The sequence below is a fragment of the Artemia sp. Qi Xiang Cuo genome, chromosome 4, assembly GCF_049724085.1.
Source record: "Artemia sp. Qi Xiang Cuo chromosome 4, ASM4972408v1, whole genome shotgun sequence".
Taxonomy (NCBI): Eukaryota; Metazoa; Arthropoda; class Branchiopoda; order Anostraca; family Artemiidae; genus Artemia; species Artemia sp. Qi Xiang Cuo.
Genome location: NC_142797.1, coordinates 71,549,703 through 71,621,791, shown reverse-complemented (window position 1 = coordinate 71,621,791; position 72,089 = coordinate 71,549,703).

The window sequence follows — 72,089 nt, the reverse complement described above, 5'->3', positions numbered from 1 at the left end:
GCAGTGAGAAGGTGCTATTGTAGGCAGAGAACGTCATTCGTGTCACATAGAATTTGGATTATGGGTAATTTCACTGAGACGCCTCCATTAATTTTCCATGATGTAATGCGTAGATCAGTGCTCATTTTAGGAGATTCATAAGTTACTCTGCGACAAGACATTTGGAGCTGTAACAAGGATGGTCAGCTTGGTTGCACAGCACACACTTCATTTTATTTTGACAGGGGGTTTCCAGCTTATTCGAATGTCCTGTCTGCGCACAGCGCGAACAGGGAGTAAGAGCCTTACAGTGCTGGGCAATATGTCCGTAAGGTTGGCAGTTGTAGCAGTGATGAGGGAGAGGGAGAAACTTATCAATGCGGATCCGCTCGTACTCGAATATCACTGACGAGAAAATTGCTGCTAATAAGTCTTCTTGGTGATAAAACCGAAGCTTGTAGGATCTAGTTTTGCCGATACGGGAGACTTCGGTACAGTTAGTTATCAAGTTCTACCACTGACCGTCAGTAACACTGTCAGGAACGAAACGGGCAATTCCATAATACACTGGAACTTTTAGCTGTAAGCTTAGCGATTGGTCCTTAGATTTAATAGCATCAGCTACAGCAGTAGCTTCATTTTTATCACTTACGACGAGGCGCCAAGTATCTTCTCCCGGTTTAAGCTCAGTTATCACCGACTTCTAGTCACCACACAAGTTATCAATAAAAGTTTTGCGGTCCTTGGGGTCATTCAGCGTTTTAGGTGGATTCTTTTATCCCTTTCAGTCACCATGTTCTCACATGAGAACATCACAGCTTCGCTTGGTCTTCTTGGACCCTGTAGGTGGCAGCGATACTCGAGTATGCGCTCCATAATAATAAGTAATGCGAAAAGACACTGGCGAAGTTTCAAACCGATGATGCTAAATTCTGATTTTTAGCAGTATTTTGAAGTTGTTGCACATCCGTACTCGAAAGAATGGATCTACCAGGTATGTTTTCATGCATTTTTTTTACCAGATTTACCATGAAAATACGCGAAAAAAGGGGTTCATTTGTCCTTTTCAGTTAGTTACCCCATCTATAAAAAGTTTACCTCGCTAGTGCGTTGGATAGATGCCGCAGATTTTTTCGAAGTAGCGTGTTCTTGGGTAAGGACAGTGTGACTTGATACTAACTTTTCTAGTTCAATAGCAGCATATATGGTACAGTCAGAGGAACATACTTTTGGTAGTATTATTTGAAAACATCAGTGATAACTTTTTCCTGTCATGTCGCTATTCTGTAAAAGCGACTCACTATCTTCTTTTCCAGGTCCATCCAATGATCGACCACGTCGAGTTCGTCACGCTGACATACTGAATGTCTTGGACGCGATCGACTCAGACCTTTCAGAGTTATCGGACCTACCAAACTCAGATGACGAAGGTGAAGATTGGGCGTCAGTAAATCTATCGCAGCCACACGATACGGATGAAGATTCATTATCGGAAGTTGAGGATGATGAGCCGCTCCTCCCCCGCCTCCGAAAAATCGAAAACGCAGACTCGTATGGAAGAATGCGATCTTCTCGAAAGTTATCAACAATGCCGACCCGGCGCCGCCGCCACTTGGTCCCGAGGAGCCTATAGACTACTTCAAAGAATATTTTGATAGTGAATTTTATGAGTTAGCCGCCGAGATGACCAATCTTTATTCTGTACAGAAAACCGGCTCAAGTTTGGGTACAACAGCCTCTGAAATAAGAAGGTTCATAGGTATTCATATAGCGATGAGTGCTTTTAAATTCCCAAGGTATCGCATGTACTGGGGTAGTCGGACTCGGATACCTCTAATAGCAGACGCCATGAACTTCAATAGGTTTTCGCGTCTCCGAAATTTGTTTCATCTGGTAGATATCCTCTCTAAAGACCCGGAGAACACCGATCGCGTATGGAAGGTTCGTCCGGTTATAGACCGGGTCCTGAAAAAGACAGAAAGCATCGTACCTTCTGAGTATGTATCAGTCGACGAGCAAATGGTGCCGTACACCGGTGCATTGGACATAAAACAGTATATCAGGGGGAAGCCAACACCGTGGGGCATAAAAATCTTTATGCTTTGTAACAGTAACGGCATCATACTCACTTTTGATGTTTACCAGGGTAAGAAAACTATCCTGACGGAAGAGCAGAAGCAGTTCGGACTGGGACCTGGAATGGTACTAGCTCTTGCTGGTCGCGTCCAGCTTCGCCCGCATACGAAAATATTCTTTGACAACTTTTTACGAGTATTCCGCTCCTTGAAGAGCTTGAACGGAAAAGTATGTATGGCACCGGCACGATCAGAGCGAATAGAGTTCTTGGCGCAAAGTTGGAATCTGATACGTCTCTGAAAAAGAAAGGAAGGGGGCGTTCCACGAGCTAGTGAGTGGAGAAGCATGTCTGATCAAGTGGATGGACTGTAGATCGGTGATAGTCGCTTCTAACATGATTGGAAGCGGCAACGTAAAAAACGTGATGAAGTGGTGTAAGAAAACGAAGACAGAGGTACAAGTGACGCAGCCGGAAGCTATTGCGGCTTATAACCTGAGTATGGGTGGGGTTGATAAGCTTGACCAGATGGTATCCTACTATAGGACCCTCATTCGATCAAAAAAATGGACTTTGAGACTCGTATTCCATTTGATCGATCTTGCTGTAGTCAACAGTTGGCTTGAATATGTCGAGATTTGCAAGGCACAGAATATGAGACAAAAGAACAGTGTCGATTCGTTCACCTTCCGACTCGACATAGCAGAGACTCTCATTATGTCTGAAGACACTCCTAGAAGAAGAGGCCGACCCAGATCTCTTCCTTCAAGCGAAGAGGAGGAGAGTGATGAAGAAGACTCGGTTGCCGAAAATCGTAGGAAACGAAAACTCAAATTTCGTAGGCCCTGCTCCGCCGTGAAGAAAGATTCCTTTGCTCATTGGCCAGAAAAATTTGCCGCCCAAAACAGGTGTAAAAATGCCCCCTGTATCATGAAGACTAGGTTCATGTGTACCAAGTGCAACGTCCCACTTTGCCTGGAAGAATCGCGAAACTGTTTCGCACAGTTTCACAAACCTAAAGAAACGTAAAAGGATCATTGTCAATTCAGTTTCTCGTTTTTTGTACTATATTTGAAGTCTCAGTTTTTCATTGGTTTTATACTGTATTTGAATAAATTTGGTCACACTGTCCTTGCTCAAGTACATGGTGGAAAAGAAAGAAGACGTTCAGAAAAAAATCTGAAAAAATTCCTGGTAAGTACTTATCCATCACATGGTTGACTTTCGCTACTCTCATAATTTTGACCTTCCAGGCTAAAATTCGTGACTGAAAGGGTTATATAACGGCAAAAGAGGGTTTGATGATTGTGTGGGGGCTTGAGACAAAGAAGGTAACGGGTTGCGCTTCGACAGGACGTAATTATCGAATTTGACACTTAGTTCGTTAACTTTACGAGTAAGTGGAGCAACTGATTCCCCCGTGATAACTGGTACTTCGTCAGGCTCGTACTGTACGAAACGGGGTAGGGACCCCGTTTCGTACAGTACGAGGTATTTGCTTTTCATCACACTTTTCAAAAATTTTAAGCATGTCCAGACAGTTATCTGCAGCTTTCTGTCTGTCACTTGGGCAATTCGTGCAGTTTGCAAAATTCTACAGTATTTTCTTTGCTCCCATTAACGAATCAGTGCTAAAAAGTCCGCACCAGTTTTCGCAATATCGGCGTGAACATTCCCCACAGCCCGGGCACGGTATAAAAAGCTCAAGACTGGAGACCATACAAGCTGCTGGCTACGCAGTAGCCAGTAGTATGTAGTAAACAAATATACAGCAGGTATCTCACTTAGTCAGAAAGAAGGTTGAATAGCCGCTCAGAGATCACCGGGAGCAAGGGAAGGGTCGAGACCTGCTCACCTGTCCCCTACAATTTAAGGCTAGTTTAAACCGGCAGGTACCAATACGACGCTTCCGGCAGGTTCTCTCCCCTCTTCTATTTGGTCCCAAGCGATCCACACGGTACTGTTGAAGCACCTTAAGAAACGGTTGAAATTTGCTCCAAATTGACTGAATTCTGGTAACTTGGCTAATTTTTTTTTTACAAGATTCGGCGGGAAAAATCTTCTATTGGCAACCTCCAATTAACAACAATAACCTAAAATAATTGTTCCCAGGAGAAATCACAGCGGTCAAAATAACCAAACAAAGGATAAGCCGATTATAAGTAACAATAAGTCAGTGCCGAAAAGATAAGTAAGTGCATAAATAGAATAGATATAATGTCTCAGGAGCAGAATAGGGTATGAAGTTTAATTTCTTAGGGAAATCTGAGAAAGTGTTAAACTAAATCAAAATACACTCTGCGTATCCAAATTTCAAAAGAGCGTTTATCATTACAAATTGTTAAGGAATGTTGTACAACCAATAAAAAGTAGGCCAAAATCTGGATTCTTATAAAGAAAAACCTTCTTAAAAATTAAATCTTAAAATATTTAAAATTTACATTTCTTAACCAATGAAAAACACTGCGTCAATTAAAAAAGAGCAAAGGGTACCATCAAAAAGTTCTTTAAAAGAGGTTCTTCAAAGAAAAGTAAAGAACTACAGTTAACCAAAAATTGATTAAAATAGGTTTTCAAGTGTAAACATACCGTAAATCTCCATTAATAGATAAATAAAACCTAAAACGAACAGAAAATACATAATATAACCCAATTAAATTTAAAACAAGGAGCGAGGAGTAGAGGAGTAGGACTGACACTCCCCCTCCCCCCGTCATGCTATATAAGGAATATACCAAAATTCACACTTTACTAAATAAAACATTAAAAAAATTCAGTAAGTGTCAGTCTTATTCTTCTTGGTTTTTCCAAGTTTTGAATTTGACTCGGTTATCTATTGTAATTTCTGCTAATTTTTTTTAAAACTTATTTATAGTTTTTTGTACTATTTTTACAGTTTAACTTATATTTTTTTTGAAAAACCTCATTTGTGGAATTTTTTTTTTAAGTTAATATCCTTAAATAAAGATAAACCAGATAGGGGAAATATCCCTGGCTCTTAGATCTTTCTACAAGGAAAGCTTATTTGGAAATGTGTTTTCTTGATGTTTTTTTCAAAATTCTACTTAGAAAAAAAAAAATTTTTTCCTATGCTAAGAAGACCGTTATATTTGGAAAAAGTTTTTATTGACCGTGAAATGGCACCATTCTTTCTTAAAATTAACTAAAAAAAACAAGTTTTTTTTAACTGAAAGTAAGGAGCGACATTAAAACTTAAAACGAACAGAAATTATTCCGTATATAAAAAAGGTTGCCCCCTCCTCAACGCCTCGCTCTTTACGCTAAAGTTTGACTCTGTCTCACAACTTTATTTTTTAAAACAATAAAAAACTTTAGCGTAAAGAGCGAGGCATTTCTGATACGCTGAATCTGATGGTGTGATTTTCATTGAAGTTCTATGACTTTTTGGGGGTGTTCCCCCTTTTTTCGAAAATAAGGCAAATTTTCTCAGGCGCGTAACTTTGGATGAGTAAAACTAAACTTAATGAAACTTACGTATTTGAGATCAGCATAAAAATCTGATTCTATTAATGTATCTATTAAAAATTCCGGTTTTTAGAGTTTCGGTTACTATTGAGCCGGGTCGCTCCTTACTTACAGTTCGTTACCACGAACTGTTTGAAACCATTTTCTTCATAGAAACAGCATTCAAGCAGGATTACTCCTATTTTTAAATTTTCTTTGGAATATGAGCTTAGAACCATCATTAAATAGTTATCAAAAACAACAGAAACCTGAAAAATACTGGTGGGAATTTATAATAATTAATTTGGTCCTGTTTTGAGAAATAAAATCATGCACATACTGTATCTTGCAATCTGCCAAGCAATAAATGGTTTTTCATTTTGCTTTTAAGACCTTCTACGATACTGGTGAGTCTGACTTTTACCACATAATGATCTGCCTCTGGTTCTGAAATAAATAAACATATATATATAAATCTATCTATGTAACCTATAGGAGTTCTCTTATTTATGCGCATATTTAGATATTAATCCCAGGTGAATTTATTTAAAAACAACACAGTAAAAAAAACAGTGAAAAATAACAGTAAAAAAAAATATGTTGTTACAAGACAAAAATAAAACGAGGATCAAATAAAATCAAAAATGAAATCGAATAAAAAAATAGGGGTTTTAAGCTGTTTCTTAATACCTCGACGACAAATACACAAATTAACAATTGCTCAAAATGAAGAAGCGGGACTATCAAATGACACAAAATGAAGAAGACGATCTGAGATAAAAAAAAAAAAGGTGTAAAGTAATGATAAGCCAAAATGAACAACAAAGAAACATGTGTTTAGAATACTTGTGAAAACGACAAATACCGCGAGTCAAAACGACATTTAAGAACGAAGATATGCGCGGTTAAAAAATGAGTGGCTGCGGAAATTACAAGGAGTCAAAAACGGAAGGGAAGAACAAGAAAGTATGTGGTTGCAAGGCATGTGACAACAAGAATCAGAACGAGTAAAGAAGATGAAAAAGAAGAGCAAAACATATGAAGTGTGACTATCTCCTGATTTTGCAGCTTCTTGTGCTTTGGACTCTTTTTGGTCAAAATTTCTATATTTATTAGGTCTAATACATTCTTTACCATTTTTGTCGATTGTTTCGTTTTGCTTGCTCATGTAGAGTAGGCCTACTTAGGATATTGAGTGTAATGATGCAGGGTCCAATTATAATTCTTTTAGTTGATTGATAAGTTTCAAGTTATACACAGACGAAAAAAACAAAATTATACAAATAAATTTTCTAGGGAATTAATAAAATATTTAAAAACTAATTTCCGTTCTGGAATTTCTTCTTTCAAAACTCTTGAGTGGGGAATTGATGATAACTTGACCTGGCATATATTTTATCCTATGATACTGCTTGCACCCGAAGAGAGCCGTAGAAGAATCAAAAGTCGTGTTGTTTTGCTTACCGTAAATTTTTAGTGTTCTCTATATACCTTAGTGTGCTCTTACAAATCATTCCTTGTTTATCCAAAACTTAACTGAACTTGAGAGGTTTGTTTGATTACCTGCTACTTAAACGGAACAATATTGTTAGATTTAGGCTGGTCAGAGTAGATTGACAGAACATTTGCTTGATTTTTTCTTAGTTTTGAATAAATGAGAATGTAAAAAATCACTAAAAATAAATTTTCTCTGTAAAGAACTTTCTCAATTTTTTTCCAGTCTTCACCTTTACTGGGTATGTATATGTGGCGTAGGCTACTGGAAGCCTTGCTCATGGGATTACACAAATCATGTTTTCCAGAACAAATTTTAAGCAATGTTAACTGAAAAATCTGTACGTAAGTTTGGATTCAGAGTTTTTTGGGCTATTGGGCAAAGTGATTGTAGGAAAGGCAAAAGGGCACCGTTTCATCCGTTTTATTTATTCTTCAGAAATTATTTTGTGGCTAGAATTTTCAAATACATGGCTGCTTAAAGCAGAATCAAAAGAAGAAGTAAATTCAATAATTCGCCCTTATTAGCAATGATCTAGGCATAAAGCAGGTAGTTCGAGAAGCAATTGAAACCAGACTTAAGATTAATAATAATATTCTTAAATAGGGACTTGGGGAAATATTCACTAAATGCTCTATACACGAATTTAACTAAAGCGATCTTACAAAATATTTTAAAAAATTATTAGACAATAACACAGAACCAGTCACAAATAGACCTTTGGGGTTAGCTGCCAAAAAGGCAAGATTAGCAATAAGAACGTGTTTTTAATTATTCTTCTTTCATTTCAGTGAATTTTCCTTGTTTCATCTCCCTTTATTTATCAGTCCTGGTTGAACTTCACTGAAGTAAAGATGCTAGGACTGTTTAAAAAAAAAACTAGTTTTTGTTTTGATTGATCGTATGTAAGTCTTTCTTCTTCTATTTATTTATGTTTTGCTGAGGACGGCCCTTGGACATAGGGCCGAAATATTAAAAAAAATTCCACTGTCTTACGAAAAGAATTCTCTATTGTTCTTCTTGTTTTTTATGCTTGTAATGGAAAGGCAGCGTGATCTTCATCGCTCTTTATATTTAGCAAAACCACAGATCTAAAGTCCATTTCGGTAATACCAAAAACGGAAAGTCTTTTAAATTTGTGGGCAACCCGTTTTTAATTATTCTTGTTTCATTTCAATGAATTGCCTTTTTTCATTTCACTTTATTTCTCAGTCCTGGTGGAACTTCGCTGAAGTAAGGATGCTGGGACTATTTTATAAAAACAAATTTTTGTTTTTATTGGTCAAATGTTGTTGTAAGTCTTTCTTCTTTTACATATTTATGTTTTACTGAGGACGGCCCTTGAATATAGGGCCGAAATATTCATTCAAAAAATTTTCACTGTCTTACGAAAAGAATCTCTATTGTTGTTATTGTTTTTGATGTTTGTAATGAAAAGGCAGTGTGGTCTTTGTCGCTATTTATATTTAGCAAAACCACGGATCTAAAGTCCATTTTGGTAATACCAAATACGGAAAGTCGACAAATACTCTAATATCTCATAAATTAATGTTGAATCAAAATTGAAATAGCACCATTGGGAATTATCAGGCCCTAAATAGTTGCAAAGAGGACAATAAATATTATTTAGTTAAGTTAAATGGTTAATTTAATTAGTAAGTTAAGGGAACTTGTAAGGAGACTTCTGGATGTGTGTGGATTGATAGATGGTGTTCTGCATCGGGATTATGATGTAAGTGAGAATTTTGGATATGTGGATTTCCGGTATACTTTTTTGGTGTGAGATGAGTGATTGGAAGAATATGAGAGAAATAAAAGTATATAACATAAACTGTCAAAGGATAAACACATCAAATGTATTCCTTGATGAACTATGTCTTAAAACTGAGCCGCAAATCCTGGCACTAATAGAAACTGGGCTTAGGGATCATAATTCTGCTTTATTAGAAATAGAAGTTTATAACTTGTATATCTTGTATATGCAAAATAGGGTAATACACCAACGTGGTGGTTTAGCTGTATATGTAAATAGTGGATATGTTGTAGAGATTAAGTAAACTTAGAGGTTAACCCATTAAGGCCCAAGAAAAAAATGTTGGAGATTCTAGTTGTCCTTTTCACCAGTTTCTTTTTATCACATAAGTAAGCCAAAAATGTATTTATAGATTTTTCCTGTTTCCGGTTTCTGAGATACAAGCTGTCCTATTTATAGGACAGTGGGCTCTAGGGGTATCAAAGTATACATGATTTCATCAAGTATATTTTTAATACTAAAAACGGAATTAAATGCAACCCAAAACCAAAAGAAATCAAAACTTAGTGTGGTAAGACACAAAACAGCCAATGCACAGGGTGACTTCACATTTCTCACAGTAGCTCAGTGTTTTTTTCTTGCAGTTTTCGCCTTGGCATCGTCGCTGCTTTTCGCGCTTCACTAGGAAGTGTCCTATTCTGTCATATCAGGTGCTGACTGGTGGCACAGAAACTGGTCTTCCTTCTAACATTGAAGACCTTGGTTCCCCTCTTCCGTAATTTATTTTCAAAAGGTCTCGTGTGACCTCCTGTCTAAAATCTACAAGAGTCATTTCCGTTTTTTGTCAACCACCATATTGATTAGTGTACAAGCATTGACGACAGCCATGTCTAACAGGCGCACGAATAGAGCCCAATACCATTTCTTTCCTCTAATAGACACAGCATACTTGCTGACAAGCCAGTCATTTAAATCAAATCCACCTATGTACCGGTTGTATTGCTAGTGGATGCGGCTGCTGCTCTGCCATCTTTCCCATCTGTCTCTTAACTCTTCGTTCAACCGGTCTTAGTGGATCTAGGCTGAGATGGTTGTATGCAACAGAGACAACGTTATTGTCCTGCCATTTTACGACCAATATATCGTTGGCTGCATCAAACCGATAATCATAGGCTCCACGTTGCTCCTTCTTAAAATCCTTGTTGGAAGGGAAAGGGCACCTTTCCAATCGGTTTTCTCTAACTGATCCAGTCGCTCGAAAGCCAGCTCCTTTCAGATCACACAAAAGCTGATGACTTGTAAAGAAATTGTCAAAATATACCTCGTGGCTGATGCCATTTTCAACAATTTCCAAAAGTCTTTTCACGACTCGAGACCCTAGGCCTTCTTTAGCAGTCCGAGATGGGGCATTGGGCTCCTTCCCCGAGTACAGATGAAACCGAGGGCAGTAGCCATCCGAAGTGCATAAAGCCCATAGTTTATATCCGAATCGAATGGGCTTGCCTCGGATGAACTACTTCAGGCTATGTCTCCCGTAATACTTCACAATCATTTCGTCGATGGATAGATGCTGAGAGAAAATTCCAAACTGCTTAAAGTTTACGTTGGTTATGTTGAAGAGGGGCTTCACCTTGAAATCCCGCTGATCTTTGAGGCTTTGAACTGTATCGTTGTCCACGAAGTGGATGTTCTCTTTTATCTTCATGGACACTGCTTCATGAATCGATTTCTGGACATTGCTTGCTTGACCAGGTCACTTCCAAGATCTTCATCGACTGACCAATAAGCTCTTTGGGAGCACAATCTATTATAGCCTGAAAAAATCAGTATTCCCACGAACACACGTATTTCGTTAGCTGATGTAGTGAAGTCAAACTTTCCCTTGTGAGGTCAACAAATTTATCGTGTAGAAACAAAGCCAAAACCTCTACTGATGTTTTTCCTTCTATTGCTTCTTAGGTTTTCTCAAGCGCCTTAGCTGCTTCCTCGCCCAAGTTTCGCCAAAGAAAGGTTCCCTTTTGCTTCTTCCATTTCGGGTTCACGGCTATGAACTGCCTCTTCTGTGGCCCACCTCTCAAATTTAATGCACCATCTTCTTCTGAGAGGATGATGTCGTTGATGTCTTTAAATGGTTTTTCTTCTAGAAGACCTGGTCTGAAATCTACTTCAACAGTTCCTGGAACATCATTTACAATCGGAACTACCGTGTCGTCGTCATTACTTTCACCTTCATCAGATGCTTGATCGGGATCAGGAGGCAGGACAACAACCTGAATATCTTCACATGCAAATTCTTCGTCTTCTAGGAGGTCTAGAGCTTCGCTAAGTGAAATGCAGGGTTTTTTTGTCTTCATTTTCAGAAATCTGGAAGAAAAAGAAAAATCTATAGAAAAATTTATAGATATTTCTTCCATGGCGACTAATAGGCTAAAGCTGAAGGATGATAAAGAACCCACATTATTATTGTTACTTTTACTTATGCCCGATCAAATTGGGAAAAACGGATTAATAATACGAGAAAACAAGAAAAACACACATGGGTATCACAAGTAAACTAAACGCATAGGTGAACACTCGGAAGAAAATTGCAGAGAGAATTATGACTGAAACCAAAAAAGCGTATATAAAGTTTTCCCCAAGTAGTCACCATAAAGAATCAACCAAAGACTATTTGCTAAGCTTAAAAATATTGGAATCCGTTTAAAAGTCTGAAATTGATAGCCCCATTTCTTGAACGAAGAACGTAAAGAGTACAGCTAGGCACAGTCCTGTCAAAAGATATAGTAGAAAAGTGCAGTGTTCCACAAGGGTCTGTGTTGAGTCCCCTATTGTTTCTTTTATATATTAATGATCTAAATGGATGCTTCAAACAGCTGTCAACACCAAAGTGCAATGGTGGCCTGGTGTGAGCAATACCTCCAAGTTTTACAATGATACTCAGTTTAAAATCTCTGTAAAAACAGGTGCGGATTTGAAAAATGGCATGAAACAAGGAGTGGTGAAAATCGAGAGGTGGATGCGAGTAAACAAACTGCTTGTTAATCAGAGAAATGCAATGTTTATGATATATGGCAGAAGTGCTATCCATGGATTGAAGAAATTGAACTAAAAATGAATGTATAAAATGGACAAGTATTGTAAAGTGTTTTGGTGTCGTGGTAAATGAATGCCTCAGTTTTAAAGATCAGATTGCATTTATAAGTATTAAATTAGCCAAAAATGTTGAAGTTTTGTGGAAGTTGATGAGTTTTTTACCCAAAAAGGTTATTATAATGTTATAGTTTTCTCTTATTCATCCATATTTGTTGTACTAATTTACAATTTGGTTTTAGACGTTCACTAGTCATTTTATATCCACTCCGTGTGTTACAAAATAAAGCTGTAAGACTTTTGGCCAATGATTTGCCTTAGAATTTGGTAAGGTCTAGGTATCACTAATTAAGAATTTTATAATTTTTTTGTTTGGTTAAATTTTATGTAAATTTGTTTATATATAAGTTTTTTCTAATTTGTTACCTGCATGTTTTTAGGAATTGTATAAAGAAAGGGAACATAATTATGAAACTAGAAATTTTGAATTGGTTAGAACGCTGGCTCCAATTACTACCAGATCTAAGTTTTCTATTAGGTATGTTTACCCTGAAGTCTGGAACAGGCTTTTAGTAGAAGTAAAAGGTGAAAGGGTCCTTGAAGAATTCTGTGCTTTTTTGCGATGTATTTGCTTTAACCAGTTGATAACTGAATCCATTGTAGACATGGATTCAGTTATTGATTTAGGAGTGAGTTTATGCTTGTCAATGTTAAAAAAAATTGATTAGTGTTTTGATTGAGGTGAGTGGCGTTATGTGTAAAGAAACATGATGAATCATATAATATGAGTGTTTGATTCCTTTAAATTCCGTATAAACATATTATTTTTAGAATTTTTTATTAATTGCTTAGTAGGATTGGGGGAGGGGAGGAGTAGTTAGAGTTTTTTGTTTTATTTTTCAGAAAAAGTGTATTAGTAGCTGAAATGTCCATTTTTGGGTTGTCCAAACACGCTAATATGCGTCGGGATCTATTTCAATAGTTAGAGGTAACGATTAGTTTTTTTTTTGGTTTGTTAATATTATATAGAGATTTGAACATTGGGTTTTTTTGTGTGAACCATTTATTTAAATAAGAAAATATAAATATTTCATGATCGTGACAACAGAAGAACAGTTAGTTACTTTCGCAATATGATTGTCATGATAACACAAAATACTTCCTAGCATTGTAAGACTCATGAACTTCGGTGCAATAGCCATTGATTATTGGAAAGACAACTTTAAAACTTGCCACGAGTATCTTAAAACACTTTTGATCCTCGAAGCTATGTTTAATAGGTGCTTAGTAGCGTAATTTGTTACGGCCTGTGAAGTTACCTTCACAATAATTCATAAACAAAAGGTAACATAGAAATGAACACTTTTCGTTAAGAGGGGGATTGGATATAATGACCCAGACCGCTTCGTCATTTTTTCATATTCTATTAAAATAAAATCTAAAACATTATATTTAATATGACGTAGATAATTTCGGAGACTACACTGCCTTTCCATGACGATAAATAAAAGTTCAAATAGGGATAAAATCCTTTTAATAGACAGTGTTTTTTATAACAGTGATAGAAATTCACAAAAATACCAGATATTTCGGTCACATATACAGTGACCGTCATCAGTGGTAAAAAAAAAAAACATTTTTTTTTTTTTTTACCACTGATGACGGTCACTGTATATGTGACCGAAATATCTGGTATTTTTGTGAATTTCTATCACTGTTATAAAAAACACTGTCTATTAAAAGGATTTTATCCCTATTTGAACTTTTATTTATTATATTTAATTAATGACCAAGAGCTTTTCTTGATCAAATGGTAGACAAAACAACGGACAGGGAAACAATAATATTTAAACCGCTATCAAAAATCTTCTAGATAAATATCAAAACCAAAACAGACATAGCTTGATCACTTTATAAGAGCTAAGCTAAAACTGATTCAAAAGATTGTTCAATTGGGATATACCAAAGCGTTGTGACTTACTATAAGTAAGGAATAACGTGGGCTGATTGTAACTGAATCTAAAAAAGGAAGCTTCGAGATATACAAACACATCAAAAGAATTGAATTCTAAACGATATTTTATATGTGTTCAATCATGTTGAAAGTCCTCTAATAAAAATCTACTAGACTGCTAGAAAAAAAAATACAAGACTTTAAGAAAAAAGGTAAAACACCCCAAACAATTTGTGATTGTGGTAAAAATGACAATGTAAAATTTGACATAATCTTACATAGGTTAATATTCAGGATGCTGGTTGGGTTATTGTGTAACGTGGCGCAATGATGGCATCATGTGTCTCATACATTCTTATTTAAAGCCTAATTCGTCTTACTCCCCATGACCATTCAGAGCCTAAGTAAAATAGGCTGAGAGAACGAAGATGTAAGTGGTGAAGGGGGTTATGAAGCTAGAAATTAGAGCAAAACCACCTTTCCAATAAATTAAACTGAAAAAAGATAATATTGGGTGATAGTTCCCCTGTTGCTGTATAATATATTGGCCTTTGCAGTAATATACAAAATTTCATTTGTTTTGATGCCACTATGAAACCTGAAAAGTTGGAGGGGGACAGGAATTCTTAAACAAAGTGAGGAAGTTTACTAGGAGGGGAAGTTAGGGGGCCCAAGAGTTATGTGGCACCAGAGGTTCTATCGATGTTTAAACTGAAATATTGGGTTTCATGGGTTTTCATTTTTTATTGTACAATAGAAAGATGGTAGTACCTAAGAAACAATAGCCAACAGACAGTGGTCTGTAAGCGACTGGCTCCAATTGTGATCAGCGTTGTGTAAAAAAGCGTTTGTTAAAAATATCTACATTTAAAGAGTTGTACTTTTACAATGATTCCAAAAATGTAACAGAATATTTATTTGTTTAAGTCACCCATCAAAGGTTATGAGCCTGAAAACAAATGCATATTTTTTGAAAAAAAGGGAAAGCCACCCAAAACCGGCAATTGATTTTGATGTGTTTAATACCATCAAACTCAGCATATAAGATAGCTCTTTTATAGAAGTTTCAAGGTATAAAACAATATGAAATTTTACCCCTTTTTTGGGCAGAGGGGGGGGGGGCTCCAACTTTTTCTAGTTGGTTTATAGGACAGTTGGTTATAGCACATCTATTTGATTTATAGGACCTGATTATTCGGGACAGGGGTTTAATATCTCCAATTTAAGATAGATGGTCAGGCACGCACAAGACTGGTCTACAGGTCAAAAGCATAAAACGCAAAAAAACAACTTTAAGATAAAAAAAAATTATTCTTCCATTTCTAATCAATGTACACTGCAGCTGAAGAATGTATTGGATACAGTTTTTAATACTATCCAATCTGTCTCCAATGTCAAAGAAGTTTGCAATACGAGTTTTATTGACACTCCAACCAGGTTTGATATTTTATATAAGTGAAACAAGGAAATTAGAAATAATTGATAGTGCTACTAATGTTGTATAATTCTAGGACCCTCCTTGTGTGGTGGACAGGTTTATATACCCACTAGCCCACCATTAAAAAGGAAAAATTAAGAAAAGATAACCATGTCGTTTAGGTTCTTGTTCATTTCTTATCAGAGGTTCTTAGCATGATTAAATAAGGGATTGTCTCACTCACTCAAATTTACTTTTGAGAGAAATAAAAAATGGGGTCCTGGTATATTGGACGACACCAAGGGTCACGAGGGATTGGCTCAGCCAACCTCTTAACCTTGAACGGTGAAAACGAAGCTATATCTGAAATAAAAGATGACTTACCCCACGGCATAATTTATAATCGCTCGTTGTAGAAAATGCAACGGTTCATAGTAGCGATAGGGTACAGGGAAATGGGTTAAAAATTTGAGGAAAACATAAATTAGCTTCTGTTGGATCCTTTCCCATTGAATATATGCATGAAAAACAAGTGCTGGTCCCCAATAAAGGTGGAAATTAGATACATAGCTCAAAGAAAAGGATTTGGAGGGGATAAATTTCGAAACAAAACAAGGTAAGAATGAAGTCTTAGCCTGGACATTAAAGGTTGGGGGGAATAAATATTGACTGGTAATGAGAGTGTCTCCTAAGGATTAGTCCTTCCACCTCTATCTCCGGATAATCTCTATTTCTGGCAAAAAAAAAATCTCTTCCTTTCTCTTTTCTTCGTTCCTCCTTGTGCAGTTTGAAGCCAACAACGTAAGATGCTCAAAATACCACCTTCTGATATTGTGGAATGAATATATATATATATATATATATATATATATATATATATATATATATATATATATATATATATATATATATATATATATATATATATATATATATATATATATATATATATATAAATAAATATATACTATCTTTATATGGGAGTAATAGTTGTTTATGTATGTATTTTTTCTCGGAAATGGCTCCATATGTTTTTGGAAAAATTGGTATCTTGGGTTTGGGATATTCTCGCTTAAAAAAAACGATCTAGATAGGTCAGAAGTCTGAGAAAAATCATTGAGAGCCTTATTTTTGGTTTTGAAAATGTCGTCATGCAGTAAAAATTACCAAGAAGTTGTGCACGTAATGAAATACAATGACGTCATGTAAGTCATGGCATCAAGTCATTTTATGACGTCATTGCTCTTATAGAACCCCGTAACTTTCCAAATGTAGCCAGTTATTCATCTAATGAAACATCTAAAATAAAATATGTCTAAAGGAAGACCCAAAAAACGTAAATTTGCAGTTGCAGTTACTATAAATGATGATTCTGTGGAACCAATACTTAAACTATCAAACGTGATAAGATTTAAAAATCGACAACCTGGACCATCAGTTGCGATAACATCAATACAGGCAGCTAAAGAAAAAGCTTTTTGCGAAAACAACAACTAGAGCGTGTTAAATAAGAAAATGAAGGGCAAAGACACACGCGGTTAGAAGACATACAACACCGAACAAGTGACAGAGTAAAAAATGAAAATGAAGAGCAGGGAGAAAATTAAAATCAACCTGGACAGCGAGAATCAAAATGTGTCAAAACTGAAAATGATAGTGATGATGATTGAGTTTGGGATTTTGACATGAATAAGGTCATCAATGCGTACCTTACCTTTAAAAATCAAAAAGATGGACTAGATAAATCGTTCCTAATGACAAAAGACAAGCTGAGGCAAAAGTTAAAAGCATGTATATATATATATATATATATATATATATATATATATATATATATATATATATATATATATATATATATATATATATATATATATATATATATAAATATAAATATATATATATATATAATAAATATATATATATATATATATATATATATATATATATACACATATATATATATACAGATATATATATATATATATATACGATATATATATATATATATATATATATATATATATATATATATATATAGATATATATATATAGATAGATATATATATATATATATATATATATATATATATATATATATATATGTATGTATATGTGTGTATGTGTGTATGTGTGTGTGTGTGTGTGTGTGTGTGTGCTATCGTGTGTGTGTGTGTGTATATATATATATATATATATATATATATATATATATATATATATATATATATATATATATATATATATATATATATATATATATATATATATATATATATATATATATATATATATATATATATATATATATATATATATATATATATATATATATATATATATATATATATATATATATATATATATATATATGTAAAAAAAATAGTTCAAACATGTGAATATATGAGGAATATCCTAATCAATAAGACAATAATATCACAACATTGGCATTTATGAAAATTTCCTTCTTTTATACTTAAAACCAACTGAAAAAGAATGACGTACATGTAATAATAGGACCAATTTCCATTTTTGCAAGCATGTTTAGATAATTCTGTTAAATAGCACCGAGTGCACAACAAAAGTAGCGTGTTTAAACTTTGCCTTTGTTTACACTATTTTTGGTAATGTATATATTCATAGTTTTGGTCATTCTTACAAAATAATTGAAAAACTCTCAATTTTACATTTTAATGTTAAGACTTTTTATTGTACCATGAACCTCGGACAAAATCATTGAGATTGAATTTTAACCAACAATCAATTGCACATTTTCATTATGAGACATGATCTTACCATATTCACAGGTTTCCAACTTTTCAATCAAAGGAAATTGGCAACCGCACCTTTTAGTTGAAATCCCATCTTTTCCATAAATAGTTTCACAAATTTTCCCCTTTTTAGAACAAATTTGTTCTTCTTCTTTTGTACAATCACCAGCAACACCTAGAAAAAAAACTTCACTTTATTGTTTAAGTAACAATACTTAAATTAACATAGCTTGATAAATAACTAAAAAAAAAAAAAATTACTTCATAACTTGATTAAAAATAACATTAATGTTACTGTTTATTTGGGTAAGGGAAAACGGAATTTTGAAGTTTTGATTTAAGGAGGGGAGAAGGTCAAGAGGGTAGGTAAGGAGTGGGGTTTTTCTGAACAACAGGACCTTTTATTGATTACAACAAGTGATTTTAAGGGGGAAAACCAGGTTACCTTGTATTATATTTTTGTTTAATAATTGGCTTTTCATCACAGCAGATATACATATTTTACTGTTTCAAATTCTAAGGCATTCATTTGCTTATTCATTATAACGCGATTTTTAAACATTCAGGAAATAAAAAAAGATTTACATTATATCTAGTAAATTTTCAAACTATCCTTCAGAAATTTTAAAGACTTTCCTAAGTTTGATTACCGTAATTAAAATGAAAAGTTAAAAGCATTCACGCCTTAAATTCACAGATTGAAACACTTTTGATCATGTGCGTATGGAATCAAACGGTTCGTGGTGGACTGTAAGTAAGGAACGACCTAGCTCAATAGTAACCGAAACTCTAAAAAACGGAAGAATCAGATTTTTATGCTGATTTCAAATATATAAGTTTCACAAAGTTTAATCCTTCCCATCAAAAGTTACGCGCCTGAGAAAATTTGCCTGATTTTCGAAGAAAGGAGGAAACACCCCCTAAAAGTCATAGAATCTTAATGAAAATCACACCATCAGATTCAGCGTATCAGAGAACAATACTGTAAAGGTTTCAAGCTCCTATCTGCAAAAATGTGGAATTTTGTATTTTTTGCCAGAAGAAAGATCACGGATATGTGTTTATTTTATTTTTTGTTTTTTTTATTTTTTGTTTCTTTTCCAAAGGGGTGACCTTATCGACCCAGTGGTACTAGAATATCGCAGGATGGCTCATTTGAACTGAATGGAAATTAAAAGTTATACTACCCTTTTTAAGTGACAAAAGAATGAAGGGCAACTAGGCCCCCTCCCACGCTCATATTTTCCAAAGCCTTCCGATCAAAATTTGAGAGAGCCACTTTGTTCAGCATTGTCGAAAAATATAATAACTATGTCTTTGAGGATGACTTAATCCCCCACAGTCCCCAGGGGAAGGGCTGCAAGTTATGAACTTCGTGAATTTTTACATATAGTTTTGGTTATTGGGAAGCATACAGATGTTTTCAAGGGGAATTTTCGCTGGTATTGGGGAGGGGGGGGTCGCGGGTTACATGGGAATATCTTTTCACGGAAGAAGTTTTCATGGGAAGGGAGTTTTCTATTTAGGGGGCACGAGATTCCCCAGTATTATTTAAAAAAAACTATAAGAGATTAAATAAAAAAAACAAGCTTTTCAACAGAAAGTAAGGAGCAAAATCAAAAACTGAAACAAAGAGAAATTATTACGTACATGATCGGGTTCGCCCCCTTGTCAATACCTGGCTCTTTGCACTAAAGTTTGTTTAGTGCTTTCATAAGAGCTATTTATTCTAATTAACGGCCTTTGTGATTAAGGGGTCATGTAAAAAATTGGAACACAATTCAAACTTTAGCGTAAAGAGCAAGGTATTGACTAGGGTGCGAACCCCCTAATATACGTATTAAAAATATGTGAATATAGAAGTTCGTTACGGAAGTTAATTCGTAAGTCACATATATTTATTACTAATAATAACATTCGTAAATAAAATTAAAGAACTTTCGAGAAAACCATTTAACTAAAAAAAAAAAAAGCAAAATTAAAATGCAAATTTTGTTTTAATTATTCAAGTACGGTGAGCCAAAATCAAAACCTGCATTAATTCAAAAACGTTCAGAAATTAAATAAAAAAACAAGTTTTTTTAACTGAAAGTAAGAAGCAATATTAAAACTTAAAACGAATAGAAATTATTCCGTATATGAAAAGGCTGCTCCCTCCAAAACGCCTCGCTGTTTACGCTTAAGTTTGACTCCTTCTCTCAATTCAATTTTTTCAATCAATAAAAACTTTAGTCTAAAGAACAAGGCGTTGAGGAGGGGAGAGCCTTTTTCATATACGGAACAATTTCTGTTCGTTTTAATTTTTAATGTTGCACCTTACTTTCAGTTAAAAAAAACTTGTTTTTATTTATTTAATTATTTGAAAGAGGCCTAGGTTCGTCAAGATCAGTCCAAAACAGAGAAGAAAAGAAAAATATAATAAACAAAGAAATATTAAAAGCTGGATATTTTGGTGGGCGGGGGGAAAGCTCAAAGGATGCACAGCCCCAAGGATATCTAAGTTCTAGCTGCCTCCTTCCTGTAGTTGTCTTGTAGTCTGAAATTTCTCCCCCTCCTAACCCTTAAAATGAACCTATTTTCCCAACTAAGCTTTCTTTAACATTTTTATTATTAAAACTCTTCATAAATCTTAATTGCTTTTCAGTAATTTATGACACAAATTCTTAGTGAATTAGAATTAAATTAAGAAATTTGATTTTTTTTTTAATTCTTAAGCTCTAGCTGCTTCCTCCCTAGAGTTGTCTCATAATCTGAAATCCCCCCTCCAACTCTCAAGATAACCTTATTTTCCAAACTAGGCCTTGTTTAATTATTTTTTATTATTCAAAAATATTAATAAATCTTAACTGCTTTTCATTAATTTATGGCAAAAATTTTTACTACTAAATTAAAATTAAATTAATTGATTTGATTTCTTTCTATAAATTAGATTAGTCACTGTTAAAACATTTAGTTCAGATATTTAATATATTCCAAATCTCATGGTGTAATATTAATAATGATGAAACTGGTTTGGGGTGTTTTACCTCAGTTTTTAAAGTGATGCAAGTTTCTTCACAATAATAACTCATTTTCACAAATTTTAAATTAATAGAATTTATTTATTTACAATCCATGTTAATTTAAGATCACTATACTGAAATAAATAATGAAATATATACAAATGATTTTTTATTAAAATTTGATTTTTGGTGTCTACTGACACGGGTAACATCGGTTTCGGAAGGTGATAAAGCATGTTAAATCCATGACAAAGAAAGAAAAAGGATGTTAGGAAAAATCAAAATTGAGCTTTAACTTGTAGCATATTCATAGGTCGACGGCTGGAGGGAACTGCAGTTAAAAAGCAGCTATTTCAGCATGATAGGGTACTTTAATTAGAACATTTCATAAAGAAAGAAACTTTTTACCCCTTTATGGGCTATACTTTTACACCCCTAGAAACGTTTTATACCCCTTTATGGACTTTGTCTCCTCTCCTTCCTCAAAGCTAGTTCTATACTGTTTTTTACTTTAGCCCAGTGGGTATTTTCCATCATGAGTTAACCTAAAAGTCTTAGTCGATAGTAATGGGTATATATGTCCAGCAGAGTTCTCCCCTGGAGTCTCTATTTGTACAGTGGGACCCTTATCTGGGGTTCCCATATGTCCAGTGTGGCCTTCCCTTGGGGAATCTATCTGTCAAATGGGGCCCCCTGGGGCTGTAACAAATACAGCAGGACCCTGCTTAGGACCATAACAAATGCAGTGGGGCTATCCCCGGTGAATGCATAGATCCAGCTGGGTCTTCCCCTGGGGCCTACGTAGATCCGAGTAGCGCCCCCTAGTGCTGCCGTCAATTCCACTATAGGTATAACAAATACAAGGTGTCATGACATACCTGTGTTGAAACAAGCGTTCATACCACGCCTACGTTGATGCAGCCGGTTGATCCATGTCTACAAAGATACAAGCGGTCATACTATGTCTACACTGATAAAGTAGTAATAAGGCCTACACAAATACAAGCGCGCCCTGCCTACAACCTACACAAATCCAAGCGGCCAATACTCCCACGGTGCCCCAAAAAAATACGTGCAGCCAGTATCCCTAAAAACTAATCATTTTCTGACTAGCTTTTCCTCCCCATAAGATCCTCCCCTATGAATTCCTCCCCTATGATCCTCCCCATAAGACCAAAACAGATAAAATTGATCAGTGACTTTTTGACTGATTGATTTTGGTCTACACATACAACGGTACGCCATAAAAAGAAAGGATAGCAAACACGTCACTTTTTATTGATTATAAATTCCAATAGATAAACCGGTTAACTCTTGTGTGTGTTAGTATTTCTTACATATATTGTGGAATAAAAAACAGGGGTAACAGGCCTTTCACTTCTTGATTGATTGCAAATTCCAACAGATAAAGTGGTTTACTTTTATGTTTGATCGTTTTTGCTATATCTATAGTAAGATAAAAAAAAAGGAGTAGAAGGCACTTCAACAGAATGACTGATCGTATCAATATAGGCATGGTGTGACCAATTGTATCAATGTAGGTTGGGATTTGACCGAAAAAAATAAATAAATAAGTAATAGAAGTCATAAAAAAATTACTTTAGAGAATAAAGGAAAAAAATCTTGTTTCAAGCAAAACACATTTTTTTAGCACATATTTACATATTTCCATCATGTTTTGAACAACAGCAGCGTATTTTGAATCAGGTACCAACTAACATACTTTCATCTTGTTTGGAGCAGTAACAAGTTTTGAAGGACATATTCATATATTTTTTTATCATGTGCTTAAAATAGACAACATTTTTTTAATTAAACATTTGGATATTTTCTTCTTATTTCTAGAAACAACATATTTTGAAGCATAAATTTACCTATTTTCATCGTGTTTTAAATAGAAACAACATATTTTGAATCAAAAATTTTCAGATTTTGATCTTTTTTCAAGCAGTAAGGAATTTTTGAAGGATTGATGAATTAGAAAAATTTGTTATTCAAAATAGCAAATATTTTCTTCAAAATATTTTGCTTCTTGAGATAAGATGAGAAAATTTACGATGGTGCTGCTCAATACATATTTTCTCTCAGAATACTATGAAAATAAGCAACTACATTGTTCAAAATACCAAACATTTTCTAAAAAAAATGTTTTGCTGCTTATAATGCCATGAGGATATAGGCGATGGTGATATTCAAAATGTATTTAAAATGTATTTCCATCTTATATGAAGAAACAGTGGATTTTAGTCAAGACCATTTCATGTTTCCTCAACTTATTTCAAGAAACAAAACACTTTGAAGAAAATGTTTGGCATTTTGAAAAATGTGTTTGCTTATTTCCATATAACTTCAAAAAACAATACAATCTTAGCAACATTATCGCTTATTCCTCATCTTATTTCAAGCAGCAAAACATTTGGATGAAAATATTCGGATTTTGAATATTGCACTTAATTATTTCCATCTTATTTTAAGAAACAAAATATTCTGAGTAACATCATCATCTTATTTCTAACAACAAAACAGTTTCAAGAAAATCTTTGGTATTTTGAATAATACACTTGCTGATTTCCATTTTATTTCAAGGAACAATACATTTTGTGCAACACTATCACATTAATCATCTTATCTTAAGCAGCTAAACATTAAAAAAGAAATATATGGTATTCTGAACAATGTGTTTGCTTATTTCCATCTTATTTCAAGAAACAATACATGTTGAACAGCACCATTACATATTTCTTCTTCTTGTTTCAACCAGCGAAATATTTTAAAGAAAAAAATATATGGTATTTTGTAATAATGCATGTGCTTATTTTCATCTTATTTCAAGGAATACACATGTTGAGCAGCACCATCACATACCTCCTCATCTTGTTTCAAGTTGAAAAGTATATTAATCAAAATGTTTAGTATTTTGAATAATGAATCTGCTTATTTCCATCTTATTTCAAGAAACAATAACATTTTGAGCAACATCAACATTCAAACAGCAAAATACTTTGAAGAAAATATTTGGTATTTTGAATGATTCATTTGCCTATTTCTATCTTATTGCAAGGAAACATGTATTTTGAGCAAAACTGTCACATATTTCCTTATCTTTTTTCTAGCGTCACGACAGTTCAAGGTAATATTTGCTATTTTGAATAATGAAAATGCTTTTTTCAATCTTATTTCAAGAGACCGCAGATTTCAAGTAGTTTCTTGGCATATTTTCCCCATCTTATTTCAAGGAACAAATATTTTAAAGAAAATATTTGGTGTTTTTAATAATGCATTGCTTATCTTATATCAAGCAGCAAACCACTTTGATGAAAATACTTGGTATTTTCAGCAGTGTATTCGCTTATTTCAATCTTATTTCAAGAAACAGTACATATTGAGCAATACCATCAAATATTTCATAGTTTTATTTTAAGACGCAGAACATTTTATAGAGAATATTTGCTATTTTGAATAATCCAATTGCCTAGTTCCAACTAGTTTCAAGAAAAAATACACTTTGAACAACACCATCACGTATTTTCCATCTGATTTCAAGCTTCAATTTTTTTTGAAAAACATATTTGGTACTTTGAATGATTCATTTGCAAAGAATAAATTATCGTATGGATTACTATGCAACACACTTATCTTTTGACAAGATAATATAATACTACACAGACAAATCGATATAATACTAATGTAACGTCATCTTCCACACAAAAATACAATTGTCTTTTAAAAAAGAATCTCATTCTTTACAATATAATAAGCACGTAAATAGAGCTATAAGAAATGCAATGGTGTTTTAACAGTTTTCACAACAAAATCTGCCTTTTGAATTGAAACTATAAAAATTTCTGAAGATTTAAAATTAATTAATTTTATTTCAGATCTCATTTTGAAATCTCTAAATTCTTTACATAAACTTACCTAAAGGATATGAACAAATTATTTTAAATGAGGATTATGAAAGTTTAATCAGTATCATGGTTGTAGATATAGCTGAAACCTAGTAGAACCTAGTAGGGTGTATTACTATATACACCATGGTATATAGTAACTAAAAGTTAAGAGGATACTAACATCTTTAGAAAAGTTGATTTTCTAGGTTATGGTGCAATATTTGACTTATTTAACTGCCTGATTCTCTGAGGTTTGTCCCTTAATATTCCAACTAAGAAAAAATTATGTGCAAGTGCAGAGTATCAGTCATAGTAGTATAGGCCCCTATAGAATCTTGATATAGAATGATCTTGCTCCTTCAATAACTAATTAAATTATCATTGAAGAGGGACTGACAACAATGGAATTATGGATCGAGAATAAACGGCGTGAAAACTGGTTAAATAATTGAAATGCTCTGGCCAAACTCACAATGTAGGGTAGTGTAATCATTTATATTTCTAACATGAAAAAATAATCTGATTGTAGCAGTTTGTGTTTACGATTATAGTAGATTTTGACCAAGTAACTCCATATTACATTATACATTCCTTAGATAATATTCATAGCTAAACATCTTAACAAATCATACTTGTCAATCAAAGTTTTTACATATTCGAGAGTATATAGCTGTCACATTAGAGTGATTTAGATACAATCATAAGACATTTTATGTTAATGTTTCCAAATTACTTCATGAGACTTCACTTGGCATGTCCATTCTGGGGAATGTTATTTTTGAGAGTTGATTCCACATTTATAAACGTCTTTTTATATTTCTTTCTCTTTCTGTCCCTCCCTCTCTCTCTCTCTCTTTATGTATCAGTCTCAATTTGTATCTCTCTCTCTATCTCTCTATATCTTTCTCTCTCTCTCTCTCTCTCTCTCTCTCTCTATCTCTCTCTCTCTCTATCTCTCTCTCTCTCTCTCTCTCTCTATCTCTTCCCCTTTCCACATAATATTCATTATTAACTTATTCTATTGACCATTATCTAATTACAGAATCCCTTCCTTTACGTGTTATTTGCTATTAAACTAATTTTTACATGTTCAACCTAAGAAACTTTACTTCTAAGAGTCGGTTCCCCCGTTGAAAGCGTTTTCACTCCACTTTCCCGCCCTCTGTCTGTCTCTTTCCCCCTCTCTCTCTCTTATTCTCTCTCTCTCTTGCTTTTAATATAATTTTTTTCTTATCTTCTTCTGTTATTCATTATATACATCAGAAGCATGTTTAATGCCATATATTTAGATTATATGATAATATATTAAGTCTTGTGATTGTTTCTTACGCATTGGAAAAGCCTATTTCTGGGATTGAGACCAATAAATGCATCAATCTAAGGTCACTAAAGTGATACTGCTTCAAAAAAAATGTAGGGTGAAGGCAAGGATGTTTTTTATGAAGATACAGTAGAAGATATTTTTCAAATCCCTAATTTGTGATCCCGTGACTCACTGTCCCTGAATTGGAACAAGTTTTATAATTTAAAAAAACTGGGTAATTTTGTATAGCCTAAGTTTATAAGAAAAAATTTGACTTTTTTAGACAATTTCTTCCTTAGGTTTTAAGAACATAATAGGCCTACACAATTATATAGTAGAAGTAGTTTTTAAATATTTCCCATAGGTAGGTGTGACGATGTTGTCTGGAATTTACCCCTCCCCCGGGAAATAGCCCATGTCGAAAATCCCCCCGGAAAATACCCCCCCCCCACCGCAGAAAATACACCCCTCCGAAAATTACCCTGCCCCAGGAAATATCTCCCCGCGGAAAATTTCCCCTCCCCCCAAAAAAATTCCCTCATGGAAAATAACCCCCTTGGAAAATACCCCCCATAAAAATTACCTCCTGAAAATCCCCCCTCCTACCCAGAACATACAACCCCCACGTGGTTGTTCGGTCTCCAATCCCTTTGGGCTTAAAAAAAGGAATAAAACTCAAAACGAACAGAAATTAACATGAGTAGGGCTCAAATCTCCTATGCCTTCCCAAGGCCAGAACATAATTTAAACTTAACTGAAAAAAATATAAATGTTTTTACTTTTATAATTTTAATAAATAAATAATATTAACATTTTTGTTAACAAATATCAGTATATGTATATTAAACTGACAATGCACATTCCATTTGTGTTTTTTTCAGTAAAGTGCAAATTTTCTGGCCTTGGGAAGGCATAAGGGTTTTGAGCCCTACTCATGTTAATTTCTGCTCGTTTCGAGTTTGACTCGATTAATTATTGTAATTTCTATTCGTTTTGGGTTTCATTTATTTATTGATGTTGATTTGTTGTAGTTTCATGCTTGGTAGATCATTTGATTTTATTTTGCTCATTTTTGGTTTAATGGAGTTCTTTACTTTTCTTTGAAAAACTTATTTTGTGGAAAAAGTTTTTTTAATTAATTTGGTTTCGTTTTATATTGACATAGTCTTTTTAGGGAAAAGCAAAATAATAGTTTAAATCTATTCTTTTTTTAAGACTTTATAGTTTGGCCTGCTATTTGTATAACTTAAATAAATCAAATAATATTAACGTTTTGATTACTAAATATCAGTAGATGTATATTAAACTGACTTTGCTCATTCATTTGTATTTTTTTTCAGTATAGTGCAAATTATGTTCTGGCCTTTTGGAAGGCACAATAAAAACTTATATGCCCCCGGGCATAACTTATAACCCTTGCCCTGAAGACTGTGGGGGAAATGTCTTGCTCAAAGGTATAATTTCCTGAACTTTAACTGCGTGGAACAAAATGGCTATTTCAAAATTTTGATTGGATGTGATTGGGGAAATGGTGGGCGTCGATGGATTGACAGTTGCCTTGCGATGAATTTCGACTATTAAAAAGGACAATAGCCTAGTCAATGTATATTCGAATTAATCCTTTTTTAAGCTTATACAATAACGCTTTCTTTAACAACCTTATATGCCGCCAATGCAAAACTTATAACCCTTGTCCTGAGGGCTCTGAGGGGGTTGTCATCCTCACAGACCTAATTTTCAAAACTTTCTACTACGTTGAAAAAAATGGCTATCTGAAAATTTTGATTGGATGTCTTTAGGGGAATGGTGGGCGTGAGAGGGGTTAGTTACCGTCCAATCAATTTCAACTATTAAAAAGGGCACTAGCCCTCTCAATTTCCAATTGAATGAGCCCCTTTTGAAGTTTTTACGACCACTCTATCATTAAAATCCTTATATGCCCCCAGGGCATAACTTACAACCTTTGCCCTGGGGACTCTGGGGAGTTTGTAATCCTTAAATATATAATATCCAGAGCTTTCAACTACTTTGAACAAAATGGCTATCTCTAAACTTTGATGGAGCATGTTTGGGAAAATGGTGGGCGTGAGAGGGGGCTAATTACTCTCCACTCACTGTTTACAATTAAAAAGGGCAATTTCAATTTCCAATACAATGAGCCCTTTTTGAAATTTTTACAACAGCTTTCTATATAAACCTTATATGCCCCCAGGGTATAACTTACAACCCTTGCACTGAGGGCTCTGATGGCGCTATCATCCTAAAAGACCTAATTTCCAGAACTTTCGACTATGTTGAACAAAATGGACATCACAAAATTTTGATTGGATGTGTTTTGGGAAATGGTGGGCGTGAGAGGGAGGTTAGTTGCCCTTCAATCCCTTTCGACTATTAAAAGGGCACTAGCCCTTTCGATTTTCCATTTACTGAGGCGTTTTTGATGTTTTTACAACATCACTTTCTATAAGACATGCTCCCAGGGCATAACTTACAACCCTTGCCCTGAGGGTCGTCGGGGGGATGGGTTGTCATCCTTAAAGACCTAGTTTCCAGAATGCACAAATACATTTAATTAAATGGCTATTTAAAAACTTGGATTCGGTGTGTTTGTATATTTTGTGTGCATTAAAAGAGGGTTAGTGGCTCTTCCACCCCTTTTGGCTTTTGAAAATGGCATTGGACGTGTGAATTTCCAAATAACTGAGCCCTTTTTCAAGTTTCTACGACAAAGATTTCAATAAAAACCATATATAATCCTAGGGCATAACTCATAACCCTTGCTCTGAAGACTGTGGGGGGACTGTCCAGCTCAAAGGTATAATTTCCTGAGCTTTAAACTGCATGGAACAAAATGGCAATCTAAAAATTTTGATTGGGTCTGTTTGGGGAAATGGTGGGCGTGGAAGTGGTGTTAGTTGCCTTCCATCACTTTTGACTATTAAAAAGGGCACTAGCCATTTCAATTTCCAATCGAATGAGCCCTTTTTGAAGTTTCTGCGACGACGCGTTCTATATAAACCGAATATACCCCCAGGGCATAACTTACATTCCTTGCCCTGAGGGCTGTGGGGGAGTGTCCTGCTCAAAAAAATAATTTCTATCAGGGAATCCACAACACTGAACAAAATTTTTATCTAAAAATTTTGATAGAATGTGTTTGGGGAAAAGGTGGGCGAGAGAGGGGGGCTAGTTGCCCTCAAATCACTTTCGACTATTAAAAAGGGCACTAGACCTTTGAATTTTAAATTGAATGAGCCCTTTTTCAAGTTTCTACGACAAAGATTTCAATAAAACTTATATCTCTACGATATTCTAGAACCCTTTTAGTACTGGAGAAATAACACAGAAAAATGGAGACTTATCAGTGTTTCCGGCTCTCTTCAAAAATTTCCAGAACTTTTTTTCCGAAAACAAGTTTTGTCATTAATTTAAATTGGTTTGGAAGGGAGGTCAGTCGCGTGACTCTGTAAGATCAGCCAGGAGTCAAGCATCCCTAAATGGATACCTGAAAAAATATGGGGAAGGCAAAAAGGAAGGGCATGTGAAAGAAAAGGATGGCTGACTCCAGCCCCCTGTTGCACTTCCTGGCTGAAGGGACATAAAATGAAGATCAGCACCTTCGGTAGGGACTTTAAAGCCCAACGCCGTTTTCTTATTTTCATTGATTGAAATGATAGCCATTATTTCTGAATCAGCATTAATGGTAATTTTTTCTCATGAGGTAGGTTTTTTTTTCTTCAGAATTATATTACTATGGGATTTCTCTGTACTATGGTACAGCTGTACTACTACTGCAACTATCACCCTCAAATGTGTTCTGGCTATGGTCATGAAAAGAAAAGCTCTGCTAATTTTCAGATGTATAAAACAAAGGGATAAATTTTTTTTTATATTGGGGGGGGGGGCAAGGAATGGCTTTACATTGGAACGGTATAAAAGCAAAACCACATAATAAAGACCATTTCGTTCGATTCAGCTTTTGATACCTCCGACAAAACGAGCTAAATTACTTTTTGTAGTTATATTATCGATTTGAGGAGAATTGAGCTGAATGTGTTTGATTTGAAGGGGGTTTGAGTCAGACAGAATTGGGCTTAACAGTGGTTGAGTTGAGTGAGTATTGAGTTGATTGGAGGTTTAGTTTCATGAGGGTTAAGTTTTACGGGGTTCAGTTGCACGAGGGGTCAATGAAACGGGAGTCAGTTGCATGAGAGTTAAGTTGTACCGGGGTTTCGGTTCATGACGAGGGTTCAGTTAAACGAGGGTTCAGTTAATGGGGGCTCATTTGCACGAAAATTCAGTTACACAAGGGTTCAGTTGCATGTGGGCACAGTCATACGGAGGTTCAGTAACACAGGCCTTCAGTTGTACCTGGAGTCAGTTGCACGAGGGTTCGGTAGCAAGGGGCTATGTTACACGAGGTTTCAGTTGGTGTGGAACCTATAATAAGTGTTGTGTTCAGACAAAATTTTTCATTAGTACCTAAAAGCCTAGAGGACGACCCAAAAAATATATACCAAGTTAATGACATTTTAAGCTTCCTTCGGGTGAATATAGATACAGTTTTGAATAATAAAATATAAATACCAAGAGGGGGCATCAGGATTTTAGCAGTGTCTTGGTGGGGCATTGTCCGACATCGGCTGGAAACCACTGCTACAATCATTATAGACCCTTAAGTACTTATTTTAATTTTCAATTTTTTCAATTCTCTTTTCACGATTTTGGGGGTTGAGTTATCATATCAGGGTACGATAAGGGCTAAAAAATAATTTGGAAATATGAAATTAGTGGCAAATGCAGTGGAGTAGCCTTATGATGGAAGATCACTGAGATAAAAAGGTGGGAGTAAGAAATACGAGTAATTGCTTCCCATGAATTTGGTCTGGTACTATTCAAATACGTCACTGGACTCACTGCACTAAACTTTTGGGAGAATAAGGCAATAGATTTTACCGACTGCCTGGCCAATTTTATTGACTAGTTTGGGTTATATTGCTCTTAAAATTATTTCGTAAACAAACAACTAGGAGAAAAAAGTACAAAAATCTCATATTTTTGTTGCTCGTCTTGTCCCTACCACAGTTAGGTCTTCTAATAGGCTGAATTGTATGGTGTGACAGTCATTTTAATTACTTGTCTTCTTAAGGACGTTCTTCCTTGCCATTTTTGAAAATCAAAAGAAATTCAGATATTTGGAGTCAGCATAATCAACTACTTCTATTGGTGTTTTAGTTTTTATCGATGATGCAAGTTTTCCTGTGGATTTTCCCAGGGAATGACGCCAGACCCAAGTTTTCATCAGTGTCACTCGTCTTTTTGCGGACTTTTTGCCCCCTTTTCAAAATTTTGCACATTCTCTCGGGCTTTTATTCTTTGGTGGAGAATTATTAATTTATTGAATTGTTATGTTTAGATTCACTGTAAACCCTGAAATTAGGTATTGCGTTACCAACATCTGTATTTTAGAGTTTGGTTACTCTTAGGACAAATCACTCTCTACTTACAGCATAATACCAAGACCTGTTTGACTTGTGGAAAAAGCCCTAAAGGCTGCCATTTATTTGTCTGTCAAGCTCCTAAATCCTGTTCAATGTGTCCATCCCTATATCAATCGTGGTGACCTCATTTACTTTCTATTAAAACATTATCATAATTATTTGCCTGTTTAACTAAAAATTTTCATTTGGCAAATATTGGCATTTTCAATGACCACTTTGTCACAACTATAGCACCGAGAAATATCAAATGGAGACAGAATTGGAAGAATTGGACAGAATCAATCAAATGGAGGCACATTAAAAAACAATTTGATTGAGAATTTCAACAGTTATGGTGCTAAAAGTATTGGTGCCCTATTAAAGTGTCATAAGCAACTAGATTACAACCAGACCCCCCCCCCCCCTTGCTATTCTTGGATGCATCCCGTTGTAACTCTGCTAAAAATCGTTAAACAGCAGTATTGTTAAATGTTGTCTTAAAGTCCAATAACTATGCTTCAGGCCATGACATGATTTCTCTAAAAGCCTTGAGGCAAGGTCTAAAATTTCAAAACTTTTCCATTGTGAACATACGGGATTCATATTTTTGAGAAAGGGAAGAGTGATTGATCCTAGATGCCTCCAAAGAGGCTAAGGGTAACAGATTTAAAGCCAACAGTTATTCAAGAGTTGGACTTTTTTTTTACTTTTTACCCTGTTGATATCTTTAAATCTTGATAAAGACCACGTTCTTCAGCTTTCGGGTTTCCATAACTAGCAAAAAACGAGCAAAGATAGTGATTTTGCCATTTTCTTGTACAATTTGTTGTTAGATGGAAAATATTACGAAACAGCTTTATAAAAAGCAAAAGTATTTCAGATCAGTCATTTTCATTGGCTAGCTGTCTTTAAATATTTTGTCGTACGTATTTTGTTGCATATGGCGTATCAGGAGTACCCTACAACCCAGTAGTCTCCCATAATTTAGAAGTTCTACTGTATGTATCCTTTGAGTTTCTGAAATATGGAATTACCTGACAGCTTTGCTCGTTAATTTGAATGTGTATTGTTACATTAAGCTACTGTATGATTAATCTGTCACATACGTTTCCTCCTTTAGGTAACAAAAAAGTTATTGTTCTGCAAGTTTACCATGTCGCCTTGACAGACAATAGCACAGGAAGAGGGAGCTCTCAAAAATAATGCGAGCAAATCTGCTTATACACAGTTGCTAACGGTATTTTTTTTCGTACTTTTAAAAAAAGCTTCTTATTGTTCTAATTAAACGAGGAGTCGTTCTTCTTATTGTTGTAATTAAAAGAAACTTGTGTTTAAGGAGTCATTTTTAAAGAGTTGGAAGAAAATTCAAATTTTAGTATAAAGAATAAGGTTTTGAGGAGATTCAATATTCAACAACTTTACTAAAAATGATTCATGCCGGCTTTACGACCGGTTACAAATAAAGCACAGATATGCTTGAAAAACGTAACCAGTACACATTTACTAAAGTATAAAACTAACCAAATCATCACTGAAATAAACACAAATAAAGAACAATAAAAAAAAGAGATAATAATAATAATTACTGACTAATAAATTATGAGAAAAAAATAAATAAAAAAAATAAAAAGGAAAATTAATAAATAATAAAAAAATTATATAATAAAACGAATATATTAATAACAGAACAGAAAAATGCTTAATTTGTTCTCTTTCGTCTTCCAGTCCCACACCAACTGCCTGCAAGGAGATGCATCTTTAACTGTTTTTTAAATTGCGGGACACTTTCTGCTTTCCGAATTGAGTCAGAAAAAGTATTTCAGACAACCGGACCCAATCGCCTTGCCACATGGCTAGAACGAACCGTACTTCTTGGCTCACTTACTAGGTCTCCAGCATTTCTTGTAGCATATCCATGATAAAATGATTTAAAACTAAAAAAATTACTAAAAACATAAGGCGATAAACAATTCAAACTTTGAAACAAAAAAATACCAATCTGAAAATATAAAATGTGACCTACATACAAAAGAATAAGTTTCCTAAAACTCGACTCTGTACTTAAAACCCCTGTTTCATACTTACCAATTAATCTCATCGCATTATTTTGCTGAATCTACACTCATTTAAAATTGCAGTTAAAATTACTAGCCCAAATCATACATCCATAATTTATATACAGCGCAATCAAAGAATGGTATAAAAGAACTAAAATATGAGAAGGTAAAAATGTTGAAAACATCTTAAAATCCCAAGGCAACGGGCTACCTTACACGCAACCACTTCACCGTGTCTTCTCCAGCTGAGGTTCTGATCGACAATGAATCCTAGGTAACGCACTTCCTCAACCCGCTTTAGTACATCACCATTTATTGCTATTTTACTGTTAAGATTTGGAAATACACCAGTCTTATAAGATAGAATATAGTTACTCTTTGCCATGTTAATACTAAGTAAGCTTGTGCCCATAAAGTCACTCAACCCATATAGATCTTTGTTTGCTTTCTGGACCAATTTTTCAAGAGTCTTCGCTGCCACAACAAGTGCTGTACTGTCGGCGAAAGATGTCGTAGACGCACCAGGAAAATAAGACTGCATACTGTCGACTTAGACTAAATATAACAGCGATCCTAAGACGGAATCCTGGGGAACTCCACAAGAAACAGGGAAAAAATTAGAAAATTTCTCTCCTAGATACACCCTCACTGAGCTACCTTTTAAATACAAACTAAACCAATCCCAACATCTCTCTTTTGCACCCAAATCCCTTAATCTATCCAATAAAATACTAAAATCAACGGTATCAAACGCTTTTTTAAAATCTATAAAAATACTAATACAATATTCACCCTTTTCCAAAGCTAAATTGATATTTTCTAAAAGATGTTGTACAGCATGCGAAGTCGAATGGCCCTTCCGGAATCCAAACTGCCCATCATACAATGCATGCAGGCTCGTGAGGTGATCATAAAGTCTTCCATGGATAACTTTTTCATACACTTTCGAAAACACTGGCAAAATAGAAATAGGCCTCCAGTTTGACATATCCATTTGAGTGCCCCCTTTGTGGAGAGGGAGAATCTTTGCTGTTTTCAATAATTTTGGAAATACTCCCTTCTCCATTGATAAATTTATTGTGCACAGGTGAACGAGCACAGGAAGAATGTACACCAGAATTGATCAAATAGTCTTCAGGTTAACACCATCTAACCCAGCACTGTTGGATCCAATCGACCTGACGATCTTTGTTAATTCATATGAGTCACAGGGACGAAATTCCGTTTCCGTTCCCTCGCCCCTCCCATCAGCACACGAGTTGCTCCCAACAAGCGCTTGGGAATTTCTAATTTCCGCTTGTATCTTTGTTCCAATCTTACTAAAATAATCACCAAACTTGTCAAACAACTCTTGTCTATCCTCTACAACCACACCTTCGATTTCAATTCGAGGGTCTTGAGTTCTCCGACGCCCGCTAACCAGTTCATTAATAACTTTCCAAGTTCTTTTCAGATCTGCTTTATTTTCTTCAAAAAGTGCCGAGTAATATTGTTTCTTTTTTTTTTCCTTTTCAGTGAGTTCGCCATTCTCCGAAGTTGTTTAAAATGAGAATTATCTTCCTCCTTTGAAGATCTCAGATAAGAACTTTGAGGAAGAACAACATCCTTCAGATACGTAACAATTTCTATTCGTTTGAAGTTTTAGTGTTTCTCCTTACATTTCAGTTGAAAAAACTAGTTTTTTGAAAAATTCAGATTCTGATATTTTTTCAAATAATGCCAGGGAATCTGACTTCACCTCCACAGGAAAATCCCATAGACAATTCAATCCTGGGGAAAATTTACCCTGGACAATTATCTTTAACAACTCCATATGTAAAAATAAGTTGGCAAAGAGAAAGCAAGACATAAGAAGAATTTCGTATAGCAATTCTGGCGACTTCTCCCATTGTAAAATTTTCCCTAGAAAACTTATTCCCTGGAAACTTCCCCTCTTTTCCCCAAAAATGTCTGATAAAACTTCTTATACAGCCATTTTGTTTAAAATAGACTAAAGATCATATAGCAAAAACTCCAGAAACAACACAGCTCTTCAGAGCCCGAGGCAAGTGTTGTAAATTGTGCCCCGGGAGCATATAAGGTTTTTATGGAAGGAATGGTCACACAAACTTTGGAAGGGGTTCAATCGATTGTGAATCAGGATTTTTAGTGTCCCTTTAAGAGTCACAAGTGATTTGAATGCAACTAACTGCCTCCATGGGCCTTTTTCCCCAAATGCATCAAATTAGAATTTTGAGATAGGCAATTATTTCAAAATAATCTGAAGATCAAGTAACAAAACTCAGGGGTCTACATATACCCCCCCCCCATAGCCTGGAGGTACGTGTTGTAAGTTATGCCCCTGTTGCATATAAAGCTCTTATGTGAGGGATGTTCATGTAAACTTTAGAGGTGGCTCAATTGATTGGAAATTAGAATTTCTAGTTACATTTTTGAGAATCAAAAGTGACCGGAGAGCATTCACCCCCACCTCCTCTCATAAAAATCCTCTTTGCCCCAAATGTATTCAATAAAAAAATTTGAGATAGCCATTTTGCTTGAAATAAGTCCAAAGATCAGATAACAAAACTTTGGGGTCAACGTAACCCTCACCAGAGCCCGGGGAAGAGATAGGTAGGTTTGTACAGAAGAGACAAACTACAGAAGGGACTCAAATGACTAGAAGAATTTTTGTAAAGTTTCGTAAATTATACCCCGGGGGCATACAAGGTTTGTACAGAATGAAAGGTTGTATAAACTTCAGAGGGGGGCTCATTCTATTGGAAATTGAAAGTTCTAGTTTCTTTTTTAAGAGTAAAAAATACCGGATGTCAACTAGCCCCCCCCCCCCGGCTCTCTTTACCCAATTTACTCAAAATCCATCCGATTGAATTTTTTAGGTAGCTATTTTGTTAAAATAAGTTAAAAGATCAGATAAAAAAATCTTCCAGGGTCAACACAACCCCCCCCCCCCAGAGCCCTGGGACGAGTATTGTTTGATATGCCTGGGGGGCATATTAAGTTTTCATGTGAGGGTTCTTAGAGTAGTTAAAAGATCAGATAAGTTTGACCTGCATCACCACTCAAAATACTTATTAACGATATTTTATTCTAAAACTTATGGGAGCCTTATGTCCTCTATGGTTCGATCCCCCACGAAACAAATTATAAAATATAAATCATGGGAGCTGACCCCTGGCCCCTCTCTCCAATGGCCTGGAGACCCACCCCAACCATAGAAACTTATTGACGATATTTTATTTCAAAAGTCATGGGAATTCAGTGTAATTTTATTAGCTTTTTCCAAAACTGTTCAAGGTTCAAGGTTCAAGGTTTAATTTTAAAATATCTGTAAAAAATAGACATAAATAGAGGGTAAACGTCGGAGACACAAGGTCGAATGACAAAAACCCAGTACATATATCGAAATAAACCTGTTTGACAACAAAAAAAATAAATAACAGTTATTCCATGACTCACCAATAGACGGGCACCCACCCCACAAACCCACCGACATCGGGCAAAGATCCACCGAAAATACCAATAAAAAAAAAATTAACGGGCGAATAAGGGTAACCGATGACCGGCATCTCACAGGGCAAAACACCCAACAAAACAGTATTATCAAATGTACCCAGTTTTTCAATATATTATTAATTCTTAAAATTATATATAAGGATAGAATGAAATGGCTTTTTATATTTGGAATAGATTTGCTGCAATCAATAAATGGTAGATAAAGACACCATAAACCCGTTATTAAAAATAATGGCGAGAACCGTGACTCTGTGCTTAATTTTAGGTGCTGGATGTTCCATTTATGTCGGGTTTCATAAGATTGGGCATGTTGCACAGGGAAAAAATTATTCGAACGAAAGTACGTAGGTAGTTCCGACCGGTCATATTTTACCTTAAATAAAAAAGAATTAAGGGTGAATATCTGTGAAACAGGCAAAATATTAGTTAGAAGATAAAGAGTTTCAGTTTTACTCTTATTAGGATAAGAAGACGGTGACGGTAAAAATTTCTGTAAAATTAGAAGAGCCCGGTTTTGAAGAATTTGTATCGGTTTCACATGACATCTGAATGTTGCCAAATATATCAGAGGACAATACGTAAGATGGGAATGGACCAACGCAAAATGGGCCAGACTTTGGGAAAAAATGAGCGTGGGAGGGGGCCTAGTTGCCCTCCATTTGTTCTGGTCACTTAAAAAGGGCACTAGAACTTTTAATTTCCGTTCCAATAAGCCCTCCCACGATTTTCTAGGACCACTGGGTCAATACGAACACCCCTGGGAAAAAAAAAAAAAATAAAAAATAAACACGCATCCGTGATCTTTCTTCTGGCAAAAAATGGAAAATTCCACATTCTTGTAGATAGGAGCTTGAAACCTCTACAGTAGGGTTCTCTGATATGTTGAATATGATATTGTGACTTTCATTAAAGTTCTATGGCTCTTAGGGGGCATTTCTTCTTTATTTTTAAAATCAGCCACATTTTCTCATGCGCTTTACTGTTGATGGGTAAAACTAAACTTGATGAAACTTATATATTTGAAATCAGAATTAAAATCTGATTCCTTTGATTATTTATTGGTATCAAAATTCCGTTTTTTAGAGTTTCGGTTACCATTGAGCCGGGTCGCTCCTTACTTACAGTTCGTTACCACGAACTGTTTGAAAAACATCCTTAACAAGGCTTCAAAAACACCCTTTTTCTACTTAGATAAAGATCTTCTTAGACTCCTTTGTAATAGATGTGCACAATTATCCATAGTGCTTTGTAATTTTATTATTCTCAAAGTAAGTCATCTTTGTTAAATGAAGCTTTGAAATAGATATTGTCTGTTTACTTCTTTTGGGCTGTTTGAATATTTAACAACAAATATGCTGCCGCATGGAATTTCTATCTCTAAAATGACAATCTCAATGAAAATTATACAGTATTACATAATACTTATTAGATAAGGATCAATCAATGATTTTTTTTACCTTCGTTTGGAGCGATTTTTTTTTTTTAACCCACAAAATCATAGAAAAGAATACGTTGCTAAGGTAAATTCATTTTTGTAATTTGACCCCTGTCCTTAATGTCCCAATGTGTCATTTTTGTATAGGGCATTGGAACATCAACGTGATTTTTGGAACATTGAAACGACCTTATATTTTTCAATTTCACTTGCAATAATCCTTTTTTTTATTTTCTTGAATCGTTGGCTTAATACAATTCTCCCTGGGGAAAAAGACGGATTTTCCGTGAGGAAAATTCAAAATTTTCGTAGTTTTGTAGAGTTTAGGCTGAAATCTAAAAATTTTAGTTCCGTGTTAGGTTAAACATGCACAACATTATGAGGCTTATAAATACCGATCAAAATCTGTTAGCATTAAACAGTGGCGTAATTTCGTCAGAATCTTGGGACAGGGGCAATATTGGGGTTAATTTTCCCAAAAAAGTAGAAATGACAGTGAAGACCGAACAATGAGCCATATTGTACCATAGAGGTAAAGATAGAAAACTGACCCGTTTCTGTGGATGCGTGAATTATGCAGGCTTATCCTAGTTTTGACAAGATTTTTGAGGAAACTACATTTCAGATGGGGAAGGGAAGGGTAAACTGAGGTCTGGGAGGGACGGTTTCTGTCACTGCATCATAGCAAGGTTGCTCCCCTAGTATTAATTTTTAGCACAACAAGATGAAACCATTCCTAAAATTGACGCAATCCAGATGAAAATTTTGTAACTAGCTAAAGATGTCAGTAAAGATGTCACGTGAGATTAATTAAAGATGTCAGTGTTATGTAACTAGCTAAAGTGGGGGTCTTAAACCGACATTTACATAAGAGGAAAAAAAGTAACTTTGGAAGGTGGCTTACGAAAACTTCTTTTTCTTCATTTTTTTCCTAGTTGTCATGTGATTGAGTCAAAATGTGACTGAATAAATGTAATGATTGCTCAATGGAGTAAAAAGCTAAAGTTAAAATGCCAAACTTTAATATAAAAACAGGCTCCAGGACATTGGAAGACTGTTTCTAGGATTAAAACAGCGAATTAGTTTCAAATAGGTTGATAGGGTATTCAGTTCAAACTCATTGATACCCTACGTATTCATAGTCTTAAATTTATAACAATAAAGTATATTGATATAACCGTTATGATAAATACTTCATGGCACTGATATACCCAAGAAAAATAGTTCGACAGCCTCACCTTGGTCACCTCGATCTTAAAGTTTAAAAAACCATCTATAATTGTGATTTCACTAAGGCGTAACTTTAAATCTTTTTAAAATTGAAAAATAGATGAAGAAGGTCAGGTCAGAAAGAAAATCATCATATAACCTTTGATTTTTAGAAGCTCAACACCACTTTCCTGGCTATGATAATATTGAGTCATTGTATTTGTATAGGCCTAATGCTCTAAATATTTGTCCAGAAATAAAAAGGAGAGAGACAACAGATAAGAAATTCCAAAAACGCAAATTGTCATTTTTGAGTTTTACCACGCAAGAAAACGCAAAAAAAAAACTTACCAGGATGGTTTAGCAAAATCAAAACGAATAGTGTCCAAAGAATATTGCGTCTAAATATAATTTTGGTGTTCATAATTGATTTCACCTATGAGAAGAAAAGTAAAAAAGTCTTCTCCGTCTACGAGAAGTAAAGAAAGGAATGAAGTATTTAATTTCAATCAATCGGGATTTCTCACAGAAATTTCGCAATTTTCTACCTGCTTGGGTCAATGATCATGTGGTGACCCGCTCAGCAAATGTGGACTAAAGAGCAAGAGATAATTGATAAACTTCAAAGATAATAATAGATAAAAGACCAGTGGCGGATCCAGGATTTTATTTTAGGGGGGGGGGGCAAAATAGGTGGATCTGATAAACTTGCGTTAGGAGCAAGTTTAATTAACACAAACTTGCATAATTAAGTAAATTACGCTAATTTCTACTATGTTAGGAGGGGTCATGGGAGCTTTTACACAAACATTCTATGCCTCCGTTCCAGTTTGGGATCCAGCAGGGTTTAGGTTGCGTCCATGCTCTGACTGCACTCTCGTCGATCTTGATTGATGCCAATAATTCTGGTGAATCACTAGTTCCAGAGAGTCACGATGTAAGCGAAGGGGTAATAGTTGTGTTATCCGTGCCACGTATGATATGTATACCCATTTGGCTGTTGTAGTCAAATTACCTGATGGTACTGTTACATACGTAGTAATATCAGTCTGAAAAGGGGTTAGGCAGGGAGCCATTACGTCTCTAGTTGCCTTGAATAACTGTATTATCGATGCCCAAGCCCACGCCACCCCATCGTGTATTGTAGAAGGAATCGACGTATCGCTTATAGCTTATGTAGATGACATTTTTAACCCCAGTGGAACACTACTAACGTTTGAAAGAAATTTTGCCACTCTTAGTCGAGAATACGCAAAAATCAGTCTGAAATTTAACCCCGAAAACTTGGAAGTAGTACTGTTCAACTGGGGTAAAGTACCGGAGGGATTTACAACTAATCTAGACGGTGTGCCAGTCGTTCCCAAGTCCGAAATGAGGTATTTAGGTATCCCTATAGGTGATTCTTTAAAAACAACAAGAAGTCTACTAATCTGCCATTTTAACCGTTAAACAGCCAGTGCTTACGGTAGCTTGGTAGCCAGTAAATTGCGACTTAACTGTCGATATATAAGCAAACTTTACAACGCATACACGCTCCCAAATTTTCTGTATCTTGCATCGTTCTGGCGAGCATTCACAGCTACAGATAGAAAGCAGTTACGGAGCATTTATTTTCGATATGTAAAGTATCTGCTTGCCTTGCCCTCCGTGTATGCGTTGCAAACTTTACGACGCATACACGCTCCCAAGTTTCCTGTATCTTGCATCGTTCTGGCGAGCATTCACAGCTACAGATCGAAAGCAGTTACGGAGCATTTATTTTCGATATGTAAGATATCTGCTTGCCTTGCCCTCCTGGGCAAGCAACTCATGGATTGCGCGAAGGTATGGGATTATAGACCCATCTGCTTCGAAAAACAAGTGCATTGACTCTTATAACAGGAGAGTTAACCGACACCCCTGGAGTCCCATCCTAAAACAGTAGATGGGTCTGTGAAAACGTTATGTAGGACAGTAGTTGATATTTTATATATGTTTCATCTTGTCACGTAACAAGTTTCTCAGTTTTTACGTATTTTATGAATATTCCTCATTTCTTTTTTTTTGCTACTTTTATTTCTCTTTACTCCGTTTTTCAAGTGCAATACAACTGGTTATAAATAAATTATATTCTATTCTATTGAAGATTTTCTCAATGACTTTGATTGTAAATTAGATTTGGATTAATCATTGAAAAATTAGATTTGGATTAATTTGTGCTAACGAAGCCCCTCCAGTAAAAAAAGGAAATTATGATTCATCTGTAACTAACTAAAATGACACAGGCTCATCTGCCGCTACAATTAGCCGTTGTAATGGTGCTTCACCAGAAACTAGATCTTAGATCTTCGATACAGACAGGTTAAAAAAAGAAAAAAAATTAAACCAAATTTTAGTGCCAGGGTAGTATGAGTTAAGGGGGCTGGGATATAGCTGGAGTTTCCCTATGAGCTATAAGTATATAAAACTCTCAATTTTATGTTATTAATTTTCGCCAGATGTCCTTATTATTAGCTTCTATTGGAATTTTTTACATTATACTTGTAACTAATTTGTTTTTCATATGAATTTTAGCTTAGTCTTTCTATAAAGTTACATTAAGGTTTAAAAAAAACATACATGTCTGTAAAACCACATTTTAGCTTCAGAGTGACATGAGTTAAGAGAGTTGGGGATGTACCTAGACTAAGGTTTTATTTAGGAAATTGCACTACTCAGAACTTTTTTTCTTATCAATTTACAGCAAATTTCCTTATTGTTAACTTTTTCTAGAATGATTTCGTTATAATTGCAATAAATTTGTTTTCACATCAATGTTGCCTTAGTCTTTCAGTAAAGGTGTGTTAAGGGTCAAAAACACTTATTTCTTAAAAACGACATTTTGTATGAGGTAACATGAGTTAACGGGTTGGGGATATAGCGAGAGTATAGTTTTGCCTGTTCTAGGCGTTTATCCCCTGGCGATTACCCCCCCCCCGGACCCCCTCCCCCCGGAATATATCCTCTGCAGAAGCCCCCCTCCCCTTCCTCGCGAAAAATACCCCCGGAAAAAACCCACAGAAAATACGCCCGGAAAATACCCCCAGTGGAAAATATCCCCCGCAGAAACTACACCCCTCCCCGGTAAATACCCCCCCCCACTCCACCCGAAAAATACCCCCTCCCCCCAGGAAAATAAGGCTTTCCAAATTTGATAATTTTATTTGAGTTATATTTTTTTATTTCCGTAGGGGGAAGGAATTTTCTTATTTGTGCATTATACGCCACTCACTCAATTTTACGCTGTGTAAAATTTGTGGACTCACCAGTTTTTTCGTTAGTTTCTTCGTTACTTTAGAAATAGATTTAGGCTATAGATTTACATATTAGGGGGAGGGGGGGGGGTAAAGTATAGTGGGTCTGCATGCAGAATGTATTTGGTATAATTGTTCTGCATATTAGATAGATAGATAGAGAAGTGTATTTTAAAGGCAAATATACGGCCATGAACATAGTAAAGTAACATAAATGAAAGGCACAAATAACATAAACTTTGATCAGCAATCATCATAAAGCATTTAAATGAAACACTACATTAACCTAATAATAGTACTTAATACGTGGAAAAAAACACTTAAATCTTGGGGAAAACACTTAAATGAAACATAACATTTACTTTATACTGGGATTATTTTTTTATTATTTTTTTTTTAGTTAAACAAATTTCGAAATACCTCGTTATTTTTCTGTAATTTTTTAGTGGCCATACCTAGAAAGAATTATTTTCTGACTTCAAACTGTGCGAATACCTTACCACCACCCTTCCCCCTCAAGTGTAAATATATAGCCCAATTACACATTTCTCATATATTCTGTCACTTGTCTTAGTCTTGTCTCGCGCTAAGCTAAAAAAAAAACTAACGAAGAAACCGGTTTGTTCTCAAGTTTTACACTGCGTAAACGTGAGTGAGTTGCCCATAATACACAAGTACCAAAACTCCTTTCACCTACGGAAATAAAAAAATAAAAATTCTCAAATATGGAGAACCTTCTTTTCCATGGGGGGGCACATTTTCCGGGGGGTGCTAAGTATTTACCGGGGTATTTACCGGGGTATTTACCGGGGGAGCTAAGTATTTGGACAGATTGAAGTCAAAAATAATTCTTTCTAGGTATATAGCCACTAAGAAATTACAAAAGAATAGCGAGGCATCTAGAAATTTTGTTAAATAAAAAAAAAAAAAAAAAAAAAAAAAAAAAAAAAAATCCCAGTATAAAGTGCAATGTTTCATTTAAGTGTTTTTTCCGCAGTTTTAAGTTTTTTTTTTCAATGATCATTTTTTCAAGTATTAAGTACTATTGTAAGGTTAATGTAGTGATTCATTTAAGCGTTTTGTGATCAAAGTTTATGTTATTTGTGCCTTTATTTATGTTATTTTACTATGCTCATGGCCGTATACACTTCTCTATCTATCTATCTAATATGCAGAATACTTGTACCAAACACATTCTGCATGCAGACCCGCTATACTTTACCCCCCCCCCTAATATGCAAATCTATAGCCCAAATTTATTTCTAAAGTAACGAAGAAACTAACGAAAAAACTGGTGATTTCTCGAATTTTACACAGCGTAAACTTGAGTGAGTGCCGCGGAATACATAAGTACCAAAATTCCTCCACCCCCCTACGGAAATAAAAAATAAAACTCAAATAAGATTCTCGAATTTGGAAAGCCTCATTTTCCACGGGGGGGGGGAGGGGAGTATTTTCCGGGAGGATATTTCACCGGGGATATTTTCCGCGGGGGCGTATTTTCCGGGGGGAGTATTTATAGCGGGGTGGGGCGGGTATTTTCCAGGGGGGGGGGGGGTATTTTCCGTGGGGGGTATTTTCTAGGGGGTGATCTCTGAGGGGGGGGGGTAAACGCCGGCCACCAGTTTTGCCCATGAGCTAGGACCGTTCAAAGCTTTTCAAGTTATCAATTTACACGAAATTTCTCTTTTATTTTATTTTATAGGAGTTCCTTTTACACGTTGCTTGCAATAAATTTGTTTAATCATTTAAAATTTTGTACATTATAAAAATAAAACAGTTATTAAAATGGCCAATTTAACCCCATATCGGCCAGCCGAAGGCTTGGCCCGTTCCCCCAGGGTGGCAAGAGCACAGACAGAGGCCACAATCTCACACGAGTGTCAAACCCTTTTTAGTAGGTAGTTTAAAAAGGAAATTATACTTCCCAGCCCTTTCACTAGGTATTCAAAGCGCTAATGTTGTTGTAATAGACGTTTTATAGATTAATCAACAAAACTTTCCGAAAAATAAGTTTTCAAAGAAAAGTAAAGGCTATTTCAAACTTAAGCTCAGCAGATACAAATACCTTTTAAAATCAAACAGTTCGTGGTAACGAACTGTAAGTAAGGAGCGGCCCGGCTTAATGGTAACCGAAACTCTAGAAAACGGGTTTTTGATAACAATAAATACATCAAAAGAATCATATTTAAATGCTGAATTCAAATATATAACTTTCATCAAAAGTTACCCATCAAAAGTTACGCGCCTGAGAAAATTTGGCTGATTTTCGAAAAAAAGGGAAAAAGACCCCCTAAAAGTTATAGAACTCTAATGAAAATTAGGCCGTCAGATTCAGCGTATAAGATAACCCTGATATATAGGTTTTAAGCTCTTATCTTCAAAAGTTAGTAATTTCGTATTTTTTGCTCCAAGAAAGATCCCGGATGCGTGTTTTTTTTTTTTTTTTTTTTTTTTTTTTTTTTCTTTCCAGGGGGTATCGTGATCACCCCGTGGTCCTAGAATATTGTGGGGGGACTAATTGGAATGAAAATTAAAAGTTCTAGTGCCCTTTTTAAGTGACAAAAAATTGGATGTCAACTAGGCCCCCTCCCACGCTAATTTTTTTCCCAAAGTCACCTGATCAAAATTTTGAGATAGCCATTTTATTCAGCATGGTTGAAAATATCATAACTATGTCCTTTAGGATGACTTAATCCCACGAAGTCTCCGGGGGGAGGGCTGAAAGTAATAAACTTTACCCAATGTTAACATATAGTAATGGTTATTAGGAAATATACAGACGTTTTCAGGGGGGATTTTTTCTGGTAGTAGGGTGGTGGGTGGGTCGGGAGTTATGTGGGAAAATCTTTCCATGAAGGAAGTTTTCATGGGGGAAGGGACATCGCTATGAAGGGGGCGCCGGATTTCCCAGCATTATTTAAAAAATAGATAAGAAATTAAATATAAAAAAACAAGTTTTCCAACTGAAAATAAGGAGCAACATCAAAACTTAAAACGAACAGATAATATTACGTGTATGATTGGGTTTACCCCCTAGCCAATACCTCGCTCTCTAAGCCAAAGATTTTTTAGTACTTTCATAAGAGCTATTTATTCTCAATAACGGCCTTTGTGATTACTACTACTACTACTAAACACTCACCGCAGCACCAAGCCGCCTGAGGCCAACACAGCTACGCACGCTCCTCCTCCACCCCAATCCATTTAAAGCCTCCCTATTTACACCCTCCCAAGAAGTTTCTCATTTCCCTTAAATCTTTCTTTATGACGTCTTCCCACCCCAGACGGGGATGACCTGCTTTCCGTTTAGCCCTAGATGGTTGGCCGAAAAGAACAATCTTCGGCAATCTGTCATCCCTCATCCGCACAACGTGCCCTAGCCACCTCAACCTTTCTTTCATTATAGCCCTAGAGAGCGGTATTGAACCACATTTTTCGTATAGCCTATTGTTTGAAATACGGTAAGTCAGCAGGGTACCCAGAACAATCCTTTCTCTTCCAGAGCAGCCTTTCTCTTTCAGAAATTCCAGTGCAATTTCTCTGGAAAACATCTAGCGAATCTTCATCCACTTTTCGGAGCGTCCATACTTCAGAGCCATACTTAACCACTGTCATCACTATAGCATCTAATATTCTAATCTTGGTTTGAACACTTATCTTCCTATTCTTCCAGACTTTTTTTTTAACTGTGAAAAAACACCCTGAGGTTTGGCTATTCTATTTATAACATCTTCACCGCTCCCACCATCTTTACTAATAATACTACCAAGGTAAGTGAAGCTGCCCACCTGATCAATCTTTTCATTACCCAACGTCGGCTTTTCATCGTCACTTATTCCTAGCCTTAGTGACTTAGTCTTCCTAACATTAATTTTCAAACCAATTCTAGTACCCTGAACTCGCAAAACCTCTAAAACTTCATTCATTTTGCTCACACTTTCGTCTAGGATGCTTAAATCATCATCATAATCCAAGTCCATGAGACTTTTTCCTCCCAATTTGATTTCGTGGTCTCCCATTGCCTTTCCTGTTCTCCTTAAAACAAAGTCCATCAAACTAATCTATATAAAGGGGGATAGAACACAACCCTGCTTAACTCCTGATTTAATAAAAAACCAGCTGCTAACCTCATTTCCTACCTTAACCGCAGCGGTGTTATTCTCGTACATAGCACCAAGCACTTTAATATATTTGTCTGGTATACAATACAAGGATATAACCTTTGCTAAAATTCTTATATCAACAGAATCGAACGCTTGATTATAATATTTAAAACTGAGGACCAGAGGTGTTTGATACCTCAGGCACTTCTCAATTATTAACCTAAGAGTGAGAATTTGGTCGACACATCGTCTACCTTTTCTAAAACCGCACTGCTCTTCTCTTAAAATTTTGTCTACGGCATCTCTCAGTCTAAGAAGTATCATATTACTAAGTAATTTACTACCTACAGAGACCAGACTAATGCCTCGATAATTACCACAATCACTTTTATCAACTTTTTTATAAAGTGGCTTAATTAAGGTTCTCCTAAAATCGTTCGGTACTTCCCCTTTTTCAAAAATCATATTCATAATCTTCAGTAACTTATTTTTGACCTTAGAGCCACCATATTTAAGAAACTCATTTACCATCCTATCAGCACCTGGAGCCTTATTATTCTTTAATGCTTTTAGTATTGTGGTTAATTCCTCCTCACAAAACAAATTTTCCTTCACATCCAAGGTATCACACACTTTTTCATTTTCCTCTATATTTTTTCCTGCAACTCTATCTCGGTTAAGCAAATTCTCAAAATGTTTGGCCCATCTCTCTTTAATTCTTTCCTTATCGCTAATTGTGACTCAATACCTATCTTTAACTGGGCCAAGTCCGAATTGATTATTACCTCTCAATTTGTTAACGTGCCAGTACAATATTTTACTATTATGCAGTCTAGCTGCATCTTCCAGATCCTCGGCAATTTTATCCATGACCTCCACTTCACACCTCCTTAGTTCATATTTTAATGCTTTCTCCACTTTCTTTACATTTCTTTTGTTTTCATACGATTTATCGCTAAGATAATACTTGTACAAGTCCTTTCTCCTTTCTATTAAACATAAAGCCTTTTCACTAATATTCTTAGCTGCAGTTCTAGCTTTCTTCCCTAATATACCTTCAGCAAATTCACAAATTATTTTTCTAAAATGATTTCAACCATTTTCTACATTATCAAATTTTAAACTATCAAGTTTAGTTTTCAACTGTTCCTGGAAAGTTTCTCTCAAATTCTCATCCTGGTGTCTACCAACATCTAACTTCCCGGGAGGTAGTTACCCTTCCGATGTATCAGCTTTAAATTAACCCTTGACACTACTAGATGGTGATATTTACTTTTAACATCAATAACAGCTCTCCTATATACCCTAGTATTGATTCTGCCAGTCTTCGGTTTACTATAATATAATCAATAAGTTTTGCTGTCTTGCAATCACGTGAATACCATGTTAACATATGGGCAATTTTATGATCAAACACCGCATTGGTTATAACTAGATTGTTATACCAACAAAATTGCAAAAGTCTGTATCCATTACTGTTTTCTTTTCCTACACAAAATTTACTTAGGCTGTGATACCATCTATCCCTATTTCTACCAACCTGGGCGAAATTCCAGTAATAAAATCTCCCAGTATTTGCTCCTGTAACTGTAAGCAAACTTCATCTGAGTCACTAGTATCTCCGCCAGTCGGCTCTACAGGAGCGTATACTACTATAACTGATACCCTGAACTTTTTAGTCATAAAATGAGCAATTAGTATTCTATTTTTAATACCTTCCCAGCTTAAACAAGACTTAGCAGCTTCCTTATTCATCATGAGCCCTACTCCCTGTCTATGTACCCCATTCTTTCTGCCTGAGTAAACATATTCTATATCACCTAATTTCATGCTTCCTACCCCTGGGATATGACTTTCTGAAATTCCTAATAAATCCAGTTCGAATCGTCTGAATTCGTCAGTCAAAATGTAGATACGATAGTCATTTTTTAATGTCGTAACATTCCAAGTTCCAATTTTCATGTTCTTTAAATCATTGAAATTATTTTCGCCTCAGGGAAAAAAATGATCCCAGATACCAGTGCAGGACTTGGATCACACATCTTCTCAAGTCTAAACCGAAGTGCTTAAGCCGGCTTAGAACCGGACAGCAAGAATTCCCTGGGACCTCCATGAATGGAGGCTTTGTTCAATCCTGGGCTCATCTTGGTCACAAAATTGTTTTCAGCACTTGGCGATGCTCTTAGTAGAATGCTAATAATGAATTTACGTACGCCCCTAGGAATTCCCATACTGTTTGCGTACGGCCATAGAACCATGCTATTTGCCTAATATATGATGAAGGACAGCTTTCTGACTCCTATCATGTAAGCCAGATTTCCACTTCATAATATATATATGGCCTACATGCCTTTTAGGGTAAGTACATTATCCGTGTAAAAAAAAACCGTGTGTCTTGTTTATGTTTTAATATATTCAGTTTTTTTTAGTGTAAAGTCGTTCTACCTATATATATATATATATATATATATATATATATATATATATATATATATATATATATATATATATATATATATATATATATATATATATATATATATATATATATATATATATATATATATATATATATTACGATCATTTACATTGGTAGAGATATGGAATGTTCTAAGCGACTTCTGGTGAGTAAACTTTTCTTATATTATAATAAAAAAGAAATCCATTTTTGTCTCGTCATTAAGTTAAGGAAGAATTTTCTTTACCTTCCTTACTTAAGCTTTTTTCACCGTGCTGTTACCTCTTTAAAAAGCTTCCTATGTTAATTAAACAGTCCATGTGTTTCAATTTTAGTAAATATTCAAAAAAAGAAAAAAAAGAGAGTCAGGTTCACTTCGATTTTGGCTCATCGTACATGAAAAATTAAAACAGAATTTGCATAGTAGTTTCGGAAGATTTAATCCGGATATGAAGGGTCGCCCCCTCCTCAATATCATGCTCTTTACGATAAAGCTGTTAGCACTTTCGAAAAAGCTTCCTATTCTAATTAAAAAGTCCCTCTTTTTTCTTCAAATTTCAGTAAATATTCAAACAGGGCAGTCAGTTTCACCATAAAATGGCTTTCTCAAAATTGAGATATGACATAACTTACGAATTAACTTACATAACTAAACTCTATATGTATATGTGTTTATATCGTTTATTAAGTAGATTAAAACAATTAAATACATCGATCTTAACTATAACGATGTAATAAATAACAACTTCATAATCATCTAATTAAAGTCCTGTTTTTTTTTCATAATTAATAAAATAATAAATAATATATTTAAGTTTAACAATACTATTTATTTATAATAATTTAGATTTTAAATAACATAATAATTAAATTAATAATATACCGTATATCAGTATATGTTTTATAAATTGTATTGAGGAGTTTACCCCTAGTCCCGACCTCGCTCTTACATCTACATTTATAATTTTGGTCTATTCACTAAATATTTAAAAAACCAGGCCTTTGAATTATAATATTTACCTATTTTTAAATTGCAAAAAAAAAAATTATCGTACATTTTCATTTATTGCCTATAGGGCGAAACACTTCATATACTAAATAATTTTTTTGTTTATTTTATTTATAGGAATCTTATTAATTTTTATGTTATTTTAATTATTTATCAATTTATGTATATAAGTTTTATAATATTTTCATATAAAATTTAAAATATATATATAACTGTGAAATTGTTGTGTTTTTTAATATGTAATTGAAGGCCCAGTTACATAAATTAATAATCTGAATAAGTAAGACTTGAACTAGCTAATTAATTTGTGCCATTTTTTCAACAGTTGGGAGTTTGTTAATGTTGTAGTGAATTGGCAGTGACCTCTCGTCAGCTAAATAGTTTTAAAACTTAAAATAAGTTTTATTTTTATTAGGATACTGTTGATCAGCCATCACAACAACAGCTTACTAAGTTGGATGAATCCCAGGACAACATTGAGACATTGATAATCAAATCATTAAATTCAATCAGGCAACCTGTAAGTAGAGTCGCTCCTCAGTCTTAAGCAAAGAAGGACTACCGAGCGCGCGCTGTGATTTTTGTCGTAAGTGTAAATAGATCTTCTGAAAATATTTTGATAATTCATTAAATAGTTTCCTTCTACGCGTGAGGTGAATAATACTCTTTGGCAATTGAGTTGTAAAAATATAGCACAAGATATAACTTAATTAGTATGTATATTTGGGATAATGAGATGCAGGAGCCTTCTGGGTTTTACACATTTCTCGGCCATTCATCTTCATCTATGCTTGTATATCTCTCGATTATTTGATTTTATTATTTTTATTTTTTTTTTTTAAAGGATTTTTATACTTTTATTTTAAAAAATTATTTTTTATAAAAATTTTTTTTAATTAATTCTTTATAAAAGAAGTTTTAAAAACTAGTATTGTTAAATTATAAAAATAATTAACTTTCTTTTTGAATATTCGTTTTCGATACTCAACCGACTTTTAAGGTTTAAATTTTTTTGTGAACAAATTTAATTAATTAGCTCCTATTTTTAAAGTTCAACGTGGCACCACTGACAAAATGGAATACTGGGTACTTGTCTGCTAAACGAACCACAACCAAAGAAGTGAAGTTATATTAATCATAATTAAACATACCAAAACATGATGATAATATAATATTGTAGACAAAAAATTATGGAAAGCAGGCCGCGTAGAACAAATTATATTAAATACATCACCCCTAACTCTCTCTAGCTATCCAAGAGACAATTAATATATCCCTGCCTCGTAGTTTTTCTCACTCAGAACAAGCAAATACTAACCGAACACACAAAGTGACATCGTATTCTGTCAGATCGTACACAGCTTACGTCTCGATTGTTTTTCTTTTACCAGCCAAGTAACTGGTAAATTTTTAAGAAATTCATCATTTTTGAAAGAACCAAAAGAAAAATTGGATATAGCGGTGAAGGCTACTTTAATAATAAAAGTTGTTAAAAGATTCGTCATTGGGGTACTTAACTAAGATTTAAGTATTAAATTTATTGTAAATTTTTAAAGATTTTACTTTGAAAAGAACATTTGTGTAATGCGTAACTGGTAAAACCACACTCTATATGTTTCACTCATGAAGAAACAAAAATCGCTTAATATCAAAATCAATCTGATATTCATTAATCAAAATTTTTGTGAGGAATTATGCGTTAACAACCAGAAATTCAATCTCCAATAGTTTAGTAAAAACAATTGTTATGATTAGTGAGGCACAAATTTAACTAATTATTTCCATTATTATCTTATTCGTTTAATAATCATAGTTGTTGAAAGAGTCACAATCGGGGTTCTCATGTCAAATTTTACGGAATTCTTATGTGTAATCACGAGCAAAATCAAAATTTATTACTTTATTGTTCGTGCATGGAAATATCGTCATGGAGGCGTTATGCAAAGGCACTTTAATTCTGGGGAGGGGCACTTTAATTGTTGATATGGAAGGAGAAAAAAGTTCTTCTTACAATGATTTAATTAGTCCAGGTTTACTGCTACCAGCACTTCAATCAAATCCATCACCAAGCGACATAGGAAAATTCGGATTGTCAAGAAAAGGGAGAAACATACACCAACACCACCACCAACATCCAATGTATGGGAGTCATGCCCATTAACCGAGGCTGAAGATCAATGCTTCATAGAACATACTGCCTCGATTGAACGCGGGTCGGGGTTTATTGAGACTTAGAATCAGGAGCACTCGAGGTGGATCCCTCTTTTGCATTTTAATTCTGAACATTATATTTTTTCGAATAAAACCATTAGTTTTATATATCAGTATCTTGTTCTAAATTATAATCTAAGAATAAGGCTTCATTTTCCTGACTAAACCAAAAATATTTTTAACATGTTCTGTTGTCATTATGAAACACATATGCCAATGTGACTTTGTTTCTTTTAATTGTTCAGGTGGTGGGACAATGACTATGAAAAATTGACATAGTTTATTAACTTTACAAAAATAATAGTTATTTCACATAAAAATAAGCCCTTTTTTCTATAGATTAATGAAAAAGCAGCGCCAGTGCGTCATGAAACATCATCATGTACTGGACCCCAACTAAGTCTATCATCACCACTGGAGTTTATAGATGAACCTCCATTAGTTCTATACAAGATAGAGTGGCATAGGAATTTTCTTAATGGTTGTTTTGGGAACATGGCTAGCCTAGACGATTTAACTTGTGACATTGAGATGATGGAGGATCTGGAGTGGGCAGATAGATTTATGCGTGAACATTTAGGCAATGTTAGTAGTGCAACTGAACCGGGTCTTCATATAGAAATTACGTCACAGGACAATACAGGCTGGCTTGATCAGCTGTCCCCAAACACACCGGAAGACATGCTAACTAGCCTAGGGGACTTTATGCCATCTCCATCTAATGTAATTGAACAGACGGGGGTGGTGTGGTGTTATTGACAATTCTATGTCACCCCCACCATTCCGCTTAATGATACACCTAGTGCTAGTAATAGTAGTAGTAATACGGCAACAATGCAAATTGTTGGACCTAATTTTTCCGGGGACATTTTTGACGATGACTTTATAATTATTGAATTGGATCCTGTACAATCATTTGCAAGACCTGAAAATCTTGTCAAGTCTACGGACCTACTTGACTTTTATTTGTTAGAGTCTGCTCTAGGTCACGTACAAACCCATCGGGTCGATTGCAACCCTCTCGAGTACAAATTTGTTGACGGGCGTGTTCTTTGAACACACCCATTACATTTTATTAAGACAAACATCAACAAAAAACGAGCACGTATTGAGAGTTAGTGTCAGAATTGGGGGGGGGGTAAAGGGGGGCTAGAAGCAAAAGTTAATAACCGATTTTTTATAAACAATGGGCATTAGGGGGTCATTTTTTATTTTAATTTTTAAAATTTCAACAAAAATTTTGAAACTGGTATAAATGACTTTGAGTATAACTTTTTCAAATGGGTAAATAAATTAATTTCGACTTTGGACAAGTTTAACGAGAGGGGAAGCGGGTCCACAATTTTATACATTGAACACATGGATCATAATCTCAGTAGATTTAAAAAACTTAATTTTAAGAGGGGGTCAGGGATGTGGAGTAGTCAACGAATAAAATGCCACCCAGATTTGTCGGCTACAAGAGGGGTTCAGGGTTTCAGATTTGACACGGGGCTGCAATGCTTTAAATATGCATTTTTAGCAGCAGCCAATAAAACATTTAATAAATATTCAACAATGAAAAATCTAGACAGCCTTGCTCGTAACGGTGGAGAAAATTTCCCCAAAGTAAATTTTGACTGTTTAGAGGGGAAGTATTCGGTGTCCTTGAAATAAATAACCATCTTCGACCGAGCAAATGACAATCTTGTGTTGGTGATGTTTGTTCTCAAGAATAACACAGAATTTGTAAATGGGGGAAAGAAACCAAATAAAAAAGGAGATTTATATTCAGTTTTGACACCGTAGGTAGATAATGTTAAAAAGTGGGTTTGTATTATTTACGAGCCCCCCAAATATTTAATTTCCTATGGTCATTTTTCCCCCTTTAAAGCACTAAGTCGTCTCGTATCCCCAGGTGTGAAGAAAGGGGAACGTCTATATTGCCAGATGTGCCTTTCCCAATTTAGATCTGAACAAACATTCTCGGATCACATGAGACATTGCAAAATTCATGGAAATCAAAGAACTGAAATGCCGGCAGAAGGCAAAGATACTTTACAATTTTAAAATTTCCAAAATTCCCTGCTACAAGTAGATAAAGTATCTTTCGATTGTGAATCAAGACTGGTGGAGGTATAGGACCCATCAAGGCCAACTAGTCCAGGACCACAAACTAGTTGCGTGTTCCTCTGCTAAGGCCCTTACCTATTATAATAATAATTTTCTGAGGTAAGAGTTTTTTTTTGGCTTTGTAGTTGGTGGGTCGAATGTATATTTTTTTTTTATATTTAATAAAAAAAGAACACGCCGCAAGTTCACAAGTGCGTCACACCCACGACCAACTGATATTATCAGATAAGGAGCAACTGGCACTAGAAAAGGGGACAATTTGTTGGGTTTGTAGGGATGTTCTTGCCCCAAAAGATACGGTCCAGGATCACAATCACCTTATTGACCCCAATTCAAAGGGAAAAAGTAACTTTCGGGGGTGGGCTCACAATTCATGTAATTTTAAAATTAAACAGCAACTCTTTCTTCCGGTTTTTATACATAATTCTAACTAAGATATGAAGTGTGTGCTACCAGCAAGGGCACATCTTCAAAGAAATGGAACAGTTGATGATGCAGGGGTGATAGACAGCTTGTCCTACAAAATCATTCCTAAATCATCGGAAAAGTTGCTTGTTTTGGACTGTATGTGGATATTTTTTCAATACGACGTTGAGTACACGAATAAAATTCGCTTTTTAGATTCCTACAGTTTTGTCCCTAAATCATTGAGAGAATTAATTAAAGTGCAGAAAAACTATGACGGCTGCAACTCTTTCCCTCTGTTAAAGCAACAATATCCAAATAATTTATATGATTTGTTGACTGTAAAGTGCAAATATCCTGATGATTATTAGTTTTCCAGGTTGAGAGTCGCCGAGGAAGCTAGTCCATCGATTGAATCGTTTACTACAGTCTACACGATCGTAGGTTCACCCCCGATAAATACATTTTTGCTAAAAAAGTGTGGGAAGAGGGAGGGTGTAAAAATGGGTTTGACAACTGCAAGTTGTATTTGTCGAGTTATGAGTTAACTTTGGTAGAAATTATGTGTAAAAATACGGACAAAATCCTTGGGGACTTTAATCTTTATTTGGTATATTATTTTTATCTCCTCATCTGGTGATAGATCTAATCATAAAAATAAGTGAGGAATAAATTGAGCAACTCACAGACATCGATCAGCACTTGTTCATCGAAAGGTCAATGAGGGGTGGATATGTTTTTCACGGGTATCATATCTTGGAAATTGATCCAACTGTAGAGAGGAAGTGGACAAACTCCAATGCAAATTTCACGGATATGAAGTCTCTTGAACTCTCGGCCATGTCCCATTATGCGCTACGTGCGGTGACTATAAATGGCTCAATGACCCTCAAGCTCCCCAGTTCCCCAACATTGACAGGGGTGAGGAGACTGGCCCGGTGGGATGGTTTTTTGATATTGATGGGGAGACACCAGTTGAGCTTCACGAGTCAGTAAAGGATATTGTGTTCCCGTGCATCAATAGACCTGTGACTAGGGACTCTTTGAGCCCTCGCAATAGGCGTTTAGTCGAGGTGGACGGATTGCATTGGTCACCTTCAAAACAAAAACTTATCGCTGACCTTGTGCCAAAAAAATATTGTTGTGCATCATGTGGCTTTAAAATGGATGTGCAACAACGGTTTTAACGTCACAAAGGTTCATAGAGCGCTCCAGTTTAGCCAAAAACCCTATCTAAAACATTTGTTGACACTTTTATCAAGAAACGTTCTGAAGCACAAACAAAAGCCGAAAAAGAAATTTATAAGCTCATTTTGAATTCTGCTTTTGGTAAAATGTGTGAGTGTTCGCAATAGGAATCATTGTGACGTCATGACCGATCCCAAACAATGTGCTCGAATTATTGCCGATCCAAATTATACTTCCTTCACAATCCTGGGCCCGGACATGGTACTATTGAATAGAAAAAAAGAAACATTGTCCTGAATAAAAATATTGCTGCAGGCAGTGCGATCTTGGAGATCTCTAAAAAGCTCATGTTGGAGTTCTACTACAATCTGGCTAGGGTACAGCGGCCGGAGAAGGGGCAAGTAGAGGTCTGCTACGGGAACACAGATTCTCTACTGTTAAAAGTAAAAACCCCAACTCTCCGTTATGTTTTGGCGCACGGGGGAATTATCGGCTCACGGATGGACTACACCAAGTGGAGTGGGCTTTACCCAGAGATAGTGACCCGGGGGGCGCAAAATTAGCTTTTATTTTTTAAATATTAACCGAGAAGCGAAATGATGTCCCGTGGTCTGTTTCTAAGTCCGAAGGTGTACTTTATACAGACACACGACAAGGAAATCAAGACCCGTTGCACAGGAGTACCCGCGCTCGATGTGGATAAGAATTTCGACATGGACATCTAGAGGAATTGTATTGTTCAAAATACAATTCCACAAGCCAAAGTGCTGGCAATTCGTTCCCACAACTACAGGAACTTTACTGTAAATGTAGAAAAAATTGCCATGAGTACCGTTTCCGACAAGGTCTATGTTTGTCAAGACGGTGTGACTACCCTCCCCCTTGGGCACTATTTAACTTCAGACCGGGCCGAATATGTTATCCATAGGGAAAGTCTCGGTTTGAATAAAGTCCAATAAAATTTTCCCAAAACCTTGGGGGCGCCTCGCGGCCTTGGAGGGGGGGATCGTGGCCCGGGGGGGGGCGGCCGCCAGCGGGGGCGCACCGCCACTACCAAAGTTATCTTTTTTTTTGCTTAGAGCAGATTTTTTTGTAAATATACATGTTTCATTGAAAAGAAAAAAGTGATATATAAGTGCTTTTTCTAGTGCTTTTTTATATAAATAAATTTAAAAAGAGTTTTTTTCTTTGTTTTAATTAAAGTGATATTTATAAAAAAATAAATATTATTATTTATTGATTTTTTGTTATTTACAACAGAGTAGTAGTAGTTAAATTATTTAGTCATTAGACAACTATATTCTACAGTTAGTTGTCCAGGTGAACTATTGAAGGAACCCTGTATCAATTTAAAACACCAGTCAGATCGTTTCTGTGTGGACAGTCAATGTCGGTCAAAACAAAACTCTTAAAAATAATGATTAAAAAATTGTTATAAAATGTTTTTGTAAAATCCTAAAAAAATTTAATATTGTTACAGTATTTTACAGTAGTCATACGATCAAATACAATAAAGTTACACGCCGGGATTTGTTCATATACAATTCATATAGGGACTTGATGTTTTCAACATTATTTAAGCAAACTCTTTGCTGAGTATTGGCTATATGTATGAATATATTTAACTATGGTCACATGAAATGATGCGATTGTTCACCGATCGCTCTCATCATGAACAGATATCAGTTCCTCTGGTTCTACACAATCTATTTCATCATAGCAAATATATGCGAACACTTGAATTGAACTGAATCTACTATATAATCTACAGAGCTGTTAGTGATTCCAGCTCCCGCCGCGCTCTCAATAAACAAATCAATGCCGTCGTCCCGAACGGTCTGCTCTCAGCATACACACAGGAAACTAATAAACCCTACGTCTATATCCTATTTTATCTTAATCAAAATATACCCGTGGATCTGCGTGTAGTCAAAGATATTTTCGACAATGAAATTACAGTATATCTCCCCGTGAACACTAAAGAGACCTATTAGTCGCTATCATGACACTGAAGAAACTACATGAAAATAAACATCTTTTTTCAGTTCTAAGCACTTCAAAAACCTCTCTTAGAAAAGCCATACTCAAACATGGTCTTAACCCTGATTTCATTAATATAATATATTATCTTTTTTTAAATTTGACCGAGTTCATTTCTCAACTGCAATATTTGTTTAAGAGACCGGAAAAGATACGTCTTTCATTTTTACGAAAAGGGTAATATTAGCACACAGTAAATATTTTTAAAAGGACACGAATTCTTCGAGCGTGTGGTAGCTTTTTCATATTTGTACTTCAAATAATTTCATGACTTGTAAATAGTTTTATCTAGATAATGGCGAAACACTATAAATTGACTACAATAGAACTCACTCTCTCACACTTGGAACACTTTGAGAGAACTCTGAGTAAATTACTTGACAACGAGAACATTGAGGATGATAAAAACTTCTTTTACTTCATGATGCACTTCGCCGAGTGGACAAACATAATCCCTATCGTGAGAAACAAAATGGTCTTGATCACAAAAAATAATCATCTCCTAATGAGTCTGCTGATGTACCAAATTTAACGACTTAGAAATGGGTATTAAACTTTTTTTAATTTTGTAAAGATAAGCCCCAAAAATATGCTTGACAAAATAACACGACTCCTAACCTATCTCATGGAAAGTGGTCAAGATCAGACCATTGAGAGCAATGGGAAAGGGATTATAAGTCAAGGTAAGATATATAATCTACTTGATTTAATCTATGATATGGTTAAAAATATTAAAGTAATATTATAATTTTACGATAAAATATAAAAATTTATAAATAAATTAAAATTCAAAAAAATCATAATTATAAATAGAAAAATTATAAAAAAATTAAAGGAACATGCATCAACAACAACAACAACGAAACCACAATTATAATATGAAGAGGAAGAAGAAGAAGAAGAAGAAGATAGTAAATCAATATTGTAAAATAATATAACCCATAGGGGAAAAAACTTGAAAATGGTGGCGAGGAAAACATAAAACCATATCATGTCACCATAACCAACCACACCGCGTATACCAAAGGGTAGCTGACGTTAAACAACGTGTTTACTTTCAAAATGGTTGAAGTTATGACAGGTGTTTCTGAAAATATTGGTGAAGCGTGGAGTTTAATGTCACACACCACTCTTACAACGGTCACAGGTGTTCACTCTAAAAGTGTAAAAGACTATATACAAAATTAATCAAGTTACACTCGGAATATAACTCATAGACTTAGTGCTAATCACTATCGAAAAACTAAAGCCTTTGTCCCATTGCATATAATGCAATCAGATCTCCTAACTCTCGATGAGATTCAAGGACGTCACAAGACACCGTACAAGTAAATTCTACTTGCAATCAGTCTATTTAGTCGCTCTGAATATGCAATCCCATTGCGAACAAAAAGAGGCGTTGAACTTGCTCCGGCCATTTAAAGTATTCTCAAACATGATTCATATAAAAAATTCAAGCGGATTGTTGCAGTGACTTTAGTAAACCAAATGTCTCGAAATTACTTGTGAACTATTATAAACTGCTCTATCATGCTCAGTGTTCTATAAATACTGCCGCGGTCAAACGATTGATAAAAAATATTCTACTTTTAATGTCAAGATATTGGACATTGAAAAATACACCTGCCGTTATTCATGATTTATATAAAATCATGTTGATTTATAATCAACGACTTAATCGATCATAGTCCAACTCAAACACACCGGAAGTTCATCATTCTTATAATGATACAATTGAAACATTTCTTAAAAAATAGTCAAAAGACAATATTGTAAAGAATAAAAATAAAGTCAATGTTGGTGATACTGTTCTAATTAAGAGAAAAACTAATTTCTTTGAACAGGGGAATTACTTGTGATCCACATAACTTTTTAAAGTGGCAAAAATTATAGACGCCAAACCCATAACTTAGCATTTTCATAATTCCAAAGCTCTAAAGAGTCTCAGTGGATTTAAGAACTATGAAAAACAAAAGGTTAAAAATAGTAGTGAATGTTATAATATTGAAAAGATATACAATACACGTAGTCGCAGTGGTAATAAACAGTTACTTGTTAGGTGTCTATGATACAACTCTGATTTTTTTTCTTGGATCTGTGTTGAAGATATTGACAATGCCCAGTGATTTCTATGCAATTTCTATGTCCAATGTTTCCGATCCTCTCTACAACGACTTCACTACGACAAGTGATTTTTGTACAAAACTCTCCCCCGCCATCAAATTTGACGGTGCGTATGAAGTGGCTCTTGTCGACTGTATTCTCAAAAATACCTATGACATCCTGAGAAAGGATCGTATGTATGATATAAGTTATACCATTCGATTGGACACTCTTTGTCGACTATGACTGGGTTGAGACTCTTAAATCTAGCGAATATCCACATGCTAAATTGAAATATATTGAATATGATGATATGAAAGATTTGTGTCGTAAAATCAATAGAAAAATCTCATATTGTAGGAATGGTACATTCCATTTCAATTATTCATTGGAACACGATAGGATTTACATTACCTCACCTGTTGACACCGACATAATTATTCTCACTGATAATCTGAGAGACGTTATTTGCTTTAAACAGAATATGATCAATGTAAAAAATACTGTCACCCTTTACGGTATGGACAAATTTATTTTTGCTGATTATACACCTGGTTTCGCCTCGGACTCTTGAATATTTCTATCTGAATCCTTTTTGGAAAAATCGAGAGTTGTTAATTAAAATGTCCCCCTCCTACTTTTTATTTAACGAAAAACAACTCACGAACTTGTCCATCACTCATATACAGCATCTACAGTATGTTCTTGTAAACACTTCGTATTTGGAACTCTGTCAGTTAACAATAAGAAGTGAATTGGGTGATCCTCTAGCAATAACAAAAGGCTTAGCAGTGATTACATGTCATTTTCGACCCATTGTCGGCGACAGCACCATTACCTAAAATGAACAATAGAAGAATTCTATGTCTGTCCCGATATCGATTGTTATGTTGATGCTTTGAGTCCACGTTAAATAGGCAATGGATTGGACTACTACAAGGGGCGTACTACAATGTCTGGCTATGGTCTTGATAGCTGGTGAGCTAGGCTCGTTCGTTCTGCACTACCCCTTGCCAGAAAATATGTTATATCTGCTGCATCAAATTTTTGCATCAACACTACAGGACTGGGGGCCGTGCAAGAATTTCAATGAGAGGGTTAAGGAAAATATTAGATTTTCAGCAGGAGCCGTTGGTGAGCAATTAAAATCTCGGCAAAATGGGGAGGGATTGAAAAGGATGCGTGCGCGTCATTCACTCATCAGTCTCCACCCAGGCGGGACGCGAATGACACCAACAAGGACTGAGGACTAAAACAAGGGAGACCACTAATCAGAAGAAGAAAAAGATTGTTAGATCAAAGAAGGATGTTTTCTAATAAGATGACTTATCTCCACCACAAGGACTCATACACATAAATAAGGTCCTCATTGAATCTATTCTATTCTGAAAATGTTGATGTCAGTGTCAAGTCTGGCTACTATGAACAATTTCATCCAAAACACCACCTCTCGAAAAATATACCCTTTGAAATATTTTAAAATTAAGAATCTGTGAGTGATTTGTCCTCAACATTTATTGATTTAAATGTTGTGGTGAAGAAAAAGTCAGATAATATAACTCCAACTGCTGCCGATGGTCTCTCCTACGAAAACTGTATTCTACACAATCTGTTCAAACAAATTAATGTATTTAATAATGGAACATTGGTGAGCACTAGCAATAATTTATCAAACTATGTAAGCTACATACAATTTATGATGATGACACCAAAGGCGTACAAGGAGTTGAGAGGACAATCATTGGGCTATTAATATCGATCAGGTTTTGATACTGTCGGCGTGTTGACTACTGCAGTGTCCCATGAGTATCATCTGGTTGGAAAATTAAATCATGAGATATTCAATATATCCCAATGGCTACCCCCCAATGTCAAGATTGAAATAAAGTTGCAACGGGCCCCATCGAATTTCATTTTGAGAAAAAACACTTCCTGCAGCACCCGATGCAAATGTCATTATCACATCGGCATTCTCCACGTCCGAAAACAACAGGTTATGAGCTCTGGTGCATTGGCAGCGGACAAGCTAAGAGCCAATGGTAACAACATTAAACTTCTTGTCCCCCATACGATCACCAATCAACCTCACAGTGCCACCTTCTCTCGTAACTATAGCGATTCATCATTTATCAATGGAGAAATCCCATCAAAATTGGCTTTGGCCTTTGTAAAGAGAGGCAGTGCCGTTGGATCCTGGACGGAATCCCCCCATTTTTTTTTTTTTTTGGTCTATCTAGAATTGTGTGCAAAGTGAATGATATTCAACTTTACGCTCTATCATTTGAAAAAAAATCCTATAGAATTATGTACAAGTTGACCGTGCAAATTTTAGTGCATGAATCTCAATTATTTGAAAATGGAACAATCTAATCAATGTTTTCAAAAATTCAAGGATTAGTTTTTTGGACTTGTCAGGGACTCAGAATATGAGCATAGTGCGAACAGAGAATATACGTTTAGAGTGTACATTTACCGATGCTCTGACTGAGAGTATCACGCTAATATCACTGAGTCAATTTGAAACCTATTGGGAAATCACACCCGAAGGCAGTGTTCTACTACACCTAGCAACATGAACACAAACCAAATAATCAACGTATTTAGTATAGATCCATACATGTTCCAGTACAACTCCTATTGCATACCTTCGGACTTCATTGAAGAAATTCCAATTGTTAACAATACCCTAATCATTGTTAATAGCAGTCCATCGACTTTGAAGATCGGCCAGTGGCTCTTCATCTTTCATACGTCGAAGAATATTGAATTTTTTTATCCTTTTGGACTATTGTATAAATTATAAACTCAGTACAACATCAACTTTATTGAAAGCAGTGGGACATCTATTATTCAAAATCAACGAAGAGTACAGGATTTAAAGACTAAGACATGTTGCTGTAATGCACTAGTCTTTTTAGTGTTCAGATGTAGTGGCGCTACCTATAAGCAGTTTCTCTACATCTACGATGACTTACCTCGATTGAGCAACTGTCTTCTGTAAAACATAATTACAATCTTTTTTAATTTTTTTTTTTGTTCCATAATAATAAATTTTTATAAAATGTTATTTTATTTTTTTTATTAATACAATTTTATTTAAATGATAAAAACGACTTTTCTACTCTTTAGATTCCATATTCTAATAGGTATTTGTCTACAACAACTAATGCAGGTAGATTATCTGAATTCACAGTATACTGATCCTGACGTACTTCAGTGTCAGGGTCACATTTTCTACAGTAGAGTGTAACTCCATTCTTGTCATATCTCTTTGTATAGACAATTCTACTATTCTCATTCATTCTATAGAATTCAAATATTTACATTTGCTTAGTTTAAGTAACTTCACAAAAAGATTCCTCTAGTGGTGAATCACATTCCGTCATAGCCAAATAAAATCGGTGGTTTTAATATAATAGCACACATTGTCTTCACATCGATGACGAAGAAACCATCTTATATAGATGTGAAAACAGTTGAATCACTGACAAGGCTCCTCCTCCCAGAACAATATAAAACCAAGATTATACAAATCTCTTAGCAATAAACTAAAATACCGGTTATTATTCTTTCTAGTCATACTGTGATAGGTATTCTCCACTGCTTACATTTATCATACTGGCAATTGAAGCATAGGTGTCCTCTATGATGAGAGTCACACACCACTTCAAGAAATGAATTACAACCTTTAATTTTTACAGCATATACTCTATGCAATTTACACGTTTTGATTAATCTATACTTTTAATCATACTCATCAATCATTTTGCAATTCTCACATGATGACCAGCTGACCAGTGTTTACAAACATAGCGGATATGTATGGAACATTTTTTCATGTGTTGACACTCTCAACGCCACAATGAAACTGAGAGATCAACAACACAATTTGTCTGAGATAGAGAGAGATGAGTAAATCATCCTTGAATGAAATCGTTCTCATGAAAAAAGTAATAAAATTATAAAATAATTTTTAAAATAATATAAACAAGATCATTTTTACGTGTTTTTATCAATATATAAATAAAATTTGTAAATGCATTTGGACCCAGACGTAGAAGATTCATACAATAGTCTAATGACGGCGAACCAGTTTTCATTATACTGAAAAGCATTCCTCGAGACAATATCTTTCTTTTAATAGACAGCTCTATATAATCTTCATCTAGAATCAAGTGTTTGTCAATAAGCACTAGAGTCCCAATGAGTCGCGCTTTCTAAAAATCTATAAATTTTTTAGAGTACTAAAACTCTCACAACCAACTACAGACTAAAAATAATATTTTCTATTATAAAAAATATAATCTATTCTACTAGATATCGAAAAATAAAATTTATTTAGAATAACTTTTATTGAGCATAATTACAACACTAATATTCACTGATGTATTTTGTTCTCATCAATATATTTCGATAGGACATCTAATGCTGACCGAAGTTTATTTATATGCACAATATTCACTTTTCCAGCAAAACATAGTTGATAATCCTTCTTAAATTTGCTTAATGATATCACTGATCTAGCAAACATATCGTCCCATTTAAGGCATAGTCTACAAATACCGGTTATTTCCACAGCCACATTGGATCCTCGTATGTCAGTGCTGCTGCCGTCTCTATCATTAATATCCAATATTGTAAATGCACCACTCATTTTTCTCTACTAATATCATCTCAAAGAAACTAGTCTCTCTGAATTCAAGTATCTTAATAATATGAAGTGTAATGAAAAAAATTAATTTTATTAAAATTTAAGTGTCTCATAGAACCTCTATAGAACGTGGTTCCTATGACCTCAAGCAACAAGCATAGGAATTCCTATGGCCGTACGCAAATAACATGGAGAGGTACTAAGGAACGTGCGGTACGCAAATAGCATGGTCCTATGGCCGTACGCAAATAGTATGGGAATTCCTAGGGGCGCACGCAAATAGTATGGGAATTCCTAGGGGCCGTACGTAAATTCATTATTAGCAGTCTACTGCTCTTCTATCAACAAGAGTGGAAATCCTGCACAGACAGTCTCAAGCTTATTACCTCCGACTCATTATATATTCATGCCTACAAATATTACGCTACTACGAGGAGGCAAACCATAAGAGGTAAATCAGCTTAAAAAAGGTTTTTCCGCCTAAAAACATTCGACAAGGCGAAATAAGCCTGAAAAAATTACTCATTGACCAGATGCTCATACACATACTGTTTCATTAACAAGGCTATCGCTTCTACAGGATTTATCTTTTTTCAAGTAAGACTAGAGTTGACCGCAAGATCCCGAGTCTTGCAGGTATCCCGAAAAGGTCGAGGCAGCCCTTTGCAGAGGCCGTTGTCCATAGATCTGGATCTTACGCCCTGCCACAATTGTCCTCCTATAGAGGATCCTCCTGCGATGGTCTTCTGCATCACCATGCAATTTAACTCATTACTGGGAGAGGGTTTGCAACTCATTGGACTTGTGGACAAACCAGTGGGCCCTTTTGAGTGTACATTTGAGGGGCCTTCTTCCTCCTCCGCCTGTATTTATGACCCCCGGGCGAGAGTGCCCCAGTTTTATGGACCCCCAGGGACAAGGTCCCCCCTTGGTCCGTGCCTCCTATGGAGGTACCCTACATATCTGTAGAGCGTTCCCCTATAGCCACCTAGGGACACGCTGAATGGCCAGGGGGAGGCCAGGAACATAAAAATGAAATTAATTAAAAAGAACTGAAAAATTTAATACCAAAAATCAAAACAAAATTAAAAGAATAACATTATCTCGTCATCAAAGACAAATTGATCCTTCGTGACCTTACAACTTCATTTATTCTGTACCATGAATGAGTCATTGAAGATCTATAGACGATGCACAAACCCTGTGCATACATTTTGTCCAAGATGTTAAAATCAAAGCTGCATTAATTCAAATACGTTCAGAAATTAAATTTAAAAAAAACAAGTCTTTCTAAAAGAAAGTAAGGAGCGACACCAAAACCCAAAACGACCAGAAACCACCCCGAATACGAAAGGGTCCTAATAAAACTAAAATAGACAAACATAAAATATATAATATACAAAAAAAACTTACATTTACAATTAGCAGTTACCTTCATGAAACCACAAAAGTAACTGGATTTAAAATTCAAAATAACATATGAACTAGATTACCCTATATTATTGGGACATAATTTTATGCAAAGCTTTTGATGCTGCCAGTTGTTTAGGTTGGTTACTTGAAACACAAAGACAACAAACAAGTCTACAAGTCCCTTGGAAATTTTGCAAGACTTTATTTTTGAATGTGGGTTAATTCTAAAACCATTTCATAAATAGGAACAAAATTTATATTACCAGTATCTTTATTAATGGATAAACCCATGAAAATATATGTTTTTTTATTTCTAATGCTCCCGCTGTCCATTGAGAGAAACCTTTATTAGTGGAAATGGCTGTTGCTTTCTTGAACTGTACAGAATGGTACAGATTATAAAAAATATGTTCTGCTAAAGCTGAAGTTAAACTTTCCAAAAGTTTCGTAAATTTTAGAACGTTATCTATTGAGTTCTGGTGGTTAATACAATGTTCCACCAATTGTTGGTGTGTTCGACTGATGTACAGTTTTCTGCAAAGAGCAAAGAATGCTACACACCACTTGCCAAACTGTTGCCTGTCATATTTTTCCCAGAATTTATAGTTACTGAATGGCCAGAATGATTTAAAACAAGTTGCTATATTATGTTTCAATAAAGTCTTTTTAATTTTCTCCCCAAGAATTGGTATGTGAGGCATAGGTGCCGGCAAGGGGCGGGGGTCAAAGTAGGTCTTAGACTTTTACAGTGAGAGAAAGAGGTGATACCCAAACTCTTGTTTGTAGTGATTTTTGTTTGTTTCAAGCTTGATTTGCATATCCTATTTAAGTTTCACTTGTTTCAAGATTTATTTATTCATTTTCATTAATATCTATTACAGCCTATGTTGGTTTACATTGATTGTTTATTTAATTTCCGTTTATTTTAAGCTTCAATTATACTTCAGTAGAAAAATATTTTCTTTCGTTTTAAGCCTGATTTTCATATTCAATTTTAGTCTTACTTGCCTTTAGATCTATTTATTCATTTATATTATTACTTGTTATATGTTTTTTGCTATGATTGTTCATTTAATTTCCGTTTGTTTTGGGTTTCATTTATTCTTTAATAATAATTTCTGGTCGTTTTGAGTTTTAATTTTTTCAGGTATTTGTATCTGCTGAGCTTAAGTTTAAAATGGCCTTTACTTTTCTTTGAAAAAACTTATTTTTCAGAAAGTTTTTTTTTAATTAAATTTTGTTTGTTTTTGATTGCAAAAAGTTTCAAGTTTTTAAAAATTCCTTATTTCAAAATCAAACTTAAAAAAAATATATCAAAAGTTCATCAAAGTATCAAAACTGGTATCAAAGTAACAATATCAAAAAGAAAAAATGGGTTTGTGTCAACCTTGGAGTTTTTATTATCTGATGTTTGAACTATTTTTAATAAAATAGCTATCTCAAAATTTTTATTGGATGGGTTTGGCGAAAAAGGGGCAAGGGGGGGGGGGAGGGTAATTGCCCTTCAGTCTCTTTTGACTCTTTAAAGTGAACTAGAACTTTCTATTTTCAATCAAATGAGCTCTCTCTGAAGTTTATACAAGCATCCCTTCTATAAGAACCATATATACCCCTAGAGTATAACCTATAACGCCTGTCCCTGGGCCCTGGGGGGTTGTGTCGACCCCGGAGTTTTAATATCTGATATTTGAACTATTTTTAACAAAATAGTCACCTCAAATTTTTATCAGATGTTTTTATCCATATGATAAACCCAAAGACGTGAAGGGTGGGAGGGGCTAGTTGCCCTCCTATCTTTTTTTTTTACTCTGAGAAAATGAACTAGAACTTTTAATTTCCATTCAAATGAGCCCTCTTTGAAGTTTATACAAGCATCCCCTTCATAAGAACCATATACAGCTCCAGGACATAGCTTACAATACCTGCCCTCTGGGCCCTGGGGGGTTGTGTTGACACCAGAATTTTTGTTATCTGACCTTTGAACTATTTTAAAAAAATGGCCATCTCAAAATTTGTATTGGATGGGTTTGGGGAAAAAGGGCGTGGGGGGGTCTAGGGGCCCTCCAATCTCTTTTTACTCTCAACTTCAAAATATGTCTATTATAAATAGTTCTTCAAAGTGCATCAACCTGTATAATTGGTCAACTTAACTAGTAAAGAGACTGATGACAAAACTAGCGATATGAATATAGAAGTTCGTTACGTAAGTTAATTCGTAAGTTACGTATATTTATTACTAATAAAAACGTTCGTAAATAAAAGTAAACAGGTTTCGAGAAAATTATTTAACCAAATAAAAGCAAAATTAATATGCAAATTTTGTTTTAATTATTCGTGTACGGTGAGCCAAAATCAAAACCTGCATTAATTCAAAATCGTTCAAAAATTAAATAAAAAAACAAGTTTTTTTTAACTGAAAGTAAGGAACGACGTTAAAACTTAAAACGAACATAAATTATGCGTATATGAAAGGGGCTGTCCCCTCCACAGCGCCTCGCTCTTTACGCTAAAGTTTGACTTTCTCACAACACTTATTTTTTTTAAACAATAAAAAACTTTAGTGTAAAGAGCGAGGCGTTGAGGACGGGACAGCCCCTTTCACATACGGAATAATTTCTGTTCTTTTTAAGTTTTAATGTCGCTCCTTACTTTCATTTAAAAAAAACTTGTTTTTTTTTATTTAATTCAAACTCAAAACGACCAGAAATTACTATTAAAGAATAAATGAAACCCAAACGAACAGAAATTAAATAAACTAACATAGCAAAAACATACAACAAGTAATAATATAAATGAATAAATAGATCTAAAAGCGAGTAATGCTTAGATTGAAAATGAAAATCAAGCTTAAAAGGAAAAAAAAAAGAAATTTCCTATTGAAGTATAAATGAAACAGAAAACGAACAGAAATTGAATAAACAATCAATGCAAACAAACATACCATAGATATTAATGTAAATTAATAAATAAATCTTAAAACGAGTGAAACTTAAATTGAGTATGCAAATTAAGCTTGAAACGAAAAAAATTCACTACAAACAAGAGTTTGGGTATGACCTCCTTCTCTCACTGTAAACTTCTAAAACCTACAGCGTCATTGGCTCTTTACTGAAAATCAATTTTATGATTTTCTTTTTACTTTATATTGAAAATAAACATTAAAATTACAGCAACATTTTGAACTGATAAGGATTCAGCAATTAATATCATTATACATCAAATATTCAGTTTAATTTATTATCTCTTTTTAAAGTTGTTAAAGACGAATAGAGTTTCACTACAAACAAGCTATTGGGTACTTCTTTCTTTCCTAACTGTAAATAAAAACCAAAAGCCTACTGCTTCATTGGTGCTTTACTGAAAACAAATTATATTACAAATATTTTCTTTTCCAGTTCTTACAGCATTGAAAATAAAAATACAATTACAGTTGAACTGATGGATGGACTTTTACAGTGAGAGAAGGAGGATATACCCAAACTCTTGTTTGTAGTGGTTTTTGTTTGTTACAAGCCTGAATTGCAAATTCAATTGAAGTTTCACTCGTTTTTAAATTTATTTATTAATTTACATTAATATCTATTGTATGTTTGTTCGCATTGATTGTTTATTTAATTTCTGTTCATTTTAAGTTTCATTTAAATTTCAATAGGAAACTATTTTTTTTAAATACTTTTTTTAACCCACCCAGACACACAGGCCTAGAGAGTGACAGAGACAAAAGCATATACAAACAAACAGATTTATACATAAAAAGCGTCAAAGACAGGCAGTGGAATAAGCAAACCCCCGCTCAAACATAAATGCAAAGAGAGTAGGAGAGACAAAAACACATACAAATATTTAGATGCACACATACAAACCGACAAAGACATGCAGTGGAACAAGCAAACACCTGCTCAAACATACATGCAAAGAGAGTAAGAGAGACAAAAACGCATACAAACACATAAACTCCGACATACAAACTAACAAAGACATGCACTAGGACAAGCAACCACCTCCAGACACAGGGGATTATAGAGACGAAAAAACATACAAACGCATAGATTCAGACATACAAACCAAGAAAAACAGGCGGTGGGACAAGCAAACACCTGCCCAGACACAAAAGCATAAAGAGTGAGAGACACATACAAATACATAGATTCAGACATACAAACCGTAAAAGACAGGCACTTCAGACATACAGACCAACAAAGACAGACAGTGGGACAAGCAAACAACCGCCCAGACACACAAGCAAAAAGAGTGAGAGACACATACAAATACATATATGCAGACATACAAACCGGAAAAGACAGACACTTCAGACATACAAGCCGAGAAGGACAAACACTGGGACTTGCAAACACCAACCCTGACAAACAGACAAAGAGAGTGTGAAACACTACAAATACATAGATTCGGATATACAAACACAGAAAAACAGGCACGGGGATAAGCAGACACCCGCCCAGACACAAACATAGGCAAAGAGAGTGAGAAACACATACAAATACATAGATTCAGACAGGCACAGGGATAAGCAAACAACCGCCCAGACACAAACATAGGCAAAGACAGTGAGAAACATATACAAATACATAGATTCAGACATACAAACCGAGAAAGACATGCACTTCAAGCATAGGAACCAACAAAGACAGACAGTGGGACAAGCGAACACCCGCCCAGACACACAAGCAAAAAGAGTGAGACACATACAAATACGTATATTCAAACATACAGACCGAGAAAGACATGCACTTTAGATATGCAAACCAACAAAGACAAACACTGGGACTTGCAAACACCAACCCTGACTAAAAGACAAAGAGAGTGAGATACACATACAAATACATAGATTCAGACACACAAATTGAGAAAGACAGGCAGTGGTACAAGCAAACACACGCCCAAACACACAAGCAAAAACAGTGAGAGACACATACAAATACAAAGATTCAGACATACAAACCGAGAAAGACAGGCACTGGGATAAGCAAACACCCGCCCATTAACACAGACAAAGAGAGTGAGAGACAAATACAAATAAATAGATTCGGACATACACACGCGCGGGCACGGCCGTTGCGGCGAGCGGCGATGCAGGTCATGGACTGTGTGTCTAGGGTCAGTGTTTCCATACCCCAGTGCCTGTCTTTCTATGTTTGTATGTCTGAATCAATGCATTTGTTTGTGTTTATTACTCTCTTTACCTATGTGTCTGGGCGGGTGTTTACATATCA